At 34.6% G+C, this 72089-nt stretch overlaps 2 protein-coding genes, 1 long non-coding RNA gene and 1 pseudogene across 5 annotated transcripts; all 4 read left to right on the forward strand.

Annotated features, from left to right (window-relative positions):
• The window catches only part of LOC150032426 (uncharacterized), a 9812-nt pseudogene extending 9759 nt beyond the window's left edge, over positions 1 to 53 (forward strand).
• Positions 54 to 25109: 25056 nt separating this feature from the next.
• Positions 25110 to 33092, forward strand: LOC120090303 (uncharacterized). The gene is made up of 5 exons (XR_005485506.2): positions 25110 to 25624; positions 25724 to 25919; positions 26611 to 26705; positions 26858 to 27312; positions 32840 to 33092. It is a non-coding gene; the product is annotated as an uncharacterized LOC120090303 (long non-coding RNA).
• A 7556-nt stretch (positions 33093 to 40648) lies between these two features.
• ARP8 (actin-related protein 8) lies at positions 40649 to 50987 on the forward strand. Its single transcript, XM_039050002.2, has 12 exons — positions 40649 to 41275; positions 41396 to 41481; positions 42449 to 42519; positions 42656 to 42723; positions 42927 to 42988; positions 43412 to 43509; positions 44056 to 44137; positions 45073 to 45215; positions 46383 to 46531; positions 48060 to 48193; positions 49191 to 49309; positions 50531 to 50987. The coding sequence occupies exons 1-12, from the start codon at positions 40971 to 40973 to the stop codon at positions 50606 to 50608; spliced, it is 1395 nt and encodes a 464-aa protein (XP_038905930.1). The 5' UTR covers positions 40649 to 40970; the 3' UTR covers positions 50609 to 50987.
• A 3079-nt stretch (positions 50988 to 54066) lies between these two features.
• On the forward strand, positions 54067 to 57110 carry LOC120091292 (Calcium-binding EF-hand family protein). Of its 3 annotated transcripts, none has more exons than XM_039049264.2 (6): positions 54067 to 54526; positions 55140 to 55289; positions 55585 to 55848; positions 56025 to 56227; positions 56313 to 56487; positions 56583 to 57110. In XM_039049264.2, the coding sequence occupies exons 3-6, from the start codon at positions 55656 to 55658 to the stop codon at positions 56696 to 56698; spliced, it is 687 nt and encodes a 228-aa protein (XP_038905192.1). In that variant the 5' UTR covers positions 54067 to 54526; positions 55140 to 55289; positions 55585 to 55655; the 3' UTR covers positions 56699 to 57110. The 3 variants fall into 3 exon arrangements, with proteins under 3 accessions (XP_038905192.1, XP_038905193.1, XP_038905191.1); XM_039049263.2 differs by having other exon boundaries at positions 54097 to 54526; positions 55027 to 55289; XM_039049265.2 differs by lacking the exon at positions 55140 to 55289 and having other exon boundaries at positions 54075 to 54526.
• Positions 57111 to 72089: the final 14979 nt, after the last annotated feature.

Raw genomic sequence — 72089 nt, forward strand, 5'->3', positions numbered from 1 at the left:
CAGCAAAATGTCGAGATATTCTACAAGAGAAACATAGAATGGAAACTTTTTAAGCTTTAAATAATGGTGAAATATTAAGTGGTCGAGGATTGAATTAGGAGACAATGATTAAACGTTTAGGAGATACTCAATGGGAATTACATTACTTTAATGAGTTTTATTACGATGTTCTCTTCAATAGTTGATGTACTTGAGATAATTGTGCAAAGTGGATCAAATTTAGAACAAAAATATGAAGCAAAGACTCTAATAAGTTCAATTCTATCTTTTGACTTTGTTTTTCATATACATTTTACCAAAATTATCTTGGGAATTACAAATGACTTTTCTCAAGCAAAATAAATGACCTATTTCTAATTCGAGGAAGACAAAGGCGAAAATCTCAACCAGTTACAAATTTACATCATTATCGTGTTGAAAATTTATATGTCGTCATTGATATGCAACTTCAAGAGTTGAATAATTGTTTTACTGAAATAAATATTGAATTGCTTCTCTGTGTGGTATGTCTAAATCCGAGTAATTTATTTGTTTCTTTTGATAAAAAAAAAACTTAGTCAACTTACTCAATTTTACCCAAGAGACTTTTCATCTACTGAACTCTCTATGCTTGAGGATCAACTTCAAAATTACATTATTGATATACATATTGAGTTTATTGAGCTAAAAGGCATATGTGATCTTTCAGTAAAAATGGTCCTGACGAATAAAGATAAGGTCTATCCATTAGTTTACAGATTACTCACCTTGACAATGATATTACCTATTGCCACAGCTACTGTATAGAGAACATTTTCTGCTATGCATATTGTAAAGACTCGATTGCGAATAGAATATCAATAGATGAATGATTGTCCTATAGCCTATATTGAAAATGATTTATTTGATAAGTTAGATACTAAAATTATCATGGATCGATTTTAAATCATGAAAACTCGTAGAGAAAAATTTTAATGTACTAAATTAGTTCATTTATGAAGTTATGAATACTTTTTTACATTCATTTATAGATATTTTTTGCATATAGTGTCCCCCATATAGAATTTCTGCCTCTGCCACTATTTCCAAGATTTTTCCTCAATCAAACGCTTCAATACTTTGGTATAAGTTTCATCATCAATATTCTCCATGTTATTTAAAATTTCCAAGCATTTATCTAATTCGTCATCAATGCAATCTTTTGGTTTTAATGAAGTTACACTAGCATCACCTGACGAAGATCCAAGAAGTCTTTTTGCAAGAATGTCAGTCCTTTTTTATGTATACTACTTCTTAGAGAAATCTTGAAAGTAGAAGTATTATTAAATTGTTATCCATATATGAGAGGGAAGACTCCTATTTATAGAGTTTGAATACAAATGGAGGATAAAAAGGGAATTAACCTATACTTTTATCTAATTACCTTCTACATCTTATACAATGAAGTATGGTCAAACCAACTTCCTACAACTTGAAGAAAAATATTATGAAAAAAAGTCCAAAACATAAAATTTTCATCAAGTTCATCAAGATTCCAAGCGTTGCAGGCATACCCGTTGACCAAGTCAATATATTTAAGCAAAAAAAAAAAACTCATTCCTTAGTGATGATGGAACACGAGACATACGCAGTAGAATAAGGATCTAATTACACTCTAATTGCTTCTAATTAAAAGGAAAATAGCATGCAAATATAGGAAAAAAAGTAAATTAAAAGGGATATAATACAACCTTTGTAGCTCCGGAAAAACGCTTTTTCTCGCTAAATCTTGACCCGAACTCTTCCGGACCACCACTAGAGTTGACCTAAATTCTCATAAAACACTAAACCAAAGTGGGTTATGTGTCATTCTATAATGTTTACACATAGTCCACTTAAGTTAGTGGAATTATCCAACAAATGTTGGATAATTCCACTAACTCTTAGTTAAGGGCAAAATGGTCTTTTTCTATTTGGTCAAAGTCAAACTTTGACTTTTAGCGAAAAAGTCAACCCTTTGACTTTTTATAGTTTTGACCATTTTGACTGATTTTGACCTCTCGAACATGAATCCGCATTCATATTTTCGAAATTCAAATTACATTTGAATATAGAGTGCTATACAAAAAACCGATAGCGATATCGCATATACTTGTCGGTTTTAATCCCTTTTCCTAATTCGAACAATTCGAATTAATCCAACATACTGTTCTAATTTTAATCCATATGAGCTAGCAGGGGGACTTAATGAACCTACAAATCATAGGCTCCAACAATCCGAGATTAACCGGTAAAACTCTTTAACCTAATTAATCAACATTTATTAATTAACGGGTCATTCCACTAAAGTCCCGTAGTTGCACTCTTCTCACTATAGATATGTTTCTATCCATCTGATATAACCATAACCAGTAAGTCAATCTTTCACATGTTGTTCGTGGTCTTGGCTGGGTCAAAATACCATTTTACTCCTGAGAACACTTCTTGTTCCTTCAATCCCACTGAACCTCTAAAGAACAATTGATTTGTGGTCCAACCATCAAATCCAGTTCCTCTCAGCCTAGTAAGAGGGTGGGGCCTCTTGTTCTTATTCCAAAGTCAGCACTTAAGGAAACAACCTATCTACTACCACTAGAGACGGGTAAGAGTGAAGTATGTCTTGCACCCTATGTCCCTAGCTATTTATCTGGTCTTATCCCTGAAATGGGAGGATTATTGAGCCAACGCTATTGAGCTGCTCTTACCCATGCAGATCTAAGGATAATCCCGAATAAACAGGAGTTCATAGTTAGCTCAGGATTGAGATCGAGTTACCTAGGTCATCAAATTTGAATTAGTCAGTTTTATACAGTAAACGGTATTATAAAGTACAAGTGACTAAGTCGTGGTTCAGTCTTATACAAACTCATTCCATATGATGCCTCCATATCTCTATATGAATGATTCAGGATCACATCGTTTGTACTAACTACAAAGTGGGCCACATCCATAGTGTCCCCAGAACAAGATGCCCAACCTTTTCCCTATACTATAGATCATTTTAGGCTACATACTCGAACTTGATCCATGTTTTATGTCATCATATAAAGTTCAAGTCTACATTAAATAGCCTCATGACCTTAGTTTATTGGATTCAAGATTACAATTTCAATAACAATTTTATCGAAAAACAAAACAGAATATGTTTATCAATTTACAAACTATGAGATTTAGGACATAAAATCCAACAAATGAATCAATAGCCTTCATTGATTGTACAAAAAGAAAGTTCTTCCAACATAAGTCATATCCACCAAAGTTCTTCTCAGCTCTTCGATTCCCCATAGGCTTGAATTACATTATGATCACTATGATTTTTTGAAAATTGGGATTTTATAACATACTTCTTCCCGAGTGGCATTAGAAAAGAGTCTCATATTGAGGAGGGCAACAACAATTAAAATCGGTTCTATTGGGAGCATAGTCAAATAAAGATGTAAAAAATTAAGATAAACATTAAGATTTTTACTCCCATCTTGATGTTCTTGCAGTATGACCACTCGATTTTGGACTCCATGTGGGTTGTCTTGATGTTCTTGAAGGAACATATCATGTTCTTGGAGGTTGAATGCCCACTTGATCTTGAAGCAATTCTTGAACCCATTCTTTGCAATTTTTGAATCGGTGTTGTTGCTCATGATTTTCATATGAAAATCGAGAAAAACTTTGCCAACCAATTTCTTTTTCCTTTGATGTTCCAAAATCAAACCCAACCACATTTTGAAGAAAAGGTCTATGAGAAGGATGATGTTGTTCAAAAACTGGATTATAATTGTTCATACCCAGTTGATTTCTTTGGATGAAAGGTCTTGGTGGATTTCTTGCTCTTTCTTGAAAATGTCGACCACAATTCTCCTCTTGATAGAAAACAAGGCCATTATGACCATAATTTATGTGTTCTTGGTATGGTTCTTAAGCTTGAAGATGGTTTTCTTGATACAAAGGATTAGAAGGTACCTTGGAAAATAATTTTGATGGAATTCATTTGTCAAAGGAACAGTGACCTAAGACACCTTAAGAAGTTGAGGAAATGCAAAGAATTCCATATACATTGACAGTTGGGAATCTGATGTATGCTATGTTGTGTACACGTCCCGACATATACTTTGCAGTTGGAATTGTCAGCAGGTTCCAATCTAACCTTGGACATAGTCATTGGACTGCTATTAAAAACATCCTCAAGTATCTCCAGAGAACGAGTGACTATATGCTTGTGTATGGGCCGAAGTATTTGATTCTTACAGGATACACTAATTCTGATTTTCAGACTGACGTAAATTATAGGAAATTTACTCCAGGATCAGTTTTCACTCTTAATGAAGGAGCTATAGTATGGAGAAGCATTAAACAAAGTTGTATAGCTGACTCCATGATGGAAGCAGAATATGTAGCTGCATGTGAAGCAGCATGGCTGCACAAGTTCCTAATAGATTTGGAAGTAGTTCCAAATATGCACCTGCCTATTACTTTGTATTGTGACAACAGCGGTGCAGTTGCAAATTCCAAGAAATTAATGAGTCACAAATGTGGAAAACACATTGAAAGAAAATACCATCTCATTAGAGAGATCGTATACCGAGGAGACGTGATAGTCACGAAGATAGCCTCAAAAGTCAACCTTGCTGATCTTTTTACGAAGGTTTTATCGGCTAAAGTGTTTGAGGGTCACTTGATCGGACTAGGACTATGAGCATCATAATTTAGGGCAAGTGGGAGAATGTCAAGGGTATTTTAGATGCCCTAGTTTATTATATTTTCTCTTTATATTTCTCAATATTGTAAACATTATATATTTATATGTCTGTCTCACTAGAGTATTAGTCCAAGTGGGAGATTGCTGGGAATGTCTTAAACTCATAGTTCGTAAATATTATTAATATATTCTATTTATCAATAAAAGTATTATTGAGTATTTTATTCAATAAGTTGTTGTTGTTGATATTGCATTCTTTTTTAAAAATTCAATAAACAAATTCATGGCCATAATATGAATACTTTAACTTTATGTGGCGACATAAAAGAGGATCAAGTTCTAGTATAGCCAAAATGGTCTATGAGTATATGGATGAGATTGGGTACCTCATCCTGGTGACACTATTAGATGTGGCCCATTTTGTATATCGATACAATTGATGTGGTCCAAAAATCATTCATGTGGAGACATGTGAGTGGAGGCATCCTGTGCAATAAGTTTGCATAAGAATGGACCTCGAGATACTCACTTTTCTTTATAACAACCCTTTACTGTTAAAACTGACTATTTCAAATTCAATGACCTAGGAAAACTCGATCTTAATCCTGAGCTAACTATGAGCTCTTGTTTATTCGGGATTAACCTTTGATCTGCATAGGTGAGAGTAGTCCAACAACACTGATCAATAAGCCTCCCATTTTGAAGATAAGACCGGATAGATAGCTAGAGACATAGCTTTGCAAGATGAAATTCACTCCTACCCAACTTAGGGTTAGTAGATAGATTGTTCTCTTAAGCGATGATATCTAGTCTTGAACAACGGGGCCCCATCCTCTCATGATTGAGAGGATTATGATTTATAAGTTGGATTATAAATCAATCGTTCAATAAAGGATCAGTGGAAGCTTAAGGAGCAAGATATATTTACAGGGGTAAAACGGTAATTTTGACCTAGTTGTAAATACGAACGACCTGTGAAGGATCAACTTATCAATTATGGTTAAAATGAACAGAAATATATCTACAGTGAGGATAGTGCAACTATCGAGCTATAGTGGTATGTCTTGGTAGTTAACGAATAGTGAATTGGATTAGTGAATTGAGTGAATTTGATGAGATTTGAAATTAGGGTTTAGAATTTGAAATGATCAAATTCAATTAGGGTTCCTATTAATTGTATTTGATAAAATTGAAACGTTTAATTTTATCAAAATTAAACAAATTGGAAAGTTCTAAATATTTAAATATTAGATGAGAGGTAATATAATATTTAATATTTGATATTAAATTTAATTAATTATCCAATTTTATTCAAATTTTGAAATGGTTCAAAATTAGAAATTTGATTAATTAAAATTTGAATTTATAGAAATTAAGAATTATAAGACTAAAATTGAATTTGATTTTTTGAAAATCAAATTTTAATTAAATTAAATTAATCAAAATTTAAAGAATAAAAATTAAATTTGAAATTGAAAGTGGGAAAATCCAATCCACTCAATTTTACACCTCATGCCACTTTAATTTCATGGCATCAGACATGTTAAGTTTATTGCATGATTTTTATGTATAAATTGAAGTTTTGAACTTCAATTCAGACTTGATGCAATCTGATTAAACCCATAAAATTCTGCATAAATCATCCCTGTACAAACCCTCTTCTTTCTCACAAAAACCAGCTCAATTCAGTGTTTACACCATACAATCCAAGCAAAAGATTAGTAGAGAAGATCTATGTGGTGGTCTACTATAAGTTTGAAGCATCAATTTGTAGAATTTAACTGGAATTGAAGAGTGTTCATCAAAGGTATTGTGTTCAAGAAACCCTCTTCAGAAATTATGTTTCAATGCATGTTTTAAACTCGAATTAAGTGTAATTATAGTACTTATTGATTGTGTTTTTTTTCGCTGCATGTTAATATACTCTATAAGTACCTACTATCTTGTTGAGATAAGAAAAATAATTTTGAATGAGCATCTCAATATAGATCACAAAAAAGTCACCAAGATAAAGTTAAGATTCTAACAAAAAAAAATCATTGGATTTTATTGTAACGACCCAACCTTTCGAGCACTCTAACAAGGGTCGTTACAACTAAATACACATATAAAACCCAGATATTTTGTTCAAAAAAATTTATTAAAACGATAAGGATAGTTTTTCCAAAATAAACTAGAAAACAAATAAATAATAAATAAATAAAGTTTTTATTCGAGGTCCCCTAAAAATAATATTCATAAAGAAAACATTCAAAACATTAAAATTTGTTGTCTGACATTAAATTCTAGTTTCAAAACATTCAAATGACAAAAACATAGAATGAGAGGAAGCGATTTCTCTTGTCCCCATATAGCTCTGTCACGAGTCCCTTCTATCATTTGCCAACCTATTCCTATCATTCCCTAAAAAATATAAAGGAATAAAGGATGAGTATAACAATATCCAGTAAGTGACCCACTACTGGGCCCTCTAGGTTACCTGGTAGCTAGTTTGTCTAGGTATCGGTGTATACCCATCATATCAGTCGTAGTAATCCTGAAGGAGCACGCATCAGTCATAGTGTGTAACCCAAAGGTCTACCAATCAGTCATAGACATGAACCCGAAGAAACATGAATCAGTCATAATGTGTAATCCAGAGGTCCACAAATTAGTCATAGACATGAACCTGAAGGAACATGAATTAGTCGTAGTGTGTAATCCGAAGGTCCACAAATCAGTCATAGACATGAACTCGAAGGAACATAAATCATTCATAATGTGTAACCCGAAGGTCCACAAATCAATCATAGACATGAACCCGAAGGAACATAAATAAGTCGATGTGTACACCTGCCCAGATAAGAAAAGCTAACAAGAACCATATAACTTAGCATGCATCAGTTTTCATATAACTTCTATGTTACATTTTATAGTCGTTTATCTTAGGGGTAAAATTTTTAGTATATCTTAGTCAATAGTACATTCATCATGGTCCAAAACAGTTTGATCCAATCAGTCAATGCCATTAAATCATGCAGTTCAATCATTCATTATTTTGTAGTCCAAGCAGTCTAGAATAATCAGTCAAATATGTCTTAGCAATTTCAAGAAATAGTCCAAGTAGTCTTAAATAAACAGTCCAAGTAGTAGGGACGACTAATTCGAAGACGAACCAGTAGAAAGTCACTTACCACAAGTTTTAGTTAATACGAGCTCAAACAACCTTAACTTTTATTTGCCCAAAAGATCACGAACAAGTCCTAAGTGATAAACCAAAAATTAGAATTTCCAAAATAAGGCCAAAATTCTCAATCAACTAATTTACATCATCCATTAAGACCAAATATTTACAGTACCAAGGTCCATTTAGTTACCTAAATTGTCTCGAAATTAATCTCAAATTTGGTGAACAACACTTCAAAATCCTTCAATTCTTGAATCAAACCCTATACCAACAATCAAAATTAATTCCATCATTTAGAATATAGTTCCAATCCCAACTTAAACCAAATGTCTCCAAACAACTTACCCAACACGTGGTTTGATCCCAAAACCACTTCGAAGCTTCAAAATCAACACAATCCAATAACTATATCACCAAAATCAATCTTTAACTTTAATAGACGGCAACTTTAGACCTTTTAATCCAACTTCCAAAAATCACAATTCAAACAAAAGATAAGCCGACATTTAGTGGGTATCCAAAAATTCTTAACAAAGACCCCAAACCTTACAAAAAAAAAACACCCCTAATAATTTTAATCTTATCGAAAAGCACCTTGAGTGTCTCCAAAATCCAATTTTAACATCAAAACAATATGGGTGAGCCATAATTTAAACCAAAATTTGATGGATATTCAAGATCTTCCAAGAAAACCCATAAAATACCAAATAACTTACCCAAGATATCAATTCCGGTTACAATGGCATCAGTGGCAGTGACAACCATAGATAGGCAGCGGATGTTGCTGTCGGATGACCTAAATTGTTTAGGTTAGTGGCTGGTAGTGAGGGTCTTGCATGAGGAGAGTTTGTGAGAGTGAGAGAGAAGGGATTTTCAGTTTTATAGATTTTATTCAGCAGCGATTACGAACAAATCAGATTTTCAAACAACAATCCAACCGTTCAAAACGAAAATCCATATGTCTGTAACAGACTGACCGAATTTGAGCACAATCCAACGGTTCAAACTCTAGAAATCGACACTTTTGTGGGAGCTATCGTTAAAAAACCAAATTACTTTCTCCCCGATTTTTAGTCTCTTTTCACTCTCCTTTAATTTTAAAAAATCTCAATTCTTTCATTATTTTTTCAAATTTTTAAAAGATAAATAAAATATTTTTATCACAATATCTTCAAACTCTCCAAATATTCTATTAAATTAATAAATCAATTAACTTCTCAAATTACCTTAATTTAGGCTTCAAAAACCAAAATTAAATGGCATAAATTCCATCAATTTGATACAAATTAAATCCTTTTAAATATTTAAATCAATTCAAAACTACATAAAATTAATTATCTCCTAAATTGTTTTAAGTTGGCTCAAAAATTGAAAATCAAAGGAAGGCAAAATTCAATATTTTTAAGATAATTAGTTTGAATATCCAATCAATTAAATTCAATTTACCCAATAAAATATTTTCAATTTCAATTATTTTAATTTAATTCCAATTTTAAAAAATGAAAGGGAAATTAAAACTCAATAATTTTAGATAACTAACTTAAATTTTCCTGAAATTCGGGATGTTACATTCTGTCTCCTTAAGAAACTTTCGCCCTTGAAAGTTCAAGTCCTTAAAGGCTCATGATTCCCAGTTCTTGTCTCATCCTCATATTTCCAAATTGCTTCTTCAGACCAATAACTCTGCCAACGAACTTCTAATTAGTACTATCTCCAAGTTTCAGAAAGTTTTCACCACTCTAGAAAGAATTTTCCCTAGATTGCTCCTCGTAACTCATGTTCTCATTCAAATGCAAGTGCTTATAGTCGAACATATGATACCGATTTTTGATATACCTCCTTAACATACAAAACTTCTATCTAAGACAAATATTAGGCATATGAAAATTGTCTTTTTGTTCATGTTTCTATGACTTGGCTACTTCAACTCCCGTATCACTTGTATTTTGCTTGGAGCTAAAATAATTTTACCTTTAAAATCAAATTAACGGTGTCATTTGTTTCTCATTCCAATTTTGTGCCCAAAATTGTGATCACCTAAAACTTGATAACACTAGCAACGACATACCTTTTAACTACTAAAGCCTCATTATTTCATGTCAATAATTCTCGAACAACTATTGCTACTGATATCTCAACTAATGACCCGACCCTCTAGGACTTAAGTTAGACCGTTAATAAATACATGCATGCATGGAACTCAAAACAACACTCTGTTATGGTGAAATAAATACTAATTAAATAAGGTAAGTTCAAAAGACTTTCATAAAATTCAAATAGTAAAACAATAGTAGGGTACCCAGAAATCATAAAAGATAGTAAATAAATTTGAAAAACAATTCTTAAACGTAAGTTTTAAACATCAAAACTAAAAGTTAAGAGAAACATGAAAAGAACTCTAAATTTCATGATGCGGAAGCGTAAAAACTAGTTCTAGTGGCTCGATCACGAATTCTACTTGTCCATCATCAGTGCATCTCTATCCTTACCTGAAACAACAATATGATAAAGAGTGGGTATAAAATACTCAATAAGTAACCCTACTACTGGGGTCAGACTAGGCATCTATGTCCTCTAGATACCCACCTCTGGTGAAACATATACACTGCTCTAGTCCTCACGGGACACATATACACATGAAACAAGAAGGAGACTGAGTCCTATCCTACTGTAGTTAAGTATGCCCACTACCTCTGGTGAATCCCGAAGGAGACACAAACTGGTGAATCCCGAAGGAAACACAAACTGGTGAGTTCTGAAGGAAACACAAACTGGTGAATCCCAAAGGACACACAAACTGGTGAATCCCGAAGGAAACACAAACTGGTGAATCCCGAAGGAAACACAAACTGGTGAATCCCGAAGAAAACACAAACTGATGAATCCCGAAGGAAACACAAAATCTAATGGGCATCTAACTAATCAGTAAGGACATTTGCATAGTCTCAACATCATAATCATCACTGTACGAATCTATGACATACATATAAACCTCAACATCATGGCTCTACAACATACACATATACCTCAACATCATGGTTCTACAACATACATGTATACCTCAACATCATCAGATCAAATACAACCATGGAAGCACATACCATCTCATACTAACATTCAAGTGTCTATGTGCATAAATAAATCATTTGGATCTCGTAACAGAACATACTTTAATCATGTTGTACTATCAATCTTTCATGCTGTCATTCTGTCATAACCTTCATTTAACATGCTAGCATACATCTAATGTCTGGCCCATGGGCAGTTCCAGTAGTAAGATTACTTATCACAAAGTTAAATCCAAAATTAACCCAAGCAATTAATCTCCAACAAAGTAACTCTCGAATCAATTCCCCTAGCACAAAACACAAACACTAGAATTCAATCTTTGGAGCCAAAATCAAAACATACCACATTTAATCCAATGAACCCCAATTTAACTTACCAAAGTTGTGACTTGGTCCAAGATCAAATCCACAACCAAAAGTTTGATTGACCAACCCGAAACAACTTTTGCAATGCCGCACGATCCGCTTTCGACCTTGAAACTCTTCCAACACTCAAATTTATGGCCCAGACATGATGGTCATTCACAACTTTAGCCATAATCAACCGAGTAATCTAAAATCCCCAAAGAAAATTCTAAAAACTTTTATCTTACCCAAAGACTCCGAGATTCGGGCACAAGCAACGGTGGCGGCGACAAGAGAAATCCGACGACTAGGCAGCAGATCCGACATGATGATGCGGATCTGACGGTGAGGTGAAGCGAACCTAGGCTGGACTGTTTGGGTTGGATGACGAGACGGGCGGCTCAACGGTCAGCGGCGAACGACGAGTGGCGGAACGGCTGGCTGGGAAACCGGAATCAGATCTAGGCGGTGCGAACGCGGGCAAACGAACGGCAAGCGGCGGAAATTCTTTCGATTTGGCGCGGCGTGGCTACCGACACTGAGGCGTGCGGTAGCGTGGGCGAATAGCTTTGCGGCTGACGGCGATGAAGCAACGCGGTGCAGGTGTGCGGCTGGAAGTAAGGCTCGGTGAAGGAAGAATAAATTGAAGGGGGGTGCCCGCGAATGCATGAGGAAGAAAGGGAAATGTGGGTTTTTAAAAATAATAATAAAAAAAAACTAAAAAAAGGAAATAAGTATAATTATATTTAATTCCTTTCCTTATTCCACTTTATATTTTTAAATTCCTTTCCATTTCAAAAGAAAATTAATTCCTACCATTAATTTTCAAATTGAATAATTTCACGCCAACAATTAAATTTTCACACTTACACTTAAGTCCAAAATTTCAAAAATGGCGTCTAACTAATAACAATTACTGAAATTCCAAATAATAAAGTTACTGAAATTACATTATTACTAAAAAAATGTGCGGGGTGTTACACTTACAATATTTCCTCCAACTCCACTATATCTGAAGAAGCTTATCAAGCACTCTTCCAATGCGTGATTGTTTAGCTTAATCAAATTCTCATGCTAAAACTGAGTTCCAGGACCAATAGCTTAGGCAGGATATCCAATCAACCAACAATACTAAGATCTAAAGTTCCATGTAGTAATGGGATTGTTCATACCAATTCCAAAAGTTCGCGAACACATACACCCTATCTTAAACACCTATGTTCTTAATCTCAAAACATTAATTCTCTTACCTTCTCAAAACTAGAAAATATTTCTGAAATACTTTTATTTTTCCTCACCCTTATCTTTTCCAAGATCAATAAATCCAAGATGCTCTTTTCCACTTTCCTAGTGAAATATATCTGTATCAAAATATGTGACTATACGAATCCCTTTCCACGGTCTACAATCCAACAACCTAAGCAAGCTATATTTTTTTTCGAACAATGCCTACTACAGTCCAAAGTTCCAAATGGTAATTAAAGATTCTTCCTCTACACTAAAATCAATGCCTTGTATCCATCCATATCATGTCTTAAAATCCAAACCATACTTAACTATTTGGGAGTTTTGAACACATTAATTTCCATTTACTTCTCCAAGTTAATAAGACATTTCCTTAAGTACTTTTATTTTTCTTCACATTTATCCTTAATTAACCCAACTACTTGAAGGTACACTTATCACTTCCCAAGTGAAACATTATCCCTCAACCAAGACATATGACCTTTTATAACATTTTCCATAAATCTAAAATTCCATTCCAAACTTGGAACTATAGTAGGGTATCCTCACAAGATAACATTACTTTTAAACTTCAAAACACTTATCATTTTCTTGGCATGGTTAATTAAACTTAAAGTCTTTTTATCACAAGAAAACATAAATAAAATCCAAGTACCTTAAGAATAATTCAACAACTAGTTTTCTGCCATTTAAAGTAAACTATAACTTCTAACCAACTTGGTCATCCTTGACCAGTTCATCTATCCAAGTCTTGTAAAGAGTTCATCATATTATCGCTTTACGCTCCAACTAGTAATTCTTTTTCCTTTTAGACACATAACATGCTGAACCAAACACCTTACCTTACTCGCTCCACCAACTTCGATACCATGAAAGTGATCATGACCTATTTATTCTTCCAAAATTTCACTTGAAACCTTCTGATTCTAATATCTAGTAATCCTTAATAGAACTAAAGTATCTTATTCACCTCTTTCTTATCTTATAAAGCAACTTTAATCTCGTACCTAAGAACGTGTACCTTGTGATAAATTCCTTGTAGCACCACCAATTTTATTCTCTTATTGCAAATCTTAATATTATTCCTCAGTGAATTTTCAATTCACCTACCTTATTCTATGGCCTTACTAAATACATCCTTTTCTTTCTTTCCTATCATAAGTCCATAACACTTCATAGTTCTATCAAGTTTCAATATCTTTCAACCGAAATATAAGTCTATTTCTAACATTCCTTCCATGAATTAAATTAACACCAAATGACCTTATTATGATCCTTTTTTCTTTCTATAATACCAAAACAAAATAGTCATCTCATATTAACTTCTTTCAGGTCGTTAAACTAGCAATAACAATTAGCCAGTACATAAAACTTAGACATTGAGCCTTTTAAACACATCTTCCATAAAACATTTAATGAAAGAACATACCTGGTGAGGATAAAGGATCTGTGAATAGCCATAAGGGACGCAAAACCAAGACTTACATCATAAGTCAGTTTACAGAACCTAAAACTTAGGCTCTGATACCAACTGTAACGACCCAACTTTTCGAGTACTCTGACATGGGTCGTTACAACTAAATATACATTTAAAACCCAGATATTTTGTCAAAAAAAATTTATTAAAACAATAAGGATAGTTTTTCCAAACTAAACTAGAAAACAAATAAATAATAAATAAATAAAACTTTTATTCGAAGTCCTCTAAAAATAATATTCATAAAGAAAACATTCAAAACATTAAAATTTGCTGTCTCACACTTAATTCTAGTTTCAAATCATTTAAATGAAAAAAACATAGACTGAGTAGAAACGATTTATCTTGTCCCCATATGGCTTTGTCACGGGTCCCGTCTATCACTCGCCAACCTATTCCTGTCATTCCCTGAAAAATATAAAGGAATAAAGGATGAATATAATAATACCCAGTAAGTGACCCGCTACTGGGCCTTCTAGGTTACCTGGTAGCTAGTTTGTTAAGGCATCGGTGTACTCCCATCATATCAGTTGTAGTGATCCCAAAAGAGCACGCATCAATCATAGCGTATAACCCGAAAGTTTACCAACTAGTCTGTTACACCCCACCCTGAACCCGCACTTTTGAGCCCGAGGAGAGGCGTGAGGGACCGCAGATACCACTCTTTTGTGATACCTACTGCCCATCTGAACCTTTTTAATATACTGAGTAAACTTTAAGTTAAGGAGATAACAACTACTAATTAAATAGGCCCATTTTATTACAACAATGTAATATTTATACAATTCCAAGACTTAACTACAAAGTTTACAATAATCACTCTTAAAACCCTCTGGAAGTGCGACTGTGGCATATGGCAGACCTTGACCTTAGCAGCACCCTGGAACTCCTCGGCAGACCTTGACCTTAGCAGCACTCTGGAACTCCTCACCTTTCGCTACCTGGGAAAAAAACATGAAATAACAGAATGAGCTTCACAAAACTCAGTGAGTGGTAAGAAACTTTTAGAGTCAATTTCAACTTATAAATAACAAACATATCATAAATACGAGATTACATTCAAACCTCAGTCTTGAATGAGTCTGTTCTCAACTCTATCTACACGCATGGTAGATAGCTAAACTGATAACTATTTAGAATGAGTCTATTTTCTACCTACACACACGGTAGATAGTTAAGTAATACTAATCATGAACGCTTACGCTACTGAGTTCCCTTTTGTTCCCAATGTCGCTATGTGCACATAGCTCCCTACGAATGAGCTCAGAAACTAGGCCCATCGGCCCTCTGACCATCCCATACGAGGTTCCTCCCATAGGCTCAGGAACTAGACCTCTTGGTCTTCTGACCATCCCGTGAGGTTTTACTTTCGGGCTCAGGAACTAGGTCTATTGACCTTCTGACCATCCCGATCACATAATCTCATTCATATGCTAGATACTCATTCATAATATAAGCATATAAAATTTACTCTAAAAGATATGCTTTAAAACTTAAAGGAAAGTACCACTCACCTTGGTAAGGATAGGAATCTTTCTCTTAGAAATTCCTTGATCTTCCCGGGCTCCTCTTTTGAACTCTAATTCCAAATTCAACTTAAAGCTCAGATTACTCATAGTTCTAGGCTTTATCTCGAGCTACTTCCTTCTACAAATATGCTCTAAAATGTCTCAGGAAGCTCACCTCAAAATCTTAGCTCATAATTTCTCGCGGTTTGGCCGGAAGCTTCAAAATATCAAGACTGACCCAAGCTTACCCGATAGCTCAACCCTTCTGTTTTTTCATCATTAACCAGCTCGATTCCTTGAAGATTCTTCTCCGGAAGCCCTACCCTGAAAACTAGACTCATGTAGCTTTTAGGTAGCTTTGGAATCACTCCAAACACATGAATATTCTGGGAGAACTCCTCGTCCTAAGTTGATGCTATTTCCAGACTTCACTGTCCGACAGCATCTCCTCTTTTTGGAACCTCATGACCGACGTATGGCTTCTGCTACCAACGCATGCATTCCCTCATCAACGCATAGTCTCCTCCCAATTAGCCTTCACATACTCTTCTTCATGTTCTTTAAAGAGAATTTGAGTTCTCATCTGAAGTCTTTGGCCCTATTTATAGGCGTCCAAGATTTCTCTAAGGCCAACACCTCCTACTTGGCCGCATGTCCAAGTGTCCTTTTCTTACAATATTAACGCAATCTTGCGTCATCGTAACCCAAGGTGTCTTGCTCCCCTTTTACCAACGCATATGTCTTCTTGTACATCCACCTCATTTGCTTAAGGTTTAAGATTTCTCCTCAACAAGCCATATGTCCAGATAACGACCTTGAATGCATCCATCCTTCATATGCGTTCATCTAACCACAAATGTGTCCATTCAAATGCTGCAACATTCCTATGTCCAGACATCACCCATTGGCGCATGCATCCATCCTATGTTTGTGCCCTTGCGATGTCACCCTTCAAGCCATTGCCGCCTAGTACCTTTCCATATGCGACTCACTCCTCGATTATGCCATTTCCAATTAACGCAACTTTACTTTGTGCATCCCATTGACGCAACTTGGTCGCATATACTAGATGCTCGCAAGGCTCTTCCTTGGCCACATGTCCTCTACCACATGGCTTACCTTTTCCCTATGTGCTCAACTAGGATTATGACCAATATTCTTCCACCGCATACTATTTGCTCAAGCCTTGTCCTATGCGTCCACATTCCTCGTGTTGGATCGATATGGCAACCCTAGAGGAGGGGTGAATAGGGTTTAATTAAAAAAAATTTCTAAATTAATCCAATTAAACTAATTAATACACTTTTTTATAAATAATAAGAAAAATTCAATTTATGCAACAAATAAGATGACAAAAATGTGATAATTTAATTCTATAAAATTTTAGAAAATAAATAAGAACAAACTAAAACATACAATAAATTGCTTAAATTAATTGCAAAAATAAAAAGAAAATAGTTAGAGAAGAAGACACCATAATTTTTATAGTGGTTCGGTCAAACTCGGCCTACTCTACTCCCCAAGCGCCTCTTGAGAATTTGAATAAAATCTTTCCGACTCTTTCCACGGATTAAAGCCCAACCGTTACACCACCGCTCTTTTTACGGATTCAAGAGCAAACCCGATCCTTTCCACGGTTTAGGATCAAATCATTAAAAATGTTGGAATTTTTGAAGAATACAATACAACTCTCACTAGAATGGATTTACAAGTTTAAGCACTCAACAAGTTTATCCTCACAATACAATAATACTCTCTCAAGAATAAGATGAAAAGAAAAAAAAATTGGGAACTTAGAGAGAGTAACAATGGAACTTTTGAGTTTTAGAGGATTATGAAATATAAAATTTGTTGGTTTAAAATTTGGAAAGGAAGATGGTTTATATAGAGATGGAAAAATTTTTAGAAACCACAATTAATTTAGACCATTGGATTTTGGAAAAGAAAAATCAATGGGGGAGATTTTAAACTAAACTAGTTGTTAGATACAAACAAAATATAATATTAAATTTCTTTTCTTTTGAAATTCATTTTCTTTTTAAAATTAATCCAAAAAATAAAAAATATATATACCATGTGTCAAAAACTAGCCGTTAGACACAAACATAAAATAATATTAAATTCATTTCCTTTTAATTCATTTTTGTTTTAAACTCATTCTCTTTAAAGTCAATCCAAAAATAAAAAACATACCATGTGTAAAAAAACTAGCCGTTAGACACAAACATAAAATAATATTAAATTTCTTTTTAATTTCAATTTTTTTATTTTAAATTAATCCAAAAATAAAAAATCCATCATATGTTAATCTCGTAATGATCCACCATTCAACCAATATACTGCCACATGTCAACATGCAAATGGTATGGTTATGCCACATCACCACGGTATTTTCTCTATAGACTTGTTTCGATCATATCATCTTTGTTTTAGCTTCGATTTTAGTGATTCAAAAGGCATTGGAATCGTTGTTCTGAGCTCTACGCTATGGACATATTAAAACACTATGATTTTCAATAATTAAAAATTGAGTTTGTTATCATCAAAACATTGATTAATTAATTAATTAAAATTAATTAATTTGAGATTAAAGGCCAAAAAGCCAACACCTCGGATGTCCAACGCATATAGCACATCTCTAACGTATAACACCAATGCATAGTATTGCCGTATGACACCAACGCATAGTGCTGCCACATACCATCGGTCGCATACCATCGGCCGCATGCGTAGCATCGTCGCATCCATCGCAAATCCATTGCGGAGCATCGCCACATGTGTAGCACGCCGCATACTCGATCAATGCGTGCGCGTACCATCGCTGCATATTCGATCAATGCGTGCGCATCTCCAGCGCCTTGCGCCTATGTCTACACAACTTGAGGCTACCGCATGCTCTACTAACCTCTCAAACATAGGTTGCCGCATGCTTGTTCCTGCATAGCCTTTCCTCTCAGTCATACTTCAGCCTCTTTTAACGCCCAAGTAACCTCTCAAAACTTCATGGTTAACGCATGGCACCACACTAACGCATTGTCAAATACTTAGTCTTTTTTTTTTTCCTTGGCTTCCAACGCATGGTTATACTTAACCAAATTTTTACTAGTTATGGCTTATCTCAAAGCTACTCAACAATCTATTTAAACACTTAGAAATTTCCTTCACTTCAACATAGAATTTAATTTTCTTTTAGTTAATCCCTTTTATTTCCTGCTTAAGTAGGAAAAATGAAAATTCGGGTTTCACACAGTCATAGACATGAACCTGAAGGAACATAAATCAGTCATAGATATGAACCTAAAGGAACATGAATCAATCATAGTGTGCAACCCGAAGGTCCACAAATCAATCATAGACATGAATCCAAAGGAACATGAATCAGTTGTAGTGTGTAACCTGAAGGTCCATAAAACAGTCATAGACATGAACCTAAAAGAACATGAATCAATCATAATGTGTAACCCGAAGATCCACAAATCAGTCATAGACATGAACTCAAAGGAACATGAATCAGTCATAGACATGAACCTGAAGGAACATGAATCAGTCATATGTGTATCTGCCCAAATAAGAAAAGCTAACAAGAACCTTATAACTTAGCATGCATTAGTTTTCATATAACTCTGTTACATTTTATATTTGTTTATCTTAGGAGTAAATTTTTTAGTATATCCTTAGTCAATAGTACATTTATCATGGTCCAAAACAGTCCAATTCAATCAATCAATGTCATTAAATCTTGCAGTTCAATCAGTCATAATTTATAGTCCAAACAGTCTAGAATAATCAGTCAAATCAGTCTTAACAGTCTCAAGAAATAGTCCAAATAGTCTTAAGTAAACAGTCCAAGTGGTAAGGACGATTGGTTCGCCAAAAGTCACTTACCTCAAGAGCTCAAACAATCTTAACTTTTATTTGCCCAAAAGATCACGAACCAAGTCCTAAGTGATAAACCAAAAATTAGGATTTCTAAAATAAGGCCAAAATTCTCAATCAACCAATTTACATCATCTATTAAGGCCAATATTTACAGTCCCAAGGTCAAATTAGCTACCCAAATTGTCTCAAAATTAATCTTAAATTTGGAGAACAACACTTCAAAATCCTTCGAATCTTGAATCAAACCCTATACCAACAATCAAAATTAATTCCATCATTTAGAATATAGTTCCAATCCCAACTTAAACCAAATGTCTCCAAACAACTTACCCAACACGTGGTTTGATCCCAAAACCACTTCGAAGCTTCAAAATCAACACAATCCAATAACTATATCACCAAAATCAATCTTTAACTTTAATAGACGGCAACTTTAGACCTTTTAATCCAACTTCCAAAAATCACAATTCAAACAAAAGATAAGCCGACACTTAGTGGGTATCCAAAAATTCTTAATAAAGACCCCAAACCTTACAAAAGAAAAAAGGACGCCTAACAATTTTAATCTTATCGAAAAGCACCTTGAGTGTCTGCAAAAGGCAATTTCAACATCAAAACAATATGGGTAAGGCAAAACTTAAACCAAAATTCGATGGGTATTCAAGATCTTCCAAGGAAACTCATAAAACACCAAATAACTTACCCAAGATATCAATTCCAGTGACAATGGCATCAGCGGCGGGGGCAACCATAGATAGGCAGTGGGTGTTGCTATTGGATGACATAAATTGTTTAAGCTAATGACTGGTAATGAAGGTCTTTCATGAGGAGAGTTTGCTAGAGTGAGAAAGAAGGGGAATTTCCAGTTTTACATATTTTATTCAACAGCAATTACGAACAAACTAGAGCTTCAAACAACGATCCAACCATTCAAAACGATACTCTATATGTTCCTAACAGACTAACCAAATTTGAGCGATCTAATGGTTTAAACTTTAGCAATTGACAATTTGTGGAAGTTGTCGCTGAAAAACCGAATTACTTTCTCCATGATTTTCGGCCTCTTCCCCCAAGTTGAATTGGGTTGGGTGGGTAAAAAAAAACTCACCCACCTTTTGGTTTACAAATTATTAAAGAGGTTTATTACCTCGTTATTCGTATTAATTCATATTTCTCACCTCGTTATTGCATCAACTCTTCTAATTACTCTCCTTCTATAATAATTACCAACTCGATTCAACTCAACTCTGCGCGCCAAACATCCCTTAATTTAAAAAAATCTCAATTCTTTCATTTTTTTTTTCAAATTTTAAAAAGATAAATAAAATATTTTATCACAATATCTCCAAAATCTCCAAAGATTCTATTAAATTAATAAATCAATTAACTTCTCAAATTACTTTAATTTAGGCTTCAAAAACCAAAATTAAATGGCATAAATTCTATCAATTTGATATAAATTAAATCCTTTCAAATATTTAAATCAATTCAAAACTATATAAAATTAATTATGGCTCCAAAATCCAAAATCAAAGGGAGGCAAAATTCAACATTTTCAAGATAATTAGGTTGATTATCCAATCAATTAAATCCAATTTAACCAATAAAAGCTTTTCCATTATTTCATTTAATTCCAATTTCCAAAAATGAAAGGGAAATTAAAACTCAATACTTTTAGATAACTAACTTAAATTTTCTTGAAGCCCAAAATATGCCATGTGCAAGGTGAACATGAAATGTTTATCATATGGTCTTAAGAAAGAGATAAGATTTATAATGTTACCTCAAAAATGAAAAAAAAAATAATAATAAACATTAGTCCTCTCATCTGAGGTTAACAAAGTTAGATAAAAGATCAATTTCCTATCGAACAACTCAAATTCAATAGCCTTTTGCACCCGCCTTCATAGACGAAAAACTTGAGAGCATAATATGAGAAAGTTCAATCAAGCTTTGAGTAAAGTAAAAAACCTTGGTATCCTTAAATTGAGAAAGAAACAAAGAAACAAACTATAACTCTAATGAAGTACTATATTTCCATTTAAGTTTCTAAGTGGAGATGGAAGATGAAAGTTCAAAGTCAGGGAATATTTTAGTAAAAAAAAGTTAAGGGTCAAGAACGAGCATAATTTGTGACAGTCAAGAGACATCCAACTGAACATAAATGGATTATGTAGAGATGTCGCTTTAAAGATTTCAAACAACATAGATATTTGACATACAATTAATCAAGGCCAATGGTATTTACCTTGATATAACCAATTCACAAGAAAAAAATCTACAAGATATTCACTAACTAGTTTATTAGATGAATAACTCATAACATCAACAATAAAAATGACAAGATCTTACATTGATGTCAATCAAATTGAACTCCACTCCCAAGGTATTTTACTATGAAGGTGGTTGTAAGCAAAATCACTACACCAATCCAAAATTAGAGTTTTTACTAGAGGAAAAAAAAAAAAGAAAAAAGAAAAACATTTCACACTAAACTTTAAAATACAAGACAATTGTGCTTACCCTACTTGCAAATGGATATCAATAATAGTGCATTAAAGTAAATAAGAAAAGCTTACATCCTTTATAGAACATGACAACATTAATTTCATTTTCATCATTTTTTCTGAAAACGGTTCGATTCGATTCGATTTGATTGTTAAACCAAATCAAACTGAATTTTTTAAAATGTAAAACCGAATCGAATCGAACCGATTTATTGGTTCAAACTGCAGTTTGGTTCGATTTCAAATTCGGTTTTGGTATTTTTAAAAAATTCATATTATATTCTTTTTTAATTAAAAGATGGTTCGGTTCGATTCGGTTTTAAATTCGATTTCATTCTTTAAATTAAAAGCGGTTCGGTTTTAAATTCAGGTTTACTCTTTTTTTAAATATATAAATATATATATATATATATATATATATATATATGTGAGTTAAAAACGGTTCGGTTCGGTTTCAAACTCGATTTTCGAAAATGAAACTGAACCAAACAAAACTAATTCGGTTTCAAAATTTCTTCAAACCGGATTGAATTGCATTTTTTGGTTTTACTGAGTTTTCAGTTCGATTCGGTTTGGTTTATGCGGTTTGAATGACCACCCCTAATTTCCTCCGTCCTCAAATATCATTTTTCAAGAATTGTATACTATTATATTGTTGAGACAAGAGATAATCTTGAATAATGAGTAACACTAAACCTGTTATTTGTTGAAATTATGCATCTCAATAGATGTTGCTTTAAAGATTCCAAATTACATAAGATAGATATTTGACTTACAATTTAAACAATTCTGTAGGTATTTGCCTTGATAATTGATTTAAATGAGAGCTGCAAGATATTCATATTTAAATGACAATTACTAGACCTGACAATTAGTCAAAACTAATTTCCTTTTGAAGACCTAAATTGTCTCAAAGTGTACAAGGAAAGCACATCAAACCCCAAAGTTTCAAAGAAGCAAATTTCACCCACTCTTTTTCAATCAAATTTCAGGTACACTATAATCAATGATCATGTAGTACCCACATTCTTATCAATAACAATCATGTCAAGAAGAGCAAAAGTTATCATCCAACAACTGACATTCTATTGATAAAGCAACATACACAACTGCAAACCACAAAGATTATGTAACAAAGTTCATTCCTCAAACCATAATAAAACTCTTAGAATCACTAAAACCAAATAAGATTTCCTCTATAAAAGAGTGATGGAAGGAGGAAAGGAAAATATGGACAAGGGAACAAAAACATAAGCAATAACATTCTTTAACACTTGAAAATATTTGGTTACATAGAGAACAAAAATAAACTAAACAGGTCAACTTGAAACAAAAACTGACAACAACATTTCAAGTTAAAACTATTAATGGGATAGTGAGAAGACCAAAGTCATTATTTGTTCATTGAACTTATGTTTCAAAATCGTTGGAAAAACACGTTTCTAGAAGTCTGTTTTGGTTGAAGTCAGTCACAATTTCTCTTAGTTTTTATTTAACTAGAAAATTATGGGAAAATAAACTCATGGAAACTAAGCAATTGTGTATAAACTCCATTGTAATTCTCCTTGTAAAAATAGACAATGGAATTAGAAATCCTTTAGTCAAATAAAAGACATCGAGTAGAATAGAAATATAGCAAAAGCCAATGTTGCTATTGTTGGGGTTGATGTCCTAAATCTCGTAGGATCCTATAATTTGTAATTGTAATGTACAAACATTTTATTTATGTAATAAAATATGTGATGTTTTATTTCAAAATTAGTTGCATTAACCACAAACCAATAAACTTCATCCAGGGTTATCCTGTAGCTTAAACATGTATATAGAGATATATGGGTGGGTCATGTTTAAGTGATAACATAAATGGTCTGTATTAGATGTATAAGGTTGGATACCTTATCCTGGTGACACTATGAGTATGACCCGCTTTGTAGATATTACAATTGTTGTAAAGTGCTACAAATGATCTGATCTTGATTATTCATGTGGAGACATATGAGTGGGGATATTCTATACAAAGGAGTTTGTATAATACCGGACCACGAAATGTTTAGTCTCGTTATATTAACACTGTTCATAATAGAGATTTTCATTTCACCAGGATGACCATAGGTAACATGACCTGAATCCTGAGTGAGTTGTGAACTTCTGCCTATGAGGGTTGTCCTTTGATTTGTATGGGTGAGAGTGGCCAGATTGTCGAATCAATAAGCTTACCATTTTGAGGATTCGTCTGATTGAGGAGCTGGGAACACAACTACACAATAAAGAATTCACTCCTTCCCCAATATCGGGGCAAGTAGACAAAGTGCTCCCTTAAAGGCTGATTTCAGGCTTGAATAATGTGGTGCCACACCCTCTCCTGGCCCAAGAGGGGGTTGATCATAGTTGGACTATGATTTATTGTTCATTAGAGAGATCAGTTGTACTTACGAGCAATTTGTAAAGGGTCCTCGTAATGTTGATTGGTTATATCCAATGGACACAAAAATATATATAGTGCAAAGAGTGCAACTTTCGATCTTTAGTGGAATACCCGACAGTTGACGGATGTTGAATAATTTAATTAAAAAAAGTTTAATTAATTATTCATGTACCGTTGGAGTTTTAAGCTACAGATCCATGAGGTCCCATCGGTAGCTCAACAAGATTTAATGAGAATAAGTTTTTGGATTAATTTGAATTGTTCAAATTAATTGAGGGAATTAATTATATAGGTTATAATTAATTTATTTTTTATTATATTTGATATAATTTCTATAATATATTTGATACATTATATTATTTATGAGAGGAAATAAATATTTGAATATGATTCAAATTTAACTTTAGGAATTGGATTCATATTGTTAAATTTAATGTAAATATGATCTATATTAAAATCCATTTGTGAGAGAGAAATGAAATTATAGGTCATATTGTATTTTATGCAATATAAAAACTATAGGTTATATGTTATATATGATATAACATATAGTTATGTATATATATCACTACAAGAATTTTGGGTTTTAATGTCGGTTGAAAAAAGTGAAATTGGATGTATAATGTCGATTTTAAAAAACGGATCTTTAATGTCAGTTTTAAATCGACATTCAAGATGGGCTACAATGTCGGTTTAAAACCGACATTAAAGACCTCTCATTTATTTTTATTTTTTTAAAACTTTATTAAAAAATATCTTCTTCATTTCATATCAAATATTTTCTCTCCTTTCAATTCTCTCTTACTAAACCCTCTCTACTCCTTAGCGTGGCCATGCGAATCACTTTCGATCGTCATCATCACCGGTGTTGCTTGGATCTCCATCGTCATGGGCTTCTTCCAGTGGTGGGTCATCGTCATGGGTGTTCTCTGGTTGGTTTTCGTCGTCGCGTAGGTGTTCTTCGGTTGGTTTTTGTCGTCGCATGGGCGTTGTTCTTCTGTTTGTTCTTTCGATGGCTATTCGTCATTGTTGTTCTTCTGGTGGTTCAGCTCGCCGTTCGTCTAGCTTATTCCGGTCGTGGAGGTGGGTTGTTGGCGTAGATCTATAGATTTAGTTGTGGGCTTTTCCTATCCGATCATCTATTTGCTCAATCTACTCGTGGGTCTTCCGATCCGGTCGTTGGCGTTGTATTTTTGTTAGATCTGTCGTCTCAACTCTGTTCACAAGGTCCGGTGCTCGCCAGTGTTCCAATTTTTGAGCTCTGGTTCGGATCTCTTCAAGTTTGTGGGTTGTTTAAGTTGTTTGCTTGGAAAGGTAAAAAAAAATTTCATATGAATTTTTAATTTAGTAATTTAAAGTTATTTCATTCCTTTTATTTTTATTTTAATGATTAAGATTTTTGAAATTTTGAAGTTCAAATCGGCATCTTCGAGAAGCACACAGAAGCATTGTTTGGTAGACCAGAAATTGCTATAACACCTCAAGGAACCATCGATCCCTCCAAAGATGAACAGTTGAAGATTAGCTTTGGTGGTATGAAGGGATTGGTTTTAGAAGCTGTCACTTTTGGTTCTTTCCTCTGGGATGTTGAAAGCTATGTGGATTCAAGGTACCATTATGTTGTGAGCTGAGCTAAATGCCATTCCTGCCAGAAGTATGTTTGTACTAATACCAACTTAATCAGTGCGGGTCATGCTGTATATTAACTACATATGTGATTAAAAACAATACAAATTTAGAGGGAAAGAGTTTCATTTTTTAGGCTTTATAGGAATTTTCACAACATACTGTTACAGAATTCGTTTCAACTTTCTTCCCTTCTTTTTGTGCACAATACACATCGACACGTTCTGTTACCTTTGAACATATTACTTAGAAATTTGTTAATGTTTGAATGAAATTAGTTAAAAAAATATGTATTTGGTTGATAGTCTTGCTTGGTGTGGTTCAAGTGTATATCAAAATCCTTTTCTTTCAATCATATATAAACTAATTTGGTCTTACTTGGTTGATTAAGCTTGATTGATGTGATTCAAGTGTTATTTCATTAATTTTATGTTTTGTTTCAATGATTAAGCCTCTTGAAATTTGTTAATGTTAGAATGAAATTAGTTAAAGAAACATGTACTTGGTTGATAGTCTTGCTTGGTGTGGTTCAAGTGTATATCAAAATCCTTTTCTTTCAATTATATATAACTAATTTGGTCTTACTTGGTTGATTAAGCTTGATTAATGCGGTTCAAGTGTTATTTCATTAATTTTATGTTTTGTTCCAATTGTCAAGCTACTCCTTATTTCAGGCCCAAGTTGCTGAGAAGACCAATCCAAATGAAAGGGTAGGTGAAACGAAAGACTCAGAATGAGCCATGCCTCTCAATCTTCCTTACTACACATGGTAAGATTCACTATCACAAATCTGAGGGAAATTAGTGGAGACCGATTGAAATTCCTTTTGGTAAACAAAATTCTCTCTCTCTCTCTCTAAGTCGGGTTTCTGAAAGCTCTGAACTCTCTCTAAACTTCTTTTGTTCTTGCCCAATTTCACAGTGAACAAAGAAAAGAATCGAGCATGCAAATGGAAGAAAAGAAAGAGGAAGAAGAGACCAACAATAGCATGTACGTGGTTCGGCAAAATGATGCCTACATCCACGGGAAGGAAGAATCGTTTATTGAAGACCTTACAAAGATAAGTTTGTATTTTCTTTACAGACCGTATACTAAAACAGAATGATCAAGTTATTTTTCGATTTGAATGTAACCTATATATATATGATTACATATTTGTTATGAAGTCTGTTTAGAAAATAAAAACTAGTCGTTGAGCTATTTGAGATTAAATTTTTTGAAATCTCCACCTTAATCTCAACTTTGAAGCCTTCTACCTTCCAGTTCTGACTATCGATTACCCATTTTCAGGTAACATGAAGTCAAACTGATCAAGACACTTGCTGAGCTTGAGCTTCGAGACAGGTTTGGTAAGCATGTCTGCTACGTTCTCCGAGGTATGAACTTTTAGAACTTCGGTTTGCCCTTGTTCTATTCTATCTCTTAAAAAGTGAAATTTATGTCGATATTTTTTGTCCTAGAATGGTATTGTGGGTTTTTGGAAAGATGGATAGCACTTTGGTTATCACAATAGATCTTAACTACTGTTTGTTTGATACCAAAGTCTTCCATCAATCCCTTTAACCACAATGCCTCTTTTATAGCTTCTGAAAGTGTCATGTACTCAGCTTCGGTAGTTGATAGAGTTGTTATTGATTGTAGTTTAGCCTTCCAGCTCAGTATATTAGGTCAATATAAGAAGAGATACCCTATCAGAGACCTTCTTTTATCTTGATCCCCTGTGAAATTTGAATCAACAAACCCATAAGTTCTAGATCTGTCTCCTTAACACTCTAATAGATTAGCTTAGACTGCTTAGACCAAATTAGATACCTAAGATCCATTTGATAGCTTTCCAATGCCTTCTCCTAGGGTTTGACATGAATTTGCTCACTAGGCTTGCATAATAGGATAAATAAAGCCTGGTAGAGATCATGAGGTACATCAAGCTTCCTACTGCCTAACTATAAGGAACTACTTGCATTTGATTTAGGTGTTCCAAGTCAGTTTTCTTAGGTGGATTAGTTATGGATAGTTTAAATTGTTGAGCAATAGGTATAGTTATAGGTTTAGCATTAGACATATTGAATCTTTTGATGATTTTCTCACAATAATTAGTTTGACTAATGCTTAGGGTAGAGAATCCTCTGTCTCTGTCAATTTCAATCCCAAAGATCTTCTTAGACTGACTCATATCTTTCACGTAAAATTCTCTCTTTAGGAGATTTTTTACATGACTTAAATCTTCTTTAGAAGTCCCAACTAGCAACATATCACCCACATAGAGAAGTAAGTACACCTTGTTCCTATAGGTTGTTGAGTTCACATAGGTGCAAATGTCATAGGTGCTTTCTGAAACCCAATACTCTCAATGTAGTCATTGAATCTTCTGTACCAGCATCTAGGAGACTGTTTAAGACCATAAATGGACTTATCTAGAAGACAGTAGAGGTCATTTTTACCCTTTTCAATAAAACCCTTTGGTTGAACCATGTAGATGACCTCATCTAAGTGACTATGTAGGAAGGTTGTTTTCACATCTAGTTGATCTAATTCAAGATTGTATTGAGCAACTAAGGATAACAAGAGTCTAATAGAGGTTTGCTTAACTACTGGTGAAAAAATTTCAGAATAGTCAATGCCTTCCCTCTGTGTGAAACCTTTGGCCACTAATCTTGCCTTATACCTTGGCTTTTCATCTTTAGAAGTGCCCTCTTCAGTTTGTAGATCCATTTAGATGTTATTGCCTTGCATCCTTTAGGAAGAGGAGCTAGAGTCCAAGTGTCATTAATGCTTAATGATTGCATTTCTTCATACATAGCTTCAATCCAGTTCCTAGCATCAGGGCAGCTTACTGCCTATTCAAAGTTGGCCGATTCCTGGTCATTTGGAGCTATAGTTGCATTTAAAACTAGGTTCATATAGTTTGTTTCAGTGTACCCAACTGGGGGAACAATCACTCTTCTTTGCCTACTCTTTGCTAGAAAGTATTGACTCAAGTCAGGTTGAGTTTCAGTGGTTTCTACCAACTGTCCTATAGTGTTCTCTTCCTCTTCTGAATCATTAGAAGAACCATGATCTGTAGACTTATCTTTAGAAGCCTCCACCTCAATCCTAGCAGTAGGGCTATTAGGTATCTCAATTGTAGTCTTCTCTTTTTGCTTGAACATTTCCTTTTCTCTGAAGGTAACATCTCTACTGATCACAAATCTTTTCTCAATAGAATTCCACATTTTAAAACCCTTTACACCTTCAGTGAACCCAACAAACATACATTTCATAGCCCTAGACTTAAGTTTTCCTTGATTTTGATGTATGTAACCAACACACCCAAATACCCTTAGGTTATTTTCTTCAGGGGTTATAAAGTTTAGGGATGAATGTGGGCACCTATTTAAGGTTTACACAGCATAGCTTGCAGCTTCAGCCCAGTATTTTTCACTGAGAATGACATCTGAGAGTAAACATCTGACCTTTTCCATAATGGTCCTATTAAGCCTCTCTGCTACCCCATTCTGTTGGGATGTGTGTCTGATTGTCCTGTGCCTAGTTATGCCTGATTCCTTACAAAATTTATTGAATTCTTCCCTACAGTATTCTAGCTCATTATCTATTCTTAAGTATTTAATTTCCTTAGAGGTTTGCTTCTCAATCATGAGTTTCCATTCTTCAAACTTTTCATACACTTGGTCTTTTGATTTAAGAAAGAAAACCCAACTTTTTCTTGAGAAGTCATCTATAAAATAAAGTAAGTACCTCGAGCCACTTAGGCTAGGTGTTTGAGTTGGACCCTAAAGGTCTGGGTGGATGTAGTCAAGAATTATCTTTGTTGAATGATGTGCTTTGGTAAAGCGATGTCTAGTTGCTTTTCCCAAAATGCAATGCTCACAAAAGGTTAGCTTGTTTGAAATTCCCTTGGGTAGAATTCCCTGTTTAGACAAAGCTTCTAGCCCCTTAGCACTTATGTGAGACAGCCTTTTGTGCCATACATTAGCTTCTGTCATCTCATTTGGTGTGGCAACATATGCCCCTATCATCATTTCAACACCTCTGACCATAAACAAGTCATTAACTTTCTCCGCAACAAGGACCACCTTAGAGTCTTTTAAAACCTCAAGTGTTCCACCCTTACCCATGTATTCACACCCAACCACATCTAGCATTCCAAGGGATATAAGGTTTCTCTTAAGAAGTGGGGCATGTCTTACATTTCTGAGTAGTTTGACAGCTCCATCTTTGAGTTTCATAAAGACAGATCCAATGGCTTTAATTTTACAGCCTTGGTTGTTCCCCATGTAGACCATTTATCCATCAATTTCTTTATAGGTGTTAAACCAGGGTCTCATAGGTGTCATATGGTAGGTGTATCCTGAATCCAAGGCCCTATCATGTTTCCCAAAGGGGTTAACATAATTGGCCTTGTCAAGTGTTGAGGCTAGTGCATCAGAGTAGATATAGGAGCCTTCTACTACAGAGGCTTCAGGCTACTTGCTTTTGGGCTCTTTTTCTTTCTCTTTATTCTTTCTTTTGAGGATGAAGCAATCTTTAATCAAATGCCCCTTCTTTTTGCAATATTTGCATTTAATTTCCTGTTTTGGCTTCTTTTCCTCTGTATGTTGTTGTTTTCTGTCCTTTGATTGGTTTGATTTGAAGTTTCCCTTCACAAACAACCCTTTACCATTTGGTTGTTTCTTCTTAACTACTTGCAACTCAAGTTCCCTTGTTCTTAGGGCAGATATTATTGCATCAGTAAATATATTGTCCCTTTCATACTTCAATGAATACAACAAACTAAGGTCCTGAGGCTATTTAATGTAGTTTGAATTTTATATAGTGACATAAATGTGGATCAAGTTCAAATTTATAGCCAAAATGGTCTATAGTATATGAATAAGGTTGGGCATCTTATTCTGGGGACACTATGGATGCGACCCACTTTGTAGTTAGTACAAATGATGTGATCCTGAATCATTCATATAGAGATATGTGAGTGGGGGCATCCTATGCAATGAGTTTGCATAAGACTGAACCACGAAATAGTCACGTTTTACGTTCTAAATGCCATTTTATGTATAAAACTGACTATTTCGTTAATTGATGACCTAGGTAACTTAATCTTAATCCTGAGCTAACTATGAACTTCTGTTCACTCGGAATTATCCTTAGATCTGCATAGGTGAGGGCAACTCATCATCGCTGGCCCAATAAGCCTCCCATTTCAGGAGTAAGATCAGGTGGATAGTTGGGAACATAGGATGCAAGACGGAATTCACTCCTCCCGTTATAGGGATAGTAGATAGATTGTTCCCTTTAGTACTGAATCCAGATCTTGAACAAGGAACCCCACCCTCTCCTTAGCCTGAGAGAGGTTCGGTTTATAGGTTGGACCTTAAACCAATTGTTCATTAGAGGATCAATGGAACTTAAGGAACAAAATGTAGTCTTGGGGGTAAAACGGTTTTTATGACCCAGCCGAGATTACGAACAACCTGTGAAGGATTAACTTACTAATCATGGTTATATCAAATGGACCCAAATATATCTATAGTGAGGGGAGTGCAACTACGAGACTATAGTGAAATGGCCCGTTAGTTAACGAATGTTGATTAGCTCCGTCTAAAAGAGTTTTAGCCAGCTAATCTCGGATCGTTGGAGCCTATGATCTATAGGTCCATTAGGTTCCCCTACTAGCTCATATGGAATAAACTTAGAACAATATGATAGAATGATTCAAATTGTTCGAATTAGGTGAAGAGAGAAAAACCGACAAGTATATGTGATATAGTAATCGGTTTTCAGTTTAGAGATACAACTTTAATATTTAAATGTGATTTAAATATAAAGAATATGAATACGTTCATATTCGGAAGCTCGGAAATAATGGAAATGGTCAAAGATGTAAAAAGTCAAAGAGTTGACTTTTGACTTTGAAAAGTCAAACTTTGACCGACCTTATATTCAAATGTGATTTGAATTTTGAGAAAATGAATGCGGATTCATGCTCGAAAGGTCAAAATTAGTCAACACGGAAAAAATCATAAAAAGACAAAACGTTGACTTTTTTGTCAAAGTTTGACTTTGACAAAATGACTATTTTGCCCTTTGACTATAGTTAGTGAGAAAATCCAAACTTTTGCTGGATAATTCCACTAACAAAATAGTGGGCTAGATGTTGGTTTATGGTGGAGACATTAAGTCCACTTAGATAGTGGATTCTAGGTGTTGGGTTTTTATGAATTTGTTTCATGCAATTGTTGCATGGTTTTTTTTCTATAAATTGGGCTTACAATTTGGATGGAAAAACTTTTGCCCTTTTTACCAATTTTAGTTTTAGTTTTTGGGCTGGAGAAATCACAATTTTGTAGAAAATCTTTCAACCCAAACCCAACCCAAAATTTCATTTCTTTTTCCATCTCTTTCTCTCCCTCGGGTTCTTCATTCATTGGGTCCCACAATCCGATTCTGAGTCCAGAGGATAGTAGGTTAACTCTAGTGGTGGTCCGGAAGAGTTCAGATCGAGATTAGCGAGGAAAAGCGTTTAGGGAGCTACAAACTTTGTATCCTATCCATTTTAATTCACTGTTTTTCCTTCAATTGCATGTTTTTTTCCTTTAAATTAAAAGCAATTAGAGTGTAATTAGGTCCTTTTTCCACTATGTATATCTCGTGTTCCATCAATTCCATCAATTGGTATCAAAGCATGATTTAAGCACTCAATTAACGTTAATTTGAGTTTGGTGGGTGAATTTCTATGGATACATGTTTGATTGATTAATATGGTTGAAATTCAACTTCGGCATTAGATTTCTCTTTGGTTATGTTGTTTAATTTGTAATTGGCTCTTGATTGATGAGCTTATATGTATGCTTTAGAGTCTATAGTTTTATTGGAGTCAATAAAGTTAAAATTAAGCTGTAATCGAAGATCGAAACAAGCTCGGTCAGCTGCAGAAATTGGAAGTTCAGCTACTGCCCTCGCAACGTTGTTGCGTTGTTCATAGAGTGTTACAATGCTCTTCATCCTGGAGCCCGAGGTGTTGTAATGCTGAGATGCAGCGTCATGACGCTGTTCATCCCAGTCCAAAAAGACGCATGCATTCGTGAGCTGCTTCGCAGGTTTGGTTGGTTTCTAGTCCAGTTCAACCCACTTTGGTCCAGTTCAGCCTCATTTGGAGCTTTGAAGGTTTGGTCTAGGTTCAATTTCAAGCTTTTTTAAATTATATTTGTAATAATTAGTTATTTTTGCTTACTTAGGATGTCAAAGTTGAACCATATTAGTGGTGTTTAAATATTTATGCATGTGATGTATGTTATATTAGTGGTGTTTAAAGTTGTATGTGCATAACGTATGTCATGTAGATTTAAAATCCCACCATAGGAAGCATGTTACATGCATTGAAAATATGTTATAAACAATTATAATATATAGTATGCATGTTTTGGGTTTCTAAAGTTTAATATAATTGTTATATTAAAGTTTGATTGCCTTTTATGAATGTTATGGATGCAAAACATATCTATTATTTTATAAGTTGTTATAAAATTGAATTAGGCCTTAAAATCCATAATAAAGATAAGTTGCATGCTCATGTAGATGTAGGTTAACCAATTGTTTTAATAGTTAAAATAGGTTGTTATCATATAATATACAGTTACAAACTCAACCGATATATAATCATGTCTAAGGCTGGTGGTATTTAAGTTAACAGTCTACGGAACACCTCCTACCTGGGGATTATGACTGAATAATCGAGCGTTGTTAATCGATTTTATAAGAATACGTGAACGGTGTTAGGTTTTAAAACTGGTTTATCACCTAGACATTATAGGTTAAATCCAATTATAAATGTTATACTTCGATAAACCACATAAATTTAGGTTGTTTGATTAGTTGGAATAAACCTAAGTAAAAGTATACCCAAACAAGTAGAACACTTTAGTGAGAAATTAATACCATATATGATAAGTTGTTAGAACACTTCAGTGGGAAATTAATAACATATATGATATGTTGTTAAAACACTTCAGTCAGAGATAAATAACATATATGATATGTTGTTTTTAGCTCTCACATCCCTAAGACTTCACACCATGAGATTCATGTTTGGTTTTGTGTCACCCTAGGAGTGACCTCCATTCGGAAAGTGTTTGAAAGAGTCAATATCAAGGTAAATAGAGGAAGTAGTTCATAGTAAAATAAAATATATACGATATATTGGTTCTTAGCTCTCACGTCCCTAAGAGTTCACACCGTGAGATTCATGCTTGGCTTCGTGTCACCCTAGGAGTGGCCTCCATTTGGAAAGTGTTTGCATGGGTCAATCTCAAGGTGAATAGAGAAAGTACTTCATAGTAAAATTAAATATATATGATATATTGATCTTTAGCTTTCACGTCTCTAAGAATTCACACTGTGAGATTCATGCTCTGCTTTATGTCACCCTGGGAGTGACCTCTATTCGGAAAGTATTTGCATGAGTCAATAGCAAGGTGAATAAAGGAAATAGCTCAAAGTAAATGGGTGAAGGATATGTGTCAACATGTCCTGCGGTCTCTTCCGTTAATTTGGATCGTGAGATTCCTATGTTGCGCGCTATCTTTTTTAGGTGGCATTAGCTAGTCACTAACCATGGCTATCCCTTCGATGGGTTGTAAAATAGGATTCGGAACAACTCAAACTCCAGAAATATATAGGATTTCTTAGGTCCATTGCCAACATTGACTCTCCAATTTGGTAGCATTGTTGGGGCCGACCTCTGAAGTCTGAAAATGAAGGGTTACACTTATAAAATTACTAAGTGTTAGTAAGTTCTTGATCGAAAATGGTAACTAAATGACTATAGGAATAAGAGTTATTCTGAAGATAGTATTTGGTCAAGAATGTTTTGCTTTAGTGAAGGAGTATTTGACTACCCCTCAGTAACACTTATTATGACTTACTATAGTATCGTTGCAAATAAATAATAAAATTTGGGTAAGTTATTACTTTTGCTAAAATTGAATTGGGTTTAATAAGAAATTTACTAATTAGAATTTGTTTAAATTTCAGCATGTTAACTTCTTTAAAATCACTCGCTTCTAATAACAATAATGGTCTTAATAAATCAACATGGAAATCAAGTATACTAGCGAATGGTGATTTAAGATTTGTTTTAATAGAGGAATGTCCTCAATCTTCTTCTTCTGCGGACAGTAAGAGTTGGTATACATATGAAAAATGGATTAAGGCTAATGAAAAAGCCTAAAACATTCTTCTAGCAAATATAACTGATATATTAGTTAAGAAATTTGAGAACATAGCTTCTGCTCGAGAAATCATGAGTGTCATAGATGAAGAAACAAAGAAAGAACAACACAGTAAATGTGATTTGCTTGTGATTGAAATATGTTTATTGGAAAATGATAAAAAGATCTGGATAATAGATTCAGGTGTCGCTAATCATATATGTGCTTTTCGCTCAGGAAACTAATTCCTGGAGACAACTTACAGAAGGTGAAGCAACCTTTAAGGTAGGGACCGAGGAGGTTGTTTCAGCTAAAGCAGTGAAAGATATGAAATTATTTGTTAATGATAGATACATTTGACTTGAAAATGTTTATTATATTCTTTTTATGAAAAAGAATTTATTTTCTGTCTCGTGTTTGCTAGAACAAAATTATAAAATTTCTTTTGAAAATAATGAAGCGTTCATTATTTCAAAAGGTATTAAAACTTGTTTAGCAAAATTAGAAAATAACTTATACATGTTAAAACCGCTGTGGTAAAAGCCGTTTTGAATATAGAGATGTTTAAAATAGTTGAAACTCATAATAAGAAAAGAAAATTTTCTCCAAATGCCTATCTTTGGCACCTAAGACTAGGTCACATTAATCTTAATAGGATTGGAAGATTGTTTAAGAGTGGACTTCTAAACCAGTTAGAAGATAGCTCCTTACTGTCATGTGAATCTTGTCTTGAGGATAAGATAACCAAAAGATCTTTTACTACGAAAGGTCTTAGAACCAAAGAACCCTTAGAGCTAGTACATTCAAATCTTGGTGGTCCGATGAATGTTAAAGCGAGAGGATGGTATAAATATTTCATCAATTTTATCGATGATTATTCAAGGTATGTCTACATTTACCTAATGTATCATAAGTCCCAAACACTTGAAAAGTTCAAGGAATATAAGGTGGAGGTTGAGAACCCATTAGGTAAAAAGATTAAAACATTTCAATCAGATCGAGGTGGTGAGTACATGGACTTAAAATTTCAGGATTATTTGATAAAACACGGAATTCAGTCACAACTCACGGCACCTGGCACACCTCAACAAAATGGTGTTACAGAAAGGAGAAATAGAATCCTGTTGGACGGTTCGTTCTATGATGAGTTATGCTTAATTGCTAAGTTCTTTTTAGGGTCACGTAATAAAGACTGTGGCGTATATATTGAATATGGTTCCCTCGAAAAGTGTTTCAAAAACACCTTATGAGTTATTGAGAGGACGTAAAGGTAGTTTACGTCACTTTAGAATCTAGGGATGCCCAGCACACGTGTTGGTATAAAATCCAAAGAAAATGAAACGTTGTTCAAAAGTATGCCTATTTTTAGGCCATTCTAATGAGAAAAAAAGATGGTTATTTTATGATCCTCGGGAAGATAAAGTATTTTTGTTGATAAATGCAACACTCCTTGAGGAAGACCACATTAAAAAGCATCAACCTCGCAGTAAGATAGTATTAAGTGAGATGCGCTGAGAAATTAAAGATAGATCAATAAGAGTTGTTGATTGAACAGGTCCTTCAACAAGAGTTGTTGATGAAACTAGTACTTCACATCCTTCTCAAGAGTTGAGAATACCTCAACGTAGTGGGAGGGTTGTGTAACAGCCTGGTTGGTACATGAGTTTAACCGAAACTCAGGTCGTCATACCTGATCATAGCTTAGAAGATCCATGACTTTCAAACAAGCAATGGAAAATGTGGATAAGGACTAATGGATAAAAGCCATGGATCTTGAAATGGAGTCTATGTACTTCAATTTAGTTTGGGAGCTTGTAGATCAACCAGAAGAAGTAAAACCCACTGGCTGCAAATGGTCTACAAAAGAAAACGAGACTAAGTTGGTGAGGTACAGACCTATAAAGCTAGGCTTGTGGCGAAAGGGTTTATCCAAAGAGGGGGTAGACTATGAAGAAACCTTCTCTTGGGTTGCCATGATCAAGCTGATTAGGATACTCTTATCCATTGCCGCCTTTTATGATTATGAAATCTGGCAAATGGATGTTAAAACAACTTTTTTAATGGCTATCTTGAAAAGAGTATTTATATGTCTCAACTAAAGGGGTTTTGTTGAACATGGTCAAGAGCAAAAAGTTTGCACACTTAATAGATCCATTTATGGGTTAAAACAGGTGTTTCAATCCTAGAATATAAGATTTGACACTGTGATCAAATCTTATGGCTTTGAATAAAATGTTGATGAACCTTGTGTTTACAAGAAAGTTGTCAACCAAACTGTAGCTTTTCTGGTTTTATATGTTGATGATATTCTACTCATAGGAAATGAAGTAGAATTTCTGGCTGACATTAAGAGATGGCTTGCTATGCAATTTCAAATGAAAGATTTAGGAGAAGTGCAGTATGTACTTGGGATCCAAATAGTTTGGAACCGCAAGAACATAACTTTAGCATTATCTCAAGCATCTTATGTACACAAGATGTTGTCTAGATATAAAATGCAAAATTCAAAGAAAGGAATGTTACCTTTCAGACACGAAATTCGTTTGTCTAAGGAAAAGTGTCCTAAGACATCTCAAGAGGTTGAAGTTATTGAACGAATTCCATATGCATTAACAGTAGGGAGTTTAATGTATGCCATGTTGTGTACTCGTCCCAACATATGCTATGCAGTTGGAATCGTTAGTAGATATCAATTCAATACTGGATATGATCATTGGACTGTCGTTAAAATATCCTCAAGTATCTTCGGAGAATGAGGGACTATATGCTCGTGTATAGTGCTAAGGATCTGATCCTTACTAGATACACTAATTCTAACTTCCAGACCGAAATAGATTCTAGGAAATCTACTTCAGGGTCAGTATTCACTCTAAATGGAGGAGTAATGGTGTGGAGGATTATAAAAAAAAGTTGTATTGCTAACTCTACCATGGAAGTTGAATATGTAGCTACATGTGAAGCAGCTAAAGAAGTAGTATGACTCAGAAAATTCCTAACTAATTTAGAAGTAGTTCCAAATATGCATCTGTTGATTACCCTGTATTGTGATAACAGTGGAGTAGTTGCTAACTCAAAGGAACCTAGAAGCTATAAGTGCGGAAAACATATCGAGCGCAAGTACCATCTCATCAGGGAGATCGTACATTGAGGAGACGTGATTGTCATACAGATTGCCTCTGAAGACAACTTGGCTGATCCATTTACAAAGGCCCTCTTGGCTAAAGTATTCGAGGGTCACCTAGTGGGACTAGGACTACGAGATAGATAGAACTAGGGCAAGTGGGAGAAATACTAAATATCTGATGCTCTAGTTTATTGTATTTATTTTTTTATTACTCAACATTGTATATATATTTGTATATATGTAAAATCCACTGGAGTTTTAGTCCAAGTGGGAGTTTGTTGGGTTGTATGTCCTAAAACTCGTAGTTTGTAAAATTAAACCTATTCTATTATCAATAAAGATGTTATTGACATTTGTTTGATAAAACTATTATTGAATATGTAAATTGCACTTGTAAAGACTAAATCCAATAAGGAGCAAGATGTAAGGAGTAAGATGTAATTTTGGGGTTGAAATAACTTTTGACCCAACCGTTCTTATGAACAACCTATGAAGGGTCAACTTACTGATTGTGGTTAAATCAATTGGACAGAAATACATCTATAATGGGGAGAGTGCAACTATTGATATACTAGGTATCTGATGCCCTAGTTTATTGGATTTAGTCTTTACAAGTGCAATTTACATATTCAATAACAGTTTTATCAAATAAATGTCAATAACATCTTTATTGATAATAGAATATGTTTAATATTACAAACAGTGAGTTTTAGGACATACAACCCAACAAACTCCCACTTGGACTAAAACTCCGGTGGATTTTACATATGTACAGATATATATACAATGTTGAGTAATGAGAGAATAAGTACAATAAACTAGGGCATCAAATACCCAGTACTAAGCTTATGCATCCTCCTGGTTGTGCAACCTAGCAAGCTTGTTGGTGACAACTACATCTAGTCGGGCGACTCTCTCCACAATTTCTTTCCTTTTTCTTATGGATGTATCTGTGCAATCTCAACACAGTAAGTCTTGGAATAATAGAATTAATACTTATGTAATATTATCATTTATATATAGTTAATCATCTAAAGTTAAGGAGTAATGACTTCTTTAAATGAAACGTAAAAAGATTAGTGTTTGCCTATTGTGCATCATCAACAGTTCATGCTCTTTGACATTATGCACAACGAACTTCTTGAATCCATTAGGAAGATAATGACAGTGTTTCTTGTTAGTACCATAATTAATGTTTAGCATCAATATACATCCTTTAAACTATCGAGTTGCTCATGCCTATATCTGCCAGTCACCATCCGAATCGGCTGTCCATTACTTCGTGAGATCTCCGAATGATTCGGATCCATCATTCACACTTGTTCCATGAAATCTAGTGCTTGAGTTTATCGTCCATCGCTCACATTCACCATTGGATTTTGATTTCCATTTGGATCTGCCAAACCCTAACTCTTATGACCATATAGAGAATGAAAGGAGTAGCAGAGGAGAGAGTGAAGAAAAGTGACGTGATGCTTTGGCGTTGGAATGAAATTTGAGTGCGCTTTAAAAAGAAAAAAAATTGTCTATTTTTCTTCCGCGTTTTCTTTTTCATCTTTTTAATAGCCAATTTTATAAAGTGTTATGGTGAAGGGCTATAAAATATGCTTTTTCTTGTAGTGATTGTAAGATCCGTCAACAAGTTTTTATCATCAATACTCCGTATCAATGGGTAACAACATACAAGATAATCAGTTACCCCAAATCATGCAAAATTTCAAATTGTACAATGAATAATATGCCAGGTAAAATAAATCTAAATCCCTACCATTGGATTAATACCCACATCTGAACATAGAAAACATGATTGTGGACCCTAAATAGAAAGCAATAATACGATGAACAGTCGACGAGCATGCTATGAAGGGAATGAAATGAATGTTTGAAATGACACTCAAAAACCAAAATGCTATACCAACTGAATATTGAACAACCGACAACGAACACAAGTTTGACCAAGTAAATAGGAGGAAGATGAAGTAACGCAAAAAATGGTCAAGGGATTCAAAATATTGAAAGACGGTTGTTCGGTCAAATTGAGTAATTTTTCTAAATCTCGACGATATTATAGTAACCACACAAATTACAAGTATCAATGTAAACAACCTCAATGGTAACCAAATTATGATTGTACACTACTTATGTAAATGGGTTCAAAGCAATCCAATTGCTTTTACAATTGAAACCCATTATAATTGACGCATGAATGGAAATACATTACGATTAGACTATTTCTGATTATGAATGAATAAAATTGTCCTAACTCAATAACAATAACACATGCACTCTCTAAGAAAAACTATATTTTTGTCAATTCAACTAGGTCTATGTTGGCTTTTAGAATCTAAACTTAAAATTGATCTTGATCACATGCCATTGAGGTTCCCCTCCCAAAATTTGGGAATAGTATAAAAATATATATTTATAAGATGAGACACAGTCGGTGGTTTCCCTGGTTTCTTGGCAGGTGTCAACTGACGGTTCCATCCACGTCAATCCTCCACATATCCCAATTCTCTCGAAAAGTCTTCCGTGGCCGATTGAATATCCAATTCCCATTTCTTCCTCCAGAAATTCCTCAACTTCCTTTTGGCCCTTTTCTCTGTTCCTTTGGCGGAAATGCAAACTGATTTTCTATGGAATTCACTATTACGGTTTGACTAATTTGGCTATGTAACCCTCTTCTTCCCTTTCTTTCAATTTCCCAATGGCTACGTTATTCAGGAAAGTTTGGGGATCCGTGTCCACCCGCTCCGGATTGCACTTGGAAATGCCGAATACTGTTCATGAGCCGTCGTTGGGTGATTTCGATCGCATTCCGGTGGATATACTGATGCAAATACTTCAATTAGCTGGCCCCAAGTCCACAGCTAAAATGGGTATGCTTTGTAGGTCTTGGAGATCTCTTGTTTCTGACAATACTCTTTGGATTTTTTTCCTTCAAAATCAGTTGGAGCCTTGGGATTCTGTTTTGTTTGGAGAAACTAAGTTGGCTTCTGGATACCCTCTTGAGTAAGTTTGGAAATTGTTTCTCCTTCTGCCTCTTATGCTTATAGTCTAATTGCCACATTGCATGTCAGTTTCATTATGAATATAGTGTTGGCTTTTTAAGAAATGCATTTATGGTTGCAGTACATTCTCTAGTCAGATGATGCCATTGTCATTCATGAAAGTATATAGCAAACGCGCAGGAGTACCGGGCTCTGTTATCATTGATGGTGAGTTTGTGGTGTAACCTCCTGAGTTTATTTTAAATTTATCTTCTCTGACAAATGAACTTGCATTTTGTAGTATAGAATGAACTTTTTCAGCTTCTTTTGGCTTTCGAGGGAAAAAATATGATCTATTTGGGTTTGTTGCTTTCCACGTAGAGACGACGTCGTTAGGCCTGCTTGGGTCCGAGTTAGCTGGTTTGCATAGAATGAACTTTATCAGCTTCTTTTTTATTGTAGTATAGAATGAACTTTATCAGCTTCTTTTTTACACTGGTTTGCATCTTCTTTTAACTCTAGACTTGAATTTTTAGCTAAATTTAAAAAAAAAAAACAAGTTTTTTTTAAAAACTACTTGAAACAAAACTTGGCTGTAAAACGTAGATAACAAAATAAGAAATTTAGAGGCGGAATAGGTGTTCATAGGCTTATTTTTCAAAATTAAGTACCAAAAATCAAATTGTTACCAAACGGGTCTTAACGTAGGATAAACATTTGAACATAGATTAGCACATATGATGATAAGTACCTTCTAGTTTCTGGAAACTTGTATCAGGGTGACGATTAGGTTTTCAATCATGACTCATAAAGGTTGAATGGTTCTTCATCATAGGCCAGTGAGATTTATCCTAGGAAAAAAGGTTCCAGTTTTGGGTCCGAGTTAGCTGACTTGTGTTCTTTTTATTTGGTTTCTTTCCTTGTTTGCCCTCCCTACTTGTATTTCTGAATTCTAATTGTCCGTATGATAGGTTTCTTATATACGATGTATAGTTAATTCACTTGCCGAACCTTCTTTGTATCTCCTTCATTGATAAAGTTATGTTTTTGATAAAAAAAAAAAGTTCAATGGTGCAACAAATTGTTAATATTTCAATGTGTAAAGCTTTCATCTTCTTGATGACATCTTCAAATTTTTAAGTTGTAGGAGTGGATGTTAAATCACTCTTACCATCTCTTGTTTGTTATTGAGAAGGTGGTTCTGGTTATTGCAAATTTGGTTGGAGCAAATACAATTGTCCATCTGGGCGTTCTGCAACATTTTTGGTGGGTGCTTTCTGTAACTCCCTGTTCCTGTTTGTATCAAAACCCTTCCATTTGGAATATTGCCTATAGCTGCTAAATAGCTTTGGTTTTGGCCTTTAATTAAGTCCAGTAATTGAACTTCTTGTTTTGCCTGTAGGAATTTGGGAACATCGAATCTCCTATGTATTCTAGACTTCGGCATTTTTTTGCTACTATTTATAGCAGGCCTGTTCTTTTCTTCTTTTCTATAGCTGATATTTTACACTCCTGTCTTTGCTCCACTGAAATGGGAAAAAAAAAAAGGCAAAGAAAAGACAAAGGAAACGACATGCATGATGAACTTATTTCTCTAGTCACTATAAAGATGAATTGCTAATCTTCTTATAAGTTGCAGTTTGTACTGACATGTCCACTTCACCTAATTTCAGGATGCGGGTTAAAACATCTTTCCATCCAGTGGTAGTGTCATTACCAATCTGCCATTATGATGGTCAGCTTCTTATTATGCTTTTTGACGTATTACTCCATGTTTTGTTGTTTATCCATTTGTAATTAAATTCCCATTATATATAAAAGTTTGGATGGTAGGGGAACTTGTTGTTGGACAATGATGCCTCCATACTTTCAGTAAACCTCTGAACTAATATTAATACCACATTTTAAGTTTCTGTTTTTATACTCTGATATGAATCAAATAATTGGTGAATAATTGATTTTTACAATGCATTTTATAAAATGTAATAGGTTCCAACTTCTAAAACTTTAGTTCTAATATGTTAACTTGGTTTTAATAATTAATAAGAAAAGCAAAAAATGTTTTATTCTTTTATTCATACATGATTTTTATACCTTCAACATTTAGCTAATGATGTGTAATATGAATAAATATATTTGCATTTCTTTTCTCCTTCAGATACTGAATCTGCCAAAGCATCGAGACAGCAACTCAAAGAAGCCATCCATTCGGTGTTATTTGACATGAATGTCCCTTCTGTTTGTGCCGTAAATCAGGTTTTATGCTTAAGAAATGTCCTTTTCTTTTTTCTTACTTGTCCTCCTCCTCTCCTTCTCTTTTAGTGACCGTTATGAGTACAGTACCATATATAAAAAACCTTGATATTTATTTTTATGAAGTTTTCTCTGTTCCCTTCCCCACTCGTGTCCCTAGTGGGTTGGTTAGGTATGAAGGAAAGAAAGGAAATTGGTTCTGTTGGAGGGTTTTGGAGCCTTCAAAGAAAAAGGAGGGTTCTGGAGCTGGTTTAGAGCTAGATGTTCCTATCCCCCTAGCTCTTTCTACCCAGAGGGTGTAGAAGTGCAGTTTTGAATGTTATTGGGATATTAAGGGTATGTCAGTAATTAGCAGTTTTCTAGGGAGAGTTTGTAATAAATAGAGTAGAGTGGTTTAGAAAGGATGATGGTAGAGAATTGTTTACCATTGAAGCTTTGTAATCTCAGGAAAAAAAAAATGATAATTTAAAAAGTAGAACTACTGACTTTGGAACTTTCATAAATTGCGACTTAGATAATTACATGCACTGTTTGTTTTTTCATGTGTAGGCAACATTAGCCTTGTATGCTGCAAGAAGAACTTCGGGAATTGTTGTCAATGTTGGTTTCCAGGTGACTTCAATCGTCCCAAGTAAGCTTACATAACTTTTTATAATCTCTAATTCAACTTTAAGCTAATGTGTATTAATCAAGTGTTCTGAAGAAACAAATCTTAATGGCTCATTATGCATCTTGTATTTTTATTTTTAATGACATATGACGTCCCCTAATTAATTGGGAAACTAAGAAGAAAATTGTGTATCCTTCTGTTTACTGGTCAATGGCCATCAAATAGCTACTCGCTAGTTTACTTAACACCCAATTAGCCAATAGCTACCTTTTACGTCCTTGTGGACTTATTTTTTGCCGTGGTTGGCTTTAAGTTGGCCTGAGATAGAAACTTGATGAGATGATTGAGGATTTCCTTCTCCATCTCCCTTTTAGGGAGAAGGGTTGTTTCTTGTGGCTAACAGTCCATTATTTAGAGGCTTGGAAAGGGACAATTACTAAATCTTATGTTTATATTTGGGTTATGGTTGCAAAGGTTTTTTTTTGAAATTATTCAATGGGTGTTTCTTACATGACTGGAGGCCTTTTCTTTATTGGTTTTCCTTCTTTTGTGAGATGGTTTTTCTTTTTTGTGGGCTGTTTTTTTTTTCTTATAAAAGAATGATGTGAAGACAGAATCAGGTTGTTTTACTCATTGGGAGAGACTTGAGGCTTACGTTCCCCATTATGGCTATTCTGAAACACTCTTCATATATCCAGTTGATTATCTCATGTTGTCTGTGTTTGGTTTTTAACCTTTTCTCTAAGGTGTGGGGGATTGAGGTACCTTACGTTACCTCTTTCCACTATTTTAAGTTTGTTTTCAATTAATACATAAGATGCTAACAGACGATTAAAAGAACTAATGGAAAACTTGTTTTAGGGATTGTTGCTTTATGAGAAATTATGTAACCAATCCACCTGCTGCATGGAACCAAAATTTCATGTTTTCTTATTCTTTTGATAAAATTTTTATAGTTTTACATGGCAAAGTAATGCGGAAAGTGGGGGTTGAAGTTGTGGGGCTGGGAGCTTTAAAGCTTACAGGGTACCTCCGGGAGCTGATGCAGCAGAATAATATACATTTTGAATCAATGTACACTGTTCGTACATTGAAAGAGGTACAATAAAAGCTATCATTGTTTAAGATTCAAGTCATAAGCAAGTTTGTTTGTATATAGTCTATTTGTCTTCTAGGAAGTGAAATTTAATAAATTATATTGTTCTTTTTACACATTTGAACTTCTAATGAACTCAATACTTTGTGTCCATGTTGATGCAAGCAAATTATTATTTTTTCTAGCTTTAGGAATAGCTCAAAGCAGCAGCATTTTGGCAGTGCAAATATTTTAATCTAGCTTAAGACCTGGAGCAGAGTTGATGCTTTCAATACTCAGTCACAATTTACTCATGTCCACATAATGTCATTTCTCCCTACCGTTGTCAATGGAGGCAATATTGTTCTCTTCTGCCCATCCTTGTTTTTTCTTTAGCAAATTAGAAGGTTACATAGATCTGTTGAATCATTTTCATTGATGATTTTGGGTACTTATTATTTTATCTCTTTTGTTCATATAATTAAATATGATAGTCGAAACTCTAGAACACTTTAAAATACTTGTAGAGGAAGCACTTAACTAGTGTTTCTGAGTATTTAGAGAAAAGGTGCTCTACTTAAAACCCTTGTTGTTTGTTTCCCATAGCTTGCTTTCTGGTGGGCGAAGCCTCTCTGAAAATTATTGGTGGGTAGGCTATATACGATAATGCAAGTACAAGGAGTGGAGGTCTTGATACTTTAATTATACAAGTTAAAAATAAGTATTTTCTTATCAGAAAAAGAAGTATTAGGAATTTGGCAGAACCTTTTACAGAATGAGGGCCAAATCTTTATGGTTCTAATCTTTGCTGTCCTTTTAAAATGTTGAGCATTGATATAAAATTTTGGTTGCCACTCTGCTTTTCATCAGTAGATGTAATTATCCTTTTCTTTTTTAGTTTTTGTTGCAACTACTCCGTGTTTTTTTAGTTCCAGGTTGCTTTCATGGGGATGTTTAACTCCTTGTATTTTTTTCCTTCTTTTGGTAACCTCTTTTTATCACCAAAAGAAAATTGGTTAACATCATATTATGGTTCTTAAACAGTCATATACAGTTCACTTTAGCCTCAAACTTTCATGCCTATTTTGTCTGTCTAAACTATCAAATGTTTTATGTTGTCTCTCAAGTATCAATTGTTTTAATTCCCTTTAACTTGGTGTAGTGTCTAATGTCTGTAAATTCTTAACTCAGAATCTATGTTATGTTGCTGAAGACTACGAAGCTGAATTGTCTAAAGATACTCGAGCATCGTATGAAGCTGCTGGGGAAGGTTGGTTTACTCTTTCCAAAGAACGATTTCAAACCGGAGAGATCTTATTCCAACCGCGTATGGGAGGAGTGTAAGTCCGACCCATCCTGTTAGAAAATGTTCTATGTTAAATAACAAAGTTCTTCTGCTCTTATAAATTTCTATTATTAGGTTCAATTTTGAGCATGTTAGAAGAAATTCATACACTTAATTGACCAGAAGTTCCTGCTGGAAAATCAAATTCATCCAAAAGTTGTCTTTGTTTCATTGATAACTGAAATATATGTTCTGTGGAAAATGTCTAAAATAACTTTTTACACGAACTGAAAGTTGGAGATGGTTTGAAATATTGGTATGGGATGTCAATGTGACATGGACATGGTACTGTGTCATTTTGCTTTTAAAGAAAGCTAGATTACAGAAGGTACCCCCAAACTTTGCCTTCGGTTTAAAAATACTCCTGCTCCACCGCCGCCCCCCCCCCCCCCCCCCCCAAAAAAAAAAAAAAAAAAAAAAATTATTTTATCAATGAAAAGCCTCGTTTTCTTTAAAAAAAATCCCATATTCTTTGAAAAGTTGCAATATTGCACAATGTTTTTAGTACAACAGGTGGGGATGCACTGCACTATGAACTATAAACTTCAATTTTGGCTGTATTTTGTTTTGGGATATGATGAGGGTGCTAAGGTTGTGTTAACGTAGTTGAGATAACCCGATGTGCCTACTGACCCTCCGTTCTCTTTGAATTCTATGATCTCTAAGTTTCTTTGTAATTTGAGCAAGTCTTTTTCATTACATCAATGAGAAGTTTGTTTCCGTTTAAAAAAAAAAAAAGAAAGTACGAGTGGGGATGTTGGGTTTTGAACCTCTGATCTCATGGGAAGGAGTACATGCCAATTACCGTTGAGTTAGGCTCGCTTTGGCATTCCAATATAGTTAATTTTTCATAAACGTTTCAAAACTACCCTAAAAATTACTCTTGTTGATTTGAACCTTTGATCTCATGGAAGGAGTACATGCCAATAGCTGTTGAGTTAGACTCATTTTAACGTTCCAATATTAAAGTTTATTTTTCAAACTGTTTTGTTGGAGTAGAAATTTATTAGAATGTTGGATTAAAATTGAAATCTCGAATGGTGTGATTGTGACCTGGATGGAACTTGGAGCACAAACACAGTCACACCATTCGAGGTCACTGTTGCATGTGCTCTAGGTCCTAATTCGATCTGAAGTTCGATTTCCACTCCATGGGTAGTTTTGAGACATTTACGAATGGTCCAATGCAACATTACATTACAACTTTTGAAAGAATAGAGATATCTTTTAAACAAATGGAAAAGCTAGGAGGGAGTATTTTTTCTAACTTAGCATGATAAGAATGACATGAATAATTCGATGAACACATTTGACAAGGCATTCTACAGATTTTGAGGTTTCAATATCCAACTTTTAGTTAATTTGAATTAATAAAAAATTGTATATTTTCAAAGGATGTAGTAACAAATCAACAAATAAAATTGACTGTCACGCATCAATTTCGGCACATCTCTTAAACACCCCCCCCACAAAAAAAGAAAAATCATTTCAAACTACTGATTTTTGTTCTCATTTGTGGGCAGGCGAGCAATGGGGCTGCACGAGGCTGTTGCACTTTGTATGGACCATTGCCATGCTGCAGAACTGTCTTATGATGATTCTTGGTTCAAGACTGTGGTTTTGTCAGGTGGCAGTGCTTGTCTTCCAGGACTTGCAGGTCATCCTTTTCAACGTTCTTCTTCTTTTGCATTTTGAGGTTTCTTTTCTGATGCATTTTATGGTTATACTACCATTTTAGCTTCCTTGACGTGTGCTTGATTTCAGTTTAGTGCCTGCAATTCAAAATTTTTTGCTTTGGTCTTATATTTGGTTAAGTCTCCCAAAATGTTCTTGCCATTACTATATGTGAATATAGTTTATTCTCATTTTGTTGGGACTTGAGCAATGAGCTAGCATTTAGTTTAAGGTATACTTGAGAGTTGAATTGGCTGACTCTACTAGACTGAATGTATTACAGTTTCAGCTAACGTAACACGTCTTATTGTCTGTTTGGGAATAACTTATGAAAAAAATGGTTTCTAAACAAAATCAATTTTTCTATAGGAAAAATAAGATCCCGTTTAGTAACTATTTGGTTTTCGGTTTTTAATTTTCGAAAACTACGAATATAAACATCTTTTTCACTTCTAAGGTCCCGTTTGATAACCATTTCATTTTTTAAATTAATTCTATTTCCTCTAATTTCTTACAATGATTTGCATCTTTTTCTAGTACAAGAGTTGAATTTATAGCCAAATTTTAAAAGTAAAAATAAATTTTTAAAAACTATTATTTTTTAGATTTAAAAATTGGCTTGGTTTTTTAAAACAATGATAAAAAGTAGATAAGAAAAGTAGGAAATTTAGAATGGGAAGGAGTGTCTATAGGTTTAATTTTCAAAAACTAAAAACCAAAAACCAAATGGTTACCAAATGGAGCTTACATTCTTGTTTTTGTTATATGTTTTCTATCAATGTTTTCAAAGATCAAAAACCAAAAACAAAAAACCAATAGTTACCAAATGAGGTACTAGTAACAGTGAAGATATTTTTTTGAAAGATTTAACCATATTTTAGGATTTAAATTGAAAATTTTTAAATCTTAGGGCCCAAGATTGCTAATGAGAATGAAAGTGAAGTAACACTTCTACTTGTCCTATAACTTCTGTTGTTCAGAAAGGTTGCAGAAGGAACTTTATGGGCTTCTTCCTTCACCAATGTCCAATGGAATCAGAGTCATTCCTCCACCCTATGGTACAGACACAGCTTGGTTTGGGGCAAGGCTCGTTAGCAATGTAAGTTTACCGAATCTCATTTTTTTCATGCCAACGAACCTTTTGGGCTGTTTCTGTTCAAAACTACCTGTTTCTGTGTGTCTCAAATGTTAATATTATTGTACACTTCAAATCTCACTGTTCACAAATTTACTAAAAAAAAAAAAATCAATTATATTCAAGTAGAACATCCATTAAACCACAAGCTAAAAAGAAAACTGGAGAAAACAACCTTTAAAACAGTTATATAACATGTTTCAACTAAATTTTTATTCCAAACAGAAGAAGACTGTTTTTAAAGCACTTCTAAACAGCACCTTCCTCTCTAACTTAAACCTACAGCTAACATGCTTCATGAACTAACGTTTTAGGAATTTATGTCCCTAAAATTTAATCAATTTAGGCCTCTGTTAGACTTCCGTTTTATAACTGTTAATGCATCATTTTCACGCATGTATATGATTTCTTTAAGTGCAGTGATTAGTATTATGTTAGAAAGAAAGGATAGAATCAAATAGTGACTTTTTATTAATATGAGTATCTTTTCATCTTCTTGTTTTGTTCTACTCATTTTAGAAAGAATTGAGTGATAAAATTTCGTGTAACTTTGGTAAAACTTTAAGAGAGGAATAATTTTTTTTTTAGGTGACTCTCATTTCAAATGAAAGAGAGTGAAAATGATTGTGTAATATCACTCACGAAAGACCTAAATTAATTCACTTACGAAAGATTAGGGTGTCTAAATTGAAACTGTTGTTAGTTGGGGTTTAATTGATACAACTCTCAAAGTTTACATGGATATAAATTGATTTTTTCCAATATTTTTATACTTTTTTGCTACCTCTTCTCGTGACGTTGAAACTAGATTTTTTCCCCCTAAAAAAACCAATTTTGGTTTATATTTTTGCACAAAATACGAAAAGAGTAGAAATAAACAAAGTATCTATAGAAAGTGAAGATCTGCCTTTATTTATGTCTTTATTTGTAACTATTGAGAAATTTGAGATAAAAGTTTAAAGTTTGATTGAAAAATAATCAGAAATATTGACGAGATTGAATGAATTTAAAGAACATTCCATGATCTAATATTAGAAGTGGTTCAAGTATCTGTTCATTTGTATATTTTTGACAATGATAAGATTTTAAACATGAATTAATATAGTTGTTGCAAATACATGGAACTAAATGCTTGAAAAGAACCCATTCTTTATATGGTTTTGAACTGTTTATGTTGGTACACAGCTAAGTACCTTCCCTAAACATTGGTGTATCACCAAGAAGCAATTCCAACAGAAGTCAAAACTCAACCTCATTTGGTGACCACCCTTCGTCTCGGGGTTGTTTGTTCGATATTGAAAGTCGATGCCATCTTTCGAGCCTTGTGTAGAGCTTGAGGTATCACTAAAATAAAAATGATAAAGAGGGTATATGCTTTCTCCTTGTAGTAAATTGCATCCTTGAATAAAAGTGATTTGGTTAAAATGTATTGATGGCAATAAATTAAAATATGTAGGAGTATAATAACATATTGCTTTTGTTTGTATAAGGTTACTTATATTAAGTTACACCAAAGTACATATCCCATAGACATTCTTTATCAATTGTATTATTCATTCTTTTAAATGTATCCTCACACATATATTGTAATTACAAAAGCAACAGTGAACAAGAAAAATATACAATTTTAGTGGGTTTGATACTTCTTGTGATGTATAAAAAAATCTCTTGACATGGACATTACATATTATAATTGTGAACACTCTGAAAAGATGAGAGTTCTTTGCAGGCATCCTTGCATCTATTACTAATTCTGCCATCCCTTTTCAAGTTATATGTTTGATTCAAAACCCAGATTGGTTCAAACCTTTTAACCCAATTTTGAGAACCGAGTCACACGGATAATTATTTGGTTTTTTGTTTTTATTTTTTGAAAATTAAGCCTATTTTTTCTTATTTTTTACGATGATTTGCATCTTTATCAACTACAATAGTTGAATTCTTAATCAAATTTCAAAAACAAAATCGTTTTCAAAAATTACTTTAATTTTTGTCTTTATTTTTTGAACCATCCGTGAAAGTAGATAATTAAGTGGAAGTAATATCTATAGGTTTAATTTTCAAAAACAAAAATTAAATACTAGGGCTCTATTTGATAACAATTTAGTTTTTGGTTTTTGTTTTTGAATGTTAAGTCTATTTTATCTAGAAATGATTTGTATCTTTCTTAAGTACCATAATTGAATTCTTAATCAAATTTCAAAAATAAAAATAACTTTTTGAAAGTTACTTTTTTAAGTTCTCAAAATTTGGTTTGGGTTGTTAAATCGTTAGTGAAAAATAGATAATAAAAGAAGAAATTTGGAGGGGGAAATAGTGTCTATAGGTTTAATTTAAAAAAAATAATAATAATAAAATAGTTACCAAATGGGATTTAAATTATTATCAAATGGGACTTTAGGACTTGGATGATAATATTTTTCGTTATATATTTCTTGTTCTTTCTTTTTTTATTGAAAGATGCATACACGTTTTGGTACTCTTTGTCTTGGTTTTTCTGAAATCTAAATGGAAAATGTAAAATTTTATATGAAAATAAGTTTTCAAAAGTAAATATAATTATTTTAATGCTATATGGTTGGGAAAATACTATATATAGAAACAAGATACAAGAAATTTTGATTTTGGTTCCGAAATTTCTTCTCAATTTTGGAAACGTTTATGAAAAATGAGAATAAGGACTGTAATCATTACCAAATGCTTGCATCTGTTTCTAAAAGAAAATGGAAAAAAGATACAGAAAGAAACTTAATAGTAATGTCATGGAGTGGGCGTCGGGCGCCATGGACTCAAGCTTTGGGATCCCATAAGGCCGTAAGTACATAATCTTGTGCTAATGCCTCATAGTATTTCTCCTTGTACTCACTAAATTGTTTGTACATTTGGATGCTATTACATGTATTTTAAACAAGATTAAACGTACCATATTCCGATATTAATAAAAAGACTACGGAACGGTATTAGGTTTTATTGAACTTTTTCGGTCTTTCATAAAGTTATGTATAATTGTAATTGTGAGTTGAAATTTTTTTTAAGTACAATAGAGATGGAGAATTCAAACTAGAAACTTCTTGATCGTAAGACATATTAGATGTCAGTCGAGTTATGCTTGTTTTAGTGTGAGTTGTTAAATTTATGTTATAATTCTATTTGTATTTGTTACACTAATCTTCTAGTAATATTTTATTCTTCTCATATATGATAAGTGGTATACATAAAGCCTTTGAGTACTATTTTATAATCATATATAAATTCTTGGTGAGGTTGCCATTGACTTCAGTCTACTTTTTTTTTAAGCCAATTAGGCATGCACCAAAATTTTCTAATTTTATATCATTTCATAACTTGTGAATTCGTGGTTGTATTTTTTATCTTGGTTCATTTTGATTTCTGTATTTTGATTTTAGTTCATGCTAATCTCTATATTTTAAAAAATATTCATTCTAATCTTTATGCTTTCAACTTTAGATCATTTTAGTCTTTGAAATTAAAAAATTGATTATTCAATTTCTTTAAAAATGAAATGAAAAGACTAGGATAGTTACTTTTTAAAAGTATAATGTCCAAGTTGAACCAAATTTGAAAGTACAAAGATAAAAAATAAACATTTTAATACAAGGACTAAAGTAGTATTTAAATTTTAAGACTTCTTTTGAAAGACACAACCAAAGAGTTTTGTTTTGTTTTTTTTTTTTTTTTTGTTAAATAAGATATAAATTGACGACGATTAATGTATAAAGATTGGAAGATATATGTGATATCATTTGCTTAAATTAATAGGACGATTGATGTGTAAACTTTGATAATATAAGTGATTTTAACCATATCTTTTAAGATAGAGTAAATGGTAATAATGATATTACATTTTCAAATTTGTACACTATTGGGTCAAGATCTATCATTTAGGCCATGTTTATTGCTTGTAATCAAAATTGTTACAATCATAATGGTTTTTTTAGTATTCATAATGTACAGGATATTGTTAATTAGTTTTTTCTAATGTACTTAAACGGGTCTCACTTTTCTTATTACGATTGATTGATTACGTTTACTGGGAGTAAGAGTAGCTTTATTTCAACAACTTTTATGGAATAATAAACAATTTGAAAGTTTTATGGGTGTGTGATGTTGATTATTTTGATCCAAATCTCCCTTCTGAAGGAGGTTATTGGAGAGGTCAGTTGAGACTTTAATTATGCTGATTATGTTTCTAATGAGAATCTTGTTTGTAGTTAGTTCGTTGTTTAATGAATTTTTTTTTTCTTTTTTAAGAAAAGTAAAACTTTTCGAAGTGTAAGAATATAACTGAAATTAACCTCAAAATTTAGTTACATTTGATATAATTTTACATTGTTGAGGACTTCACATTGAAAAAATCAAGGGATCTCACAATTTTTATAAGATATATGAGTTACTCATTCTATTAATAATTGATTTTGAGATGAAACTCTATATTATCTAATATGATACCCGAATTTATGAAACTCAAACGGACATTTAGTCCTAAAAAGAAATCGATCCAATAATTGTGAACTCAAAGAGATACCATCTTGATATGAACTTATAATATATATATTCGGTAAGAGTAACTCATCTATTTTATAAAAATAATTTCTTGATTTTTTTCAACTTATGATCCGTAACATACATACCAATTATCATTGAACTAGAAGATAAAAATTGAGTTGAATTATAAAATGGCGTCCATGATTCTTTTATATAAATAAATAAACAAATGTGGACAAATGAGCATGAAGATGATGAAATGGGATGAGATGGAGAGAACATATTAAAAAGAGAGCGTCAAATCAGAAAACATTTGAGGAAGATTATGAAATAATTTTAAATTGATTGTTCCTATCTTTTAGGGAGATTGTCGAATTTGGAGCCGATACAGAAACGTGGTGGGTCGACCACAGAAATCGGTGAAAAGAATCCAATGAAGCTGCAGCAGCAAAGAATCATCATCATCCCCCATTTTCATCTTCATCTCACCAACAACTAATCTCTACCAAAATTTTCCTTTTCCTTCATTTATAAAAAACAAAACCCCCCTAGAAAAAATCTCTCGAAACACCCTTCGATTTCTCTTTCTTTTCCTTGTTGACTTTCTGAGATTCTTGAACAACAACAACAAGCGATTTTGGAACCAAGCTCAAGCTGTGCCTTAATCTCATACAGGTTAAACCTTCCTTCTTCCTTTCTTTTGACTTTTGTTTCATTGATTATGGTTTAGTTATTGGTTTAGAAGCTTTTGATTTATGGTTCTGTACTCTCCAGTGTTGAAATGTATATGGGCTTGTTTGGTAGTTTTGCTATCCTTTTTTGCTTGTTGGTTCATCTGTTTGTTGACCCCCCTTTTTTTTTTGGGATTAAATCTTAGTATTGAACCCTTTGTGGTTTTACTATGTATAATCTGATATAAGCAACCAAATTTAGGTCTTTTATTAACCCTTTTCTTCTTTTTAATTAGTAACTTGCAAACATTTATCTATGGTAAATATGAAGGGTTTTCCGGATGGATGACCCAAATTTGGGAGAAAAGATGAGATATGCCCCACTGAGGTTTTCTAATCCTTTGGTGACATTAAATTCGGATGAAATTATCAAAAAAAAACTCACTCTCTTACTCTTGCTATCTTATTCTCGCTCTTGCACCTTCATTCCTTTTCCTCTCACAGAACGCTCTCCTCTTTACCTTTTTCTCATGATCTCTCTCTCGCCCTTGCTTTTGCACTCCCGCTCTCTTACTCTTGCTTTTGCACTCTCGATCTGCAACTCAAACTGAATAAAGGGAGCGAAGAAGAAGACGGCTGGCAGCTGGAGTTGCTCGTGTGGACTTGTTAGAGCTGGTGCATGGTCTCATCGAGTTGGTCGCACGACAAGAAGAGCAACAAGAAAGAGAAGAAATAAAAGTAATTTTGTAAAATTGCTTGATGATGAGGTAAACAAAAGGTTGAAATTCTTAAGTTTTAAAAAGTGGGCAAAAATCATTTTGGGCCTCGAGTATGGTCTTTTAAATCAATTTTCCCAAATATATATGAAGGTAAACAACAGATGTTTAGAGTGAAGTTCGTTTTATGCAAGATTCAGTGTAATGTTTTAAAAGTTTAAAAGTAGAGATACTAAAGTAGAATATAGACCTTTTTCTTCCCTTTTTCTTTACGAAGTGATTCTTTATCCTATGTTTTTTTAATGGTGTAGACTGATTTGATTGTTTGTTTTATGGCTATGAACAGAGACATTGTTTAATTAGTTGGTTGATTCCAAAAACATCATCCCATTTTGTGTTGTCAAAGTTTTGTTGGCAATGGGGAGTGTGGTGGGAAAGTTGGAATCTCCAGATTGTGTACCAGAAACAAAACTTGAAGCCAAAATGGTTGAGGCAATGAGACACAGGGCATCTAAAGGAAGCATCATTAGGTCATTTGATAGCATAATCTTGAAATTCCCCAAAATTGATGATAGCCTTAGAAAATGCAAAACTATTTTCCAACAGTTTGGTGAGTACTTAGTTTGGTTCTCTTCTTTAGAATGCCAATTTAACTATATGGTTACTTACAGCCACAGCTCATTTGAACCTCAGTTTAAAAGTTCAAGTTTCAAGCCTTGAATTTACAATTACTCTACTTGTACCCCCACAAAATGGTGATGCTTAGAAGTTATGCCTTCTTTATAGATGAAGATTTGAACGGGATAATAGATCGTCGGGAGCTTAAGGAATGTTTTGATGGGCTGGAAATTTCGCTCACGGAGGAGGAAATCGATGATCTCTTTGATGCTTGTGATATTAGTACAGCTATGGGAATGAAGTTCAATGAATTCATTGTACTTCTCTGCCTTGTCTATCTTCTCAAGGATGATCCCAATGCTAAATTTTCTGTATCCGAACGTTTTGTTTTCAAGCTTCTTGTTTCTTCATTCTTTTTTCTCTATGCTTTTCTTTTGTATTCCCTGACTTCAACAGAAATCTCAATTCGGAATGCCAAAATTGGAGGAGACATTTGAATCTTTGGTCGATGCATTTGCGTTCTTGGACAAGAATAAGGATGGATATGTAAGCAAGAGCGAGATGATATCTGCAATAAACGAGACCACATCGGGAGAACGCTCTTCAGGGCGGATAGCGATGAGGAGATTTGGTAATGCTCATCGACCTTGTAGTCTTTCCATTTGTATATCGATTGCTGCATCAACGAATTAATGGTTGAGCTTGTTCACTTATTTGATCTTGCAGAGGAGATGGACTGGGACAAAAATGGAATGGTAAACTTTAAAGAATTTCTTTTCGCTTTCACCCATTGGGTTGGAATCGACGAGAATGAGGACGGAGAGGAAGAAGAGGAGGAATGAAACATGAAAAACATGTTATCTTGAATATGAAACTTCTTTTTCTAATTCTTCATTTGACGATGGGGAAACCGTGGTGCAGTAATGAAAGTAGGGATGCAGTTTCATCTGCACTTTTGTTGGCCTTCTCACACAAAATTGAACTAGAAGATAACAATGGTTTCAATGCATTGGTTGTAAATACTTGTGTGTACTGTGAAGAGTAGAAGTCATATAATTTGAAATGCTGGTGTAGAAGCCAAGCCTGAGCCTTTTTCATGTGGGGATTGTTTTTGTTTATTATTATTCTCCAATGGCAGCTTGGACTGATTTTCACTGGATGGCTTGAGAAAAGCTGTATTTTCTTTGGACTTGTCTGTCTTGCTCTCAATATTATAGACTTCTTTTCTTTTATTCAAAGGGAAATTTCACCTCATAGGCTATGAGTTGCTTGATCTTTCCTCTTTTGTTTGCTTGGCTCTTGTTTGGTTCTTTACCTCTTTTGTTTTTTGGCCTATTTGGTTGAAGATTTTAAGAGGGAGAAACAGTGTGAAAGAAAGAACAAAAGAAAAATTGAGGAACCAAAATACTCAAACTGAAGCGAACAAAACCGACTTGATTTGGTCAATCTTCCAAAGAAAAATCAAATTGACTTGTGTATTCATATTCCCTTATAAATCACCTATGATCTGTTATTTTATTTTATTTTTGTTAAGTTCTGTACTAAAAACTCATGAAAATGGAAGTGCTCAGCAAAGAGCAAATGGGCTTCATTCAAATACACGTGTCAACAGCAGATAGGAGAGCACAAATAAATGGAAATAGAATGAGAAGGAAGAGGTAGATTATTAACGAATATATAATGTTATCATCCCCCGCAAGCGAGTTGGGAGAAGGAACCACTGTGAGCTTGGTTTTGATGCTATTGAATCGCGGTGATGGAAGTGAAGGAACTCTAATTATAAAGGACCTTTGAGCGGAAGCGAGTCTTCTAAATCCCATTGTGAATAAACTTATACATTTACAGTCATACAAAATAAATTATGCACAAAACTTAAATTACAACATGCTTCTGAAAAGAAAACAAAAGATAAGAGATTATAGCTTTGAAGAACCGTTCTTCAAGATAATCCCTTGATCGTTCACCAACGCGTTGAACAACATGATCTCCCTCGATCAGCAACAAGCAGAAACTCGATCCTCGAACCAACCGGACACTACCACTTGGATACCTTAATATTATCGGTGTGAGAATCCAAGAGTGGTGGGCTCTGGCTTCTTTTGGTTAGAGGGAAGTCTTTTTTGTGAAGGAGGAAGACGATCGTGTAAATAACAACACAGTCGTGTAGATGAGAAAGTCTATCGCATAGACAAGCTACTTGATCGTGTAGTCTCTTAAGTGATCATATAGTAAGACATTCTTACTCGTTTGCTAATCTCGTCAGTTGTTTGAGATTTTGAAATTAAATTTCATTTTATCCCAAATTTGCCATAAAACTAAATAACTACCCACTAAGGGTGGTTGTTGAAAAAAAGAATTTAATTATCAAATAATTAATAAATATAAATAAATATAATAACTAAGTTATCATATTATATTTTTAATCTATATTTTTAATATTGCATCATATACAATATATAAACCATAGTTTTTTTTTCTTTATTTTATGACATTTAATATAAATCATATTTATATTAAATTTAATGGCTATGAAGAATTCATAGAAAATGAATTTGAATCATATTCAAATATTAGTTCCTCCAATCAAACAATAATGTATCAAATACATTATATCAATTATATCATATATAATTGAATTAATTGAATTATATCATATATAATCAAATATTAATTTGAACATTTCAAATTAACCCAAAAACTGATTCTCAACTTAAATTCATTGAACTACCAAGGGGACCTTATGACCTATAGCCTAAAGCTCCAACGGTACGTGAGTAACTGATTAAACTCTTTAATCACATTATCCACCATTCGAGAACTGCCGGGCACTCCACTAAAGATCGATAGTTGCACTCTTCGTGCTACAAGTATATTTTTATGTCCATTGGATATAACCAATCAACAGTATGATGACCCTTCACAAATCGTTCGTAAGTACAATTGGGCCAAATTATCGTTTTGCCCCTTTAGTTACATCTAACTTCTTAAGTACCACTGATCCCTCTAATGAACAATAGATCATAGTTCTACTATGACTAAACCTCTCTCGGGCCAAGAGAGGGTATAGTGCCACACAAGACCCAGAATCAGCCTTTAAATGAGCAATTTATCTATTTACCCCTGCTTCAGGGAAGGAGTGAATTCCATCTTTCGTATCTGAGTTCCCAGCTCTTCAATCAGACGAATCCCCAAAATGGTAGGCTTGTTGAGTCATCGATCTGGTCACTCTTACCCATGCAAATCAAAGGACCGCCCTCATAGGTAGGAGTTCACAACTCACTCAGGATTAAGGTCATGTTACCTATGGTCATCCTAGTAAAATGAAAGTCTCAATTATGAACGGCGTTATATAACAAGACTAAACATTTCGTGGTCCGGTCTTATACAAACTTCTTTGTATAAAATATCCCTGCTCGCATGTCTAATACATGAATGATCAGGATCAAATCATTTGTAGCACTTTACAACATTTGTAACACCTACAAAGCGGGTCATACTCGTAGTGTCACCAGGATAAGGTACCCAACCTTATCCATATACTACAGACCATTTAGGTTATCACTTAAACATGATCCACTTGTATGTCTCCACATACATGTTTAAGTTACAACGACAACCATGGATCTTAGTTTATTGGTTTGTGGTTAATGCAACTAAAATATCATATATTTCATAGACTGAAGTGAATAAAATATCATATATTATAAATCACAGAATGTTTGTTCATACAAGTGTTTACAAACTACAAGACCCTATGAGATTTAAGGCATCAATCCCAACAATCTCCCACTTGTCCTAAAGCTTGTGGGGTGTACAGGATAATCAAATTACAAGTACAAAAATAATAAAGTAGGGCATAAACGCCTAGTACAAGATCTTTCACTTGCCCTAGTCTAGCCGTAGTCTGTCCCATAGACCTATACTTTGCAGGTGACCCTCAAACATTGTAGCCGTGAGAACCTTCGTAAATGGATCAGCAACGTTGTGTCCGAAGCTATCTTCGTGTAAATCACGTCCCCTCGATGCACAGTCTCTCGGATGAGATGGTATTTCCGCTCAATGTGCTTTCCGCGCTTATGACTTTGAGGCTCATAGGAATTCGCCACAACACCACTATTATCACAATAAAGGGTGATAGGCCTAGATATGTCTGGAACAACTTCCAGATCAGTTAGGAATTTCCTGAGTCAAACGACCTACTTAGTAGTTTCACAAGTCGCTATATACTCGACCTCCATGGTGGAGTCTGCGATGCACCCTTGCTTGGTGCTTCGCCAAACTACAACCCCTCCATTAAGAGTGAACACGATCCTGAAGTGAATTTCTGAGAATCCTTATAAGTCTGAAAATCAGAGTTCGTGTATCTTATAAGGATCAAATCCTTAGAACCATACACAAGCATGTAGTCCCTCGTTCTCCGAAGATACTTGAAGATGTTCTTGATGGCTATCCAGTGACCATATCCTGGATTAGATTGATATCTACTGGCTATCCCCACTGCGTAGCAGATGTCAGGTCTAGTACATAACATCACATACATCAAACTGCCTACGGCAGATGCATAGGGGACCCGTCTCATTTTCTCAACTTCTTGAGGTGTCTTAGGACACTGTTCCTTAGACAATGTAACTCCGTGCCTGAAAGGCAATAGGCCCCTCTTAGAGTTTTGCATCGAGTATTTGAAAAACATCTTGTCAATGTACGATCCCCGAGACAGTGCTAACATTTTGTTCTTTCGATCCCAAAAGATCTGAATCCCAAGAACAAATTGAGCCTCTCCCAAATCTTTCATTTGAAATTGGGTCGCTAGCCAGTTCTTAACTGAAGTCAGTAAGCCTACGTCATTCCCAATGAGTAGGATATCATCTACATATAGCACTAGGAAAACTACTGAAATTTTGATGATTTTCTTGTACACACAAGGCTCATCAACGTTTTGGTCAAAGCCATAAGATTTGATCGCATTTTCAAACCTTATGTTCCAAGATCGAGATGCATGTTTCAGTCCATAAATGTACTGATTCAACTTGTAAACCTTTTGCTCTTGACCTTGAACTATGAGTCCCTCAGGCTGCACCATATAAATGGTCTCCTCAAGATTTCCATTTAGAAAAGTAGTCTTGACATCCATTTGCCATATCTCATAGTCATAATATGAGGCAATGGATAGGAGGACGCGGATAGACTTTAGCATGGCAACAAGCGAGAAAGTCTCCTCATAGTTGACTCTCTCTACCTGGGTATAACCCTTTGCCACCAGTCTAGCTTTGAAGGTTTGCATCTTCCTATCAACACCCCATTTCCTCTTGTAGATCCATTTACAGCCTATAGGTTTACACCATCAGGTTGATCTACAAGATCCCTAGACTCAATTTCGAGATCTATGGCTTTGACCCATTCATCTTGTCAACCTCGCCATCAACTACCATAGCTAGGATTTCAGTTAAACCCATATAGCGAATAGGTGGGTTTGCAACCCTCCCACTACGTCGAGGTTCCTTCAACACTTGAGGTGGGTTTGACCTACTAGATGAACCTACATGAACAACTCTTGTTGAGGTAGTAGGCTCTTCAACAACTCTTATTGAAGATTCAGTAGTTTCATTGGAAAGCTCATTTAACACGATTTTGTTTTTAGGTTTGTGCTCCCTTATATGATCCTCTTCAAGAAAAGTAGCATTTGTCGATACAAACACTTTGTTTTCTTTAGGATCATAAACATAACCCCCTCGTGTCTCTTTGGGGTAGCCTACAAATAGGCATAACCTCGAATGTGGTTCAAATTTCTTAAGATTAGCCTCAAGCACATATGTTGGTGAAGGAACTCTTAACGAAGAGCATCCATGAGCGCGTTTGAATCTTTCCGATTTCATTGTGACCGAAATTACCACACACACATTCTATCAAACAGTTATGCAATTCACACTAATTAACGACATGCTTCGAACAATAAAAATTACAAAGGAAAGAGTTCTCATACTAGTTGAAGACCCTATTCAAAGTTTGAACTCAGACGCAGCGGAAGAACCTCCACTGGCATTCTATCGCCCAATAAACCAGTTGGCTGCAGCAGCACAATCGTCTACACGAATGGCAGCAACAAGAACAGTCACGAACAAGTGAACAGCAGCGGGGACGACACCACCAAATGGAGCCCTTGGTATTCTCGGAGTGAGAATCCAAAGTGTGGTCTTTAGTGAATTTGGTAGAGATTGGAGAAAGAACAAATCGTGTAGACGATAAGCAAGTGGGAGAGAAAAAGCTATCGTATAGCTATGTGCTTATCGTTTAGAAGAAGCTACACGATTGTGTAGGCTTTACTAAACGACCGTTTAATAAATGGTAGACGATCTTTTAGAAAATGCGACACACTTTGCGATCGTTTAAGCGCTGGTGTGCGATCGTTTAGGCGATGAGCAACTATCGTATAGGCTCTCAAGCTAGGCGATCGTTACGTTTCCACACCGATTGTGAATTTTCGAACTTTTTGCAAAATGAAACACTTTTTCATTTTATTCTTTGGTTGCAATAACCGACCTTATATTCTCCCACTAATGCACGTCCAAGGAGAGGTTTTCGGCCAATTATCATATAATTAACCAATTTAATAATTAATGAATATAATCATATTATATTTTTACCTTATAGTTTGATATCACATATCTACTATAGTAATTTCTTCTCCACTTGATATAAATCATAGTTATATCTAATTTCCTCCAAAATAATTATCTCATACATTTAGTCAATTATATCATATATAATTTACCAGTTCAATTATATCATATATAATCAAACTCCCTCTTGTCAATTTGAACATTTCAAACTGATCCAAATACTGATTCTCGACTTTATCCAAGCTACCTAGGAAACCTAATGGACATGTGGCTCGAAGCTCCAACAGTACGTGGATAGCTAAATAAACTCTTTAGCCACGAGATCCACCATCCGTTAACTGCCAGGCATTCCACTAAAGAACAACAACTAAACTCTTCTTACTACAGATATATTTCTGTGTCCATCGGATATAACCAATCATGAGTACGATGACCCTTCAAAGATGCTTGTAAGTACCGCTGGGCCAATTTACCGTTTTGCCTCTGTAGTTACATCTCACTTCTTAAGTACCACTGATTCCTCTAATGAACAATATAACATAGTCCAACTATGTGTGAACACCTCTCGGGCCAAGAGAAGGTATGTGGAGCCACATAGTTCAAGCCTTGGAATCGACCCTTAAGGGAGCTATCTATCTACTTACCCCTGCTTCGAGGAAGGAGTGAATTCCATCTTGTGTAGCTGAGTTTCCAGCTCCCAAATCAACCGAATCCCCAAAATGATAGGTTTAAATCGACGACCTGGCCACTCATACCCATACAAATCAAAGGATCGCCCTCAATGATAGGAGTTCCCAATTCACTCAGGATTGAGATCATGTTACCTATGGTCATCCTAGTGAAGTGAAGTCTCTGTCATGAACGGTGTTATATAACGAGACGTTAACACTTCGTGGTTAGGTCTTATACGAACTCTTTGTATAGGATGACTCCGCTCGCATGTCCCCTACACGGATGATCAGGATCATACCATTTATGACAAGTCACAACACTTGTGAGCATTCCACAAAACGGGCCGCATCCGTAGTATTACCAGGATAAGGTTTCCCTCATATATCCATATAATACAAACCATTTTGGTCATCACTTAAGACATGATCCACTTGTATGTCACCACATACATGCTTAAGTTGCATACAGATAACCAGGGATTTTATATTTATTGGTTTGTGGTAAAGAAAATAAAACATACAACTGAGCAAAAAACAAGATGTGAAGTAAATATCATATATTCTGTTTACAAACTATAGGACACGAGACTTTAGGGCATCAACCCCAATAGCTGGGCAACCTCAGATGCGAAAATGATGTAAACTAGCTTTACGACTATTCCACAACTCCAAAGGTTATTTGGCAATACTCTTGGAGGGAACATAGTTCAGGATATAGGCTGCAGTCTCTACTGCAAAACCCCAAAACGAGTAAGGAAAGGAAACGTAACTCATTATCGATCAAACCATGTTCAACAGGGTTTGGTTTCTCCTTTCTGATACACCATTCTGCTGAGGTGTACTAGGTGCCGAGAGTTGGAAAACTATTCCATATTTTATCATATAGTTCTGGAATTCAGAATCTAAAAACTCTCCACCTTGATCAGATTGAAGTATTTTAATCGTTTTACTTAATGCGTTTTCAACTTCAGCCTTGAACTCTTTGAACTTTTCAAAGGACTCAGACTTATGTTGCATTTAATAAACGTACCCATACCTTGAATAATCATCAGTAAAAGTGATGAAATATTCATAGCCTCCCCTAGCTCGCACATTCATCAGACCACAAAGGCCTGGATGCGCTAACTCTAGAGGTTCTTTGGCCCTATAACCATTTCAAGTAAAAGGCCTTTTGGTCATTTTGCCTTCAAGGCATGACTCGCACACAAGTAAATAATTTTCTTCTAACTCGCTTAGAAGTCCATTCTTCACTAGCCTTTCAATCCTATTGAGATTAATGTACCCTAAATATATGTGCCAAAGTTGGGCATTCTCTTTAGGAGAAATTTTAAGTTGTTTGTTTTGAGTTACGACAGTTTTAAAATGAAGGAACTCTAAATCTATAGAACTAGTGAGCAGAAGCATATTGTTCCAAACTCCATTGTGAAAGAACATAAACATTTACACTCTAACAGAAAAAATTATGCATAAATATAAATTTTAGCATACTTCAAAGTAAATACAAGGGATCGAGTAAACATTACCTTTGAAGAACCCCTTCTTCACATATTTCCCTCGAACAAACTTGAACGCTTTGAACAGCACGAATGCAACGAGCCTCTGGAAAATCCTCGATCATCAGCAAGAGCAACTCGATCCTCAATCCTCGAATAGAACTTGACACCACTACAAGGTTACATTGGTATTCTCAATGCGAGAATCCAAGAGTTGTGGGCTCTGTATGGATTTGGGTAGAGGGAAGGAGGAAGTAGACGATCGAGTATCTGACAGAAGAAGAAAAAGTCTATCGTAGAGACTTAATACTCGATCGTGTAGAAACGAGTTCTATCGTATAGAAAACTCGACGCGATCGTTTAGTCTCTCTAAAGTAATCAGATTACTTGATGCGTGAAGCGTAGAGAGTGAATAATTAGAACTATTTTTCATCTTTATCCCCTAATTGCCATAAACTGTCTATAACCACCCACTAAGTTGGTTATTGGAGAAAAAGAAAAATAATTATCTCATAATTAATAATTATAAATAAATACAATAACTAACTTATCATATTATATTTATAACCTATAGTCTTAATATTACATCACATGCAACATATAAACCATAGTTCTTATTCTCTTTTATGGCATTTAATATAAATCATATTTATATTAATTTCTCCAATCAAATAATGTATCAAATACATCAAATCAATTATATAATGTATCAAATACATCAAATCAATTATATCATACATAATTGAACTAATTTAATTATAGCATATATAACCAAATTCCTTCTTGTTAATTTGAACATTTCAAACTAACCCAAAAAATTGATTCTAAACTTGAATCCATTGAGCTATCAAGGGGACCTTATAGACCTGTAGCTTGAAGCTCCAACGGTATGTGAATAACTGACTAAATTCTTTAATCACAATATCCACCATCCGTAACTGTCGGGCACTCCACTAAAAACCGACAGCTACACTCTTTGCACTACATATATATTTCTATGTCTATTGGATATAACCAATCAATAGTACGTTGACCCTTCATAAATCGATTGTAAGTACAGCTAGGCCAATTTGCCGTTTTGCCCCTGTAGTTAGATCTAACTTCTTAAGTACCACTGATTCCTCTAATGAACAATATATCATAGTCCCACTATGACTAAACCCTTCTCGAGCCAAGAGAAGATGTGACTCCACATTGTTCAAGCTTCAAAATCACCCCTTAAGGGAGCAATTTATCTACTTACCCCTGCTTCGGGAAAGAAGTGAATTCCATCTTGTGTAGCTGAGTTCCCAACTCCCCAATCAGATGAATCCTAGAAAGTGGTAGGTTTGAGTCGGCAATTTGGCCACTCGCACCCATGCAAATCAAATGACCGCCCTCATAGGCAAGAGTTCACAACTCACTCAGGATTAAGGTCATGTTACCTATGGTCATCCTAGTGAAATGAAAGTTTCAATTATGAACGGCGTTATATAACGAGATTAAACATTTCGTGGTCTGGTCTTATACAAACTCCTTTGTATAGAGCGTCCCCACTCACATGTCTAATACACGAATGATTGGGATCAGGCCATTTATAGTACTTTACAACATTTGTAATACCTACAAAGCGGGACACACTCGTAGTGTCACAAGGATAAAGTTTCCTTCCTTTATCCATATACTACAGACCATTTAGGTTATCACTTAAAGCACGATCCACTTGTATGTCTCCACATACATGTTTAAGTTACAACGATAACCAGGGATCTTAGTTTATTGGTTTGTGGTTAATGCAACTAAAATATCTCATATTTTATAGACTGAAGTGAATAAAATATCTCATATTATAAATCACAAAACGTTTGTTCACACATGTGTCTACAAACTACAGGACCCTATGAGATTTAGGTCATCAACCCCAACATAAACATCTCTATGTTATGGAGGAATTTGTTGCTAACGGCCTTAGCACATACAAATTATTTTCCAGTTCAGTTGAACATATATCTGAAGGAACTCTTATACAAGAGTACCTATGAGCGGAAGCGGGTCTTTCCAATTCATTGTGAAAGAATTTACACATATACATTCAAACTGACAGATATGCATTGAAAACACAAATTACTAGCATGCTTTAAAAGATAAAATTACAGGAGACTGAGAGACTTACCAGTTGAAGACTTTCTTCACAAATCTCGGTCTCACTGTGACCAAACTCTTCACGTTCTTTCTCGTCCAATAAGAAATCACCCAGCAACACCACGATCGTCTATACGAACAGTAGTGTATGAACACAAGGCAACGAGGACGACACCACCACTCGAAGCCCTCAGTATTCTCGGAGTGAGAATCCAAATGGTGGACTTTGATGGATTTGGTAGAGGGGAGGAGGAAAGGTGATCATGTACTACGAACAAGCAAGTGGGAGAAAGGGATGACTATCGTATAGTCGGGTGCTTGATCGTTTAGGTCGAGGTACATGATCGGTAGTAATTGCTAAGCGATCGTCTAGGTAAAAGGTAAGTAATCGTTTAGATACGCTCAGGCGCTAAGCGATCGTCTTGTAAAGATAAGCTATCATTTAAGAAATCGCAGGCAATCATTTAGGAAACGCGGGTGTGGAATCGTTTAGTATGTGGGCGCTATCGTATAGACTCTCAACACTAAGCGATATAAGACTTTCACACCGTGAGCAAATTAGCGTGTCTTTTTCAAAATGAAAGCTATTTTCATTTTATTCTTTAGTTACTAAAACTGAATTGAACTTCCCACCATTGCACGAATTCGGAGAAAACTTCGGCCAATTATCTCATAACCGCCCAATTATTAAATTAATAAATATAATCATATTATATTCATAACCTATAGTTTGATATCATATATCAACTATAGTGTTTTCTCCTCTACTTGATATAAATCATATTTATATTCAATTTCCTCCAAAATAATGTATCCCATACATTTAGTCAATTATATCATATATAAGTAACCAGTTCAATTATATCATAATCGAACTTCTTCTTGTCAATTTGAACATTTCAAACTGACTCAAAAACTGATTCTCAACTTTTATCCAAGCTACCAAGGGGACCTTATGAACCTATGGCTCGAAGCTCCAATGGTACGTGAATAGCTGACTAAACTCTTTAACCATAAGATCCACCATCCGTTAACTGCCAGACATTCCACTAAAAACCGACAGCTGAACTCTTCTTACCACAGATATATTTCTGTGTCTATCATATATAACCAATCATGAGTACGATAACCCTTCACAGATGCTCGTAAGTACAGTTGGGCCAATATACCGTTTTGCCCATGTAGTTACATCTCACTTCTTAAGTACCACTAATCCCTTTAATGAACAATACAACATAGTCCAACTATGTGTGGACACCTCTCATGCCATGAGAAGGTGTGTGGCGCCACATCGTTAAAGTCCTGGAATCAACCCTTAAGGGAACTATCTATCTACTTGCCCCTACTTTGGGGAAGGAGTGAACTCCATCTTATGTAGTTAAGTTCCTAGCTCTCAAATCAGACGAATCCCCAAAGTGGTAGGTTTGAGTCGGCGACCTGGCCACTCGCACCCATGCAAATCGAAGAAGCACCCTCAATGGAAGAAGTTCCCAACTCACTCAGGATTGAGGTCATGTTACCTATGGTCGTCCTAGTGAAGTGAAGTCTCTGTCATGAACGACATTATATAACGAGACGTTAACACTTTGTGGTCAGGTCTTATATAAACTCTTTGTATAGGACGCCCCCACTCGTATGTCTCCTACACGAATGATCAGGATTAGACCATCTGTGACAAGTCACAATACTTGTAACTATTCCACAAAGCGTGTTGAATCCGTAGCGTTACCAGGATACGGTTTCCCTCCTAAATTCATATACTACAGAAAATTTTGGTTATCACTCAAGACATGATCCACTTGTATGTCACCACATACATGCTTACGTTAGATAAAGACAACTAGGGATTTTAGTTTATTGGTTTATGGTAAAGCAAATAAAACATTTAGATGAGCAAAATAAAGAAGTGAAGTAAATATCATATATTATACATCACAAGCATTCGTACAAACTGTTTACAACTACAGGACACGTGACTTTAGGGCATCAACCCCAACAATATCAACACCATTTTTCAAAATAAACACTTTATTAACTGAAAAATTAAGTGTATAATTACATTCAAGAAAATATTATACAAAAATTAGATTCCTCTTTAACTCGGGAACTACATACACATCATTCAAAATGATAAACCTATTATGTAAAGTCAACTGGAGACCTCCCACTGCCACAACTGAGACGACGTGCCTGGTTCCAACTCGCACCGTCATCTTACCAGCACCAAGCTGCCACTAGGAACTAATTCCCTAAAATGAAGAACAAACATGGTTTGTGGCCCTAGAGTCGATAATCTAGGCAGAATCATCATTCTCTACTAAACAAGTTTCCAAAACTAGTAAATCGTATTTACCTTGTTTTTCCTTCTTCTTCTCAGCCAAATAACATGGCCAGTTCCATTTCTAGTGCCCGTTCTGGTTGCAATGGAAACATTTTCCTTTGTCAACCCTCACTAGTTGCCTACCCCGTGGAGCAGTAGGGATTGGGTTAGCAAATGCCTTCCTCTTACAACCCTTCTTCTTCTTCCACTTGCTGGTGTCGGAAGAAGAAGGTGTAGAATTAATTCCAGAGGTCAAACCTTTATGGAAATTTTTAGAAGATGATGCAACATTTGCCTCACCAACCTTTTTTTTCTTGCTTTTCAGTAAAGATTGGAAAGTCTACAACTCATTTAGTAGAGTTGTAAGGTTGTAATCAACCCTGTTCAGAACATCATTGCTTACGAAGTGAAGGAAGCTTTCTGCTAACGACTCCAGAATTATGCTAACCTGGTTGGCCTCATCGATGCTCGACCCATTCATTTCTGCCACGTTGAAGTGGACCATCATATTGAGAACATGTTCTCGAACATATGTTCCCTCCTTCATCCGTGAGTTAAAGATGTACTTCAGAGCGTCGTGCCTGAGCTGCGTAGACAGTTATCTGAACATTCCCCTCAGGGACTCCATGATCTCATGTGCAGTGATCATGGGCTCATGTTTCTTGGCCAAAATGTCGTTAAGGCTGGCCAAGATATACGCTCGGGCCTTTTCATTCGCCCGTGTCCAACGCTTGTATGCGTCTCGAACGTTTCGAGAAGCGTTAAGAGGTGGAATAGGAGAACACTCCTCCATAAGGATGAACCTTAAGTCATCGATGATTAAAATCGTATTAATCATATTCTTCCAACTCGCGTAATTCTCGTTAGTCATTTTATCGACGACAAGTAATGCTAAAGTATCGCTAGCCATAATAAAATTGTTGAAAAACTGAACAAACTTAATAAGTCTACTTGCATTAAACCACTTTTAACACCAATTAAGTTTTAGCAAAATAGTTCTATTGTACCCTAAGTGACATCTATTTTGTAATGATGCCCAATGAGGTAGGAAAAAAGTCGCTGTAGGGTGATCAAGTGCCCCTTCACTAAAGTGATACAATATCAACTATTAAACAGAAACAACTCCTTGTAACTGAATCTAACAGTTACCATTGTCCGGTCCAGAATTTGTTAACATCCTTAACAATTCTGTGTAAGTGTAACCCCTCATTTTAGGCTCTAGAGTCCCGACCTAATGAGCCAACCTTAGGAAAAATTTGATTAGGACAAGAGACTAAGCAACCCTATCCATTTTTGGAGATCAGATAAAGAGTTGTGCAAAACAGCCATCCTTTAAGGGGACACTCCTAGGGTACACGAGGCAATGCACTAAAACTTTATCCAACCTAATGAGAGAGACCGAAGGATATGTTGTCACACGTCCCACTCCTACTTACTGTGAACATTCTCTCCGTTCACCTTGGTATTGACCTACCCAAATGCCATCCGTAGGGGACACTCCCAAGGTGCCTCGAGGCCGAGGATAGATCTCACGGTGTGAACTTTTAAAGAGAAACGTGTAGAGGTAAAGTGAAGTATCATATACCCCAATTACCTCCCACTAAATGTTTTACCTAGGGATTCATTAACTTAGAAAATTCGGCTACTGATTTTAACAAAGTGGTTTGTTTAATTTGCTAAAAAACAACACTTGCTTTTGATGGTTAAACAAGTTTGATTCAAGTCTTATTAAACATTTTAATAGATTGTCATCAAATTTGCATGCATGTAACAAATCTATCTAATATACCTTTCCAGGCAGGTTCCCAGGTAGGGGTGCAACGTTTTCATCGACTTAAGTACCCCAGCGTAGACAGAGCCAACCTTAGCCAAACGGTCTCTTATAGATACATTTGTTACATATCTAATCTTTTATTAGTCAATTTAATCCTAGAATTAAAAGATTAAACTTAGGTTTCTAATCTTATTATAAACGAGATTTTAGGTCTGTCTCAATCAAATTTTAAAATACTTTTAAAATATGATTAAAGCCTAAGGTGTGCATGTAACTCTTTATTATTGATTTTAATTCTAATTTCATTAATTATGACTCTTATAAAGAATGAAACAATTAAAATCATCCACATTGCTAAGCTAGACATTCACAAGGTATTTATAACTTTTATAAATAAACCTAAATGTCATGTTTCATGCAATGTTTATTCATTACTAATATATATAACTTTTATATAACAAAGTAATGAACTAAGCCTACATTCCATGCTAACATACAATCTTATATTATAATACGTATAATATAAATGATGCATGGATATGATTTAGTGCATGCATATATTATAATTCTTATATTATATGATGCATAAGCATGCTTTAATGTAATTTAAACATGCATACTAATATATTATAACATTTATAATATAAAGATGATGCATGAAAAAAAATGCATAACCTATAGTGGGTTTTAAAACTATATGACATACATTATGGCATATAAAATAAATATACATCACATGCATATTTAATAAAAGTTGATGGACCAGGATAACTTGTCTCAAAGCCGGAAAAAAAACTAAACTATTACAAAAGATTCGAGTCAATTGGTTCGAACAGATGAACTCGGTCTTGAACCGCCCGCCTTGGAGCCTCGTCACTTGATCGTGTAGCAAGTCCTTTGATCGTCGAGTAATGTATTCCGAGTATAAACGATCGTGTAACAATGATCGCATGGCTTAGGACTATGTGATGAGCATGAAAGTCCATGTGGTTGTGCAGCGCACTTCGAGTAACGCATGCCATGCGATCATGTAGCTAAGGACTATGCGATGAGCATGATAGTCTACACGACTGAGTAGCAAGCGTTGAGTATCGTATACCATGCGATCATGTAGCTACTAACTATGCGATGAGCATGATACCCTAGACAATCGTTTAACGCGCATGCCTTTCGTCGAGTATCAAATACTATACGATCGTTTACCCTCGAGCATCTACGCGATCATGTAGCAACGCAA

This window comes from Benincasa hispida, chromosome 11 (assembly GCF_027475165.1).
Source record: "Benincasa hispida cultivar pf3 chromosome 11, pf3_genome.v1.1, whole genome shotgun sequence".
Classification (NCBI taxonomy): domain Eukaryota; kingdom Viridiplantae; phylum Streptophyta; class Magnoliopsida; order Cucurbitales; family Cucurbitaceae; genus Benincasa; species Benincasa hispida.

Excerpts from the sequence above, each read along its gene's own strand:
- ARP8 (XM_039050002.2), top strand. The coding sequence starts at position 40,971 with ATGGCTACGTTATTCAGGAAAGTTTGGGGATCCGTGTCCACCCGCTCC. Across the intron at positions 43,510-44,055 it reads CTGTTTGTGCCGTAAATCAG|GCAACATTAGCCTTGTATGC; the intron begins GTTTTATGCTTA and ends TTTCATGTGTAG. Across the intron at positions 48,194-49,190 it reads TTGTCTTCCAGGACTTGCAG|AAAGGTTGCAGAAGGAACTT; the intron begins GTCATCCTTTTC and ends TCTGTTGTTCAG.
- LOC120091292 (XM_039049264.2), top strand. The coding sequence starts at position 55,656 with ATGGGGAGTGTGGTGGGAAAGTTGGAATCTCCAGATTGTGTACCAGAA. Across the intron at positions 55,849-56,024 it reads AACTATTTTCCAACAGTTTG|ATGAAGATTTGAACGGGATA; the intron begins GTGAGTACTTAG and ends CCTTCTTTATAG. Across the intron at positions 56,228-56,312 it reads ATCCCAATGCTAAATTTTCT|AAATCTCAATTCGGAATGCC; the intron begins GTATCCGAACGT and ends TGACTTCAACAG.